Consider the following 72,089-nt stretch of genomic DNA (forward strand, 5'->3'; position numbering starts at 1 on the left):
TAGGACAGAAAACCCTAACGAAGGTTTACCCGAGGAAATCATATACTATAACCGTGTGCTAAAAGCGGAAAATAGAAGGAGCCGGGAAGCTCTGTTCATAAATAATGAACCCTAACCTCATTTTTTTAACGTGAAAACGCACAGAGCAGTGAAGCGAATAATCTTCGAAAACAGTAAAATCATTGTGATAAGCAAAGACGATATAGTGACTTATCTGTATACAAATTCTTCAGCCGAAGGCTTTCATTAAATATTTCTAAGACAGTACATACTCGCAAAACCAAAGAAAAGACTAAACAAGCCAAAAATTCAAGGTAGTCAAAGCAGACTTGTGCGTATTTTCCGAAAATGAACTTTCATAAAATATATCATGTTAACAGGACGACATTAAGAAACTCGAATGTATAATAACAGTAAATCTGCAAATATAATTGCATATGACTAGCTTCCAAAATTACATTTAATAGGGAAACACGATAGCATACACAGGAAGGTATTCCAAGAAACAATACAACATAACCTTAAAAGAAAAGCCCGTCATGGCCGTAGCCGCATATCATGCCCTTTGGTAAGAAAATCAAGGTACATATTAGTACTTCTGTAAAATTACAAGGCCCTCGGCCAAAGTTAACATCAGAACAACAAAACAGTCCGGAAATCAGGTAGCCCCTGTCGGAATCAAAGAGAGGCGCAACCTGGTAAGCAGGTCTGCAAGGAAGCCCTCGATGAGATATCAATAGGCACAAGGGGGGCATGCTACCCCTCTGAGTAGCAAAACACAACCTGGTAGATAGCACCCTTAATTTCAGTTGATGTGGAACTCAAGAACTCTTTGGATGCAATACCCTACATATGACCCCAAGCACAAAACACTTCGGTCGAAGCTTACCCGGAGAGCTTGACCGCACCGAAATCTACTGGCCTGAACCGAATCCGCGTGGGAGAATAGTTGGGAAAGCTCGAGCCTAAAACTGCCATTCCTGTATATAGCAGATAGTAAACAATTAGTATGTAGAAAATCTGTATTTGACATAAGCACCAAACCAAAGGAAATTACGAGCTCAGAGTTGTTACTAGAAGGATTCCGGCAACTTACCATTCAAGGGACAACCCATAACTTCATGGCTGATCTTCAATGACAGAGTATCCATCTTACTCAAAGAACTCGATGGAGGAAGGATGAGCAGAGCCCGAACAAGCGTCAAGAGCTTAGGAACCAAATGAACCACAACCCAGCAACCAAGAATGTGTATTATCGCTGAAGAGTTCGTAGCCCTTGGATCCGAGATCTGAGCTCTCCTCCGTCGATGGGAGTAGGAATCCCGAGGCATCCAGCTATGGAGGGACAACCTGCTCGTGCCACGAAGCCATGGCAGAGCCGAAGAGTTTGACAAATCCCAAATCGAACGGTCCATGGTTAAACACACAATGAATGAGTTAATATTCACCGCATAGGACAGGTCACGGTATTAATTACAGTATACTGTGCATAAGACTGTGCGTACCGTAAAGCACGGGTTAAGATGTGGCCCAGAAAACAATATAACGTATGCAAAAAAATATTAGTGGATAAAAAATATAGTTAAATGTGACCTCTGTCCATAAACCTTGTAATTAATGTTATTTTTAAATTACCAGGTTACCCAGATTAAGTTTCACTTTCTTATTATTATCTTATATACGTGTATTTATCATTAATATGGTAATGTAATAAGGGAGGGACTGTGCATAAGACTGTGCGTACCGTAAAGCACGGGTTAAGATGTGGCCCAGAGAACAATATAACGTATGCAAAAAAAATATCAGTGGATAAAAAATATAGTTAAATGTGACCTCTGTCCATAAATCTTGTAATTAATGTTATTTTAAATTGCTAGGTTACCCAGATTAAGTTTCACTTTCTTATTATTTTCTTATATACGTCTATTTATCATTAATATGGTAATGTAATAAGGGAGGGACATGACATCCACGGAGTGCATGCTTCAAGCATTCAATATATATATATATATACACACACCATTCCACGGAGCGCATGCTGCAAACATTGAACATACATATATATAAGATTTTGTTCAATTTATTAATTTTTAGAATATTAAAGAGAAATATTTCTTTTAATATTAAATTTGGTTTCTTAATTTTTTTTAAATAATTTAATTTTTTTAATTATATTAATGATATATGAGTAATATGTTATTTACAAAATAATTTAAAATTAGTGGTGAAAGGTTACATTAAGAAAGGGAAACAATTAGTGGGGCTAATATATAGTGCAATATATAGGAATATCTAATACTAAATTCATTATAAGTATTTTTATTCTTTATTAAAGTATTTTTTTTTGTTATATTTGCGTTTTTCAATTTATGTCTTACGGCGTTTCCTTTGCAACATCTGGTGCAAATGCTAGTTTTTATCCTTTTCATCTAAACGTGTATTTACATTAAGAATGTTTTGGATTTATTAACATAGCGAATCATAAGTTTCCATAAATTAAAAATGAAAATTTGTGTGGACAACTTTCTTTCTTCTTGGTAGAGTATTTGGATTTTGCTCTATGTATGTGCATAATTCTTTCCAAAGGCAATTTGTTTGTGTAATTGGCTTGCTTTTCCCTCCCTAAGTATTCAATCTGGTTGGGTAGAGAAGCATTGTCAAATGGTAGGGGATAGTCATGGTGGTTATTGCCTTAGTCACTAGAAAGCTTCGTAGATGCTTGGTCATCTACAGAGGTTTCTTAATTTTGGGTAATTAACTTACTCTAAAATGAAATAAGACATTCAATGTGTTCCGTGTAATATAGATATAAACAAAACATCTAAAGAAAAGTAACTGCACAATCATCCAGTCCAAGAAAACAAGGTTTTCCACAAACCAATTAAGCCTTTCAACATTTTCGACTTATTTTCTTATATCAAACATTTGTGCAGGGTTTCATCCAATTAACATTTCATTGAGTATATATCTAAAAATCAAGGATTTTGGGATCAAATCCCATAAAGCAATTCTATACCTGCTCTTCAAATTCCTTCAAGCTTTGGAAAGTAAAACCAATGAATTATCAATATAATTTTACAATAATAAAAAACAATTAGAAGGCCTTTAGCCAACTCAAATTGCTCATCCGTTAGGCTTGAACCAACATCTCTTATAGAGAAATTCAACAATTCTAATTTAATAATCCTATCGGCCTCTCTTTGTACCTTTTGGGACAGTTGCTAGTATAAACCTTGTATTAAACCCAAGTTTTGTATTGCAACAATGCTACATTGAATAAATTACAATGTAACGTAACATTGCGACAATGGACCATGGTTGACCATGATTGACTATTGTTGATTTTCATATTGACCATGGTTGACTATGATTTATATTCATATTAAAACAATTTTTGTCACAATGTAATGTTGGACCATAATTGACCATAATTGTACATGGTTCGCCATAGTTGATTTTCATATTAAAATAATATTTGTCACAATATAACGTTGCAACATAATTGAATATAATTAACCGTGATTAAACATAATATTTTTTTGATAATTAAAGTTATTAAGAATATATATATATATTTTAATTTCATAATGAACTTATTACGGAACCATTGACTAGATCACACCAATTGATTCAGTCCAAACCGAGCGTCTTGTAACCCCATTGACAAACCAGCTGACAAGAAACACCAATATATTCTTCACTGATATATAGATATGGTGGAGCCCTAGCTCTTTTGTCTTAAGTAACAATGAAATGCTCAGGCAGCCTGATCATCGGTAGTTTGTTATCGTACTTACCAAGATAAAATCGGACGCCGCCAAAGTGAGGGTTTACTGCGCCGGATGAGATCCCTGCTCTGTGAAAAGCTTGCGATTCTCATTTTTGTAAGGGTATCGGTCGTCATTTCCCCTGACGGGTAAGGAATTCAATCTTTCGTCAATGCAAAATGAATGAATATATGCATTGCAATGTTAAAAATGCACGGGAAGGAAAAAATGAGTAGAATGTAGTATAAATATGTTCGATCCCCTTACCCATTTCGTTTGAATGTTAAAAACCAGAGTTATGAACTTTTATTCATGGAAGTTGTACAAAGTTGAATCTTGTGTAGCTCTGTTGTGTATGTCCCATATGGGCAATACTATCTCAGGGTTTCAGCGCAAAATTGTATTTAAACTTGAAGAGCATGTCGAGCTACTGCTTGAACCACCATGAATTATTAGATTTTGCTCGTTAGTCTACTTGCGTATCAGTTTAGCTGGTGGGTTGCAGTTATTGTAATGCCTTCGTTCCCCTTCTTTGTTCCCCTTTCGCTTATAATGCTTTGCCTCTCCTAGCACAGTAGTTGAACAAGAGATGCTAGGTGCTTTGCAACCTGGGTGATGGAAGATGTATGTATGTGCATGTGCAGTTTGTACATTGAAAGTAAAATGACAAGCTGTTCTCAGAATCTAACTTGTTTTTAATCTTCCTAACCATAACTAAACAAAACAATTATATATGAATGAGCATAGCTCTATTTTAACACTGGATCCATAACATGTTGAGAGGTATCATTAAATTTGAGGTATAATAAAATGAGTATTTTAGGGTGCAAAAGGATGATGTATATATCTTGAGTAATTTTAAAATCTTTATTTGTCCTTGATATATATGGGGTTAAGTGACTCCATGCTAAACACGATGCAAGATCTGTTTATTATATTTCCAGAATAGAAATTGATATTACATTCTATATCTTGTATGGTAATGGCGTCAAGACCGAACTTAGAAGGTTTGAGTATTTTAGCCTCAATTTAACCAAAAATAGATCATTCATGGACCAGATTTTCAAATAACGGTCCCAAATTATAAACATTACATCGCCAGCATTGGTTAATCTTCCAAAAGCTTAAAGCTGTAGTCATCATCGTAAGCTTTAATTCAGCAGAATCCTGATAAGTAGAGACATGGAGATTGTTCTGTGATAGCACCGTTCTTGTTCCAAATAGTTTCAACAAACCTGTTTGCAATTCATCATTTGTCTTGGGTGGTTGGGAGGAATGATTGAATTGCATTGTTTATCTTGAGGGTTGTGAGGGTTGGGAGGAACAATTGAATTGCATCCTTTGTCTTGAGGGCCGGGAGGAATGAATGTTGTTGTCGCGACCCAGGTTTGATTCCCACAAGTGACATGTTAAGCTCATAACTTTTGAGTCTTGTTGACAGGCCTTGAGTACTATGGAATAGCTTACCTTTGCCTATATGTGGAAGGGTGGGTTGCTTTGTTTCACGGGAAAGTCAGTTGGGTTTCTCTAGGGTGTTTGGGAGTAGCGATGGTTATCCTCCCTACCTAGATTCAATTCCTGCATTTGATATGTTGAGTTCATGACTTTGAGCCTTGTTTTCTGTACAGCCCTGAGCCCAATGGAATATCTTACCCTTGCCTTGCCTACAGGGTGGAAAGTGGGGTGTTTTGTTACATAGAAAAAAACTGAATTGCATCCTTTCTTGTTTATCTGCAATCATATTATATTCACAAAATACATGTTTGAAAGAAACAAATGGTAATCCGTCCTGCCAAGTACAAGCTTGATCCATCAGATGTTGGGATTCCATATTTTGCAAAGAAACATAACCTTCCGTCCAATCAATAATCATCTTTGAGTCCCCTATAACCTCCCCCATAACCTATAGACTTGCAGAGCCCTTTTCTGTTTTCAGTCTGAGAAGAGTTCCCTGCGCATAGAGCTCCACCGAGTTGTTTGTTCCAGCACTCAAACAAAGTGAGAAGAGGAAAATATTAGTGGTGGACCAAAATAGAGCACCTCACCACATGGATACAGATTGCCTTGAGAGGACTAGTCAAAACAACCTTATGTGCTCATCTCATTAACTCCCGATATACCAATCTGTCGAGCTGGTTTGACTTGCATTTGCTTCATAAACTTTCACCACAACATACGACACTGAAGAAATTCGCAGGAGAACTAATAGCTGCCTCTTCAAGTATCATTTTATTCCAAGGTTATCAGATCATCCAACTTACTAGGATGGACAGACTTTTATATAATTCGATTGTTGCATTCTCCAGCAGCCTTTAACTGCCAGCTCCAACGTGTTTTGAGCTCACTCGTCCCTTCTCTCAAGTAAAGTCTTATCTGTGTCCCATACTTCCCTACTGAAATGAAAGTTGACCATCAGATAATATATGTTTTCCCCAGCTTCCCAACATTATTCCAAGGTTATCAGATCATCCAACTTACTAAGATGGACAGACTTTTATATAATTCGATTGTTGCATTCTCCAGGCAGCCTTTAACTGCCAGCTCCAATGTGTTTTGAGCTCACTTGTCCCTTCCCTCAAGTAAAGTCTTTTCTGCGTCCCATACTTCCCTACTGAAATGAAAGTTGACCATCAGATAATGTATGTTTTGCCCAGCTTCCCAACATAGAAAACAAATTCCTGGGTCTAGTCATGATCTCTTCTGAAAAGGGTGTCCTATGTTGACACTTTGGTTCAAAGTGCCAACTAGAGGAGCTTCATTAATTAGCTACCTTTTAATTTCCATATAGAATCCCGCTACCACTCAAACCTTGCATTAATTATGCTACAATTAATGATGAATATCTTAACTTAACTGCATAGGAGCCACCAATAGGATTTCTCAAACACACGAGTTCATGTCCTTGCATGCCCAGTTTCTTGCCAACCAATAGCAGCTGCAACTTGTAAGTAGTTCTCCCATTCCACTGCCTGTTGATCCTATAGGTTCAGATCCTCAGCATTCTTCTAACTTTCCTTTCAAATTGTTCTACACTTTTTCTTTTTATCTGTGTAATGCATATTTTTAGGGAAACATATTACGAGGATGGTACCCAGAGTAATGTGTAACTGTTCTGAGGATGGTACCCACAGGATGTGTAATTGTATTACACTTCCCCTTATTCTGAGGATGGTCCCCAGAGTAAACTGGATTTCATAGAAGCTCAAAGCTTTGACATGTCACTTACGAGAATGAAACCCGGGTGGAGAATATAACACTCCATCATGCTATCACTTGGACCGGACCCAATTGCCAATATTCTTTTCTGTTCTACAAACTGGATATGGAGCATTTCTTAATAAAAGTATATTTTGATTTTGTAGTGAGTTTATTAAGTCATCAGTTTCCATCACAACAAAGCCCATACAGGATCTGCTTGCAAATAGGCTGCTTTTTGACGAAGAGCTACAACTAAGTGTTACCTATTATGTCAGTCACCCAGGACTTCAATCTGCCCTGATTTGCATAGAACATTGTATACGACATCCCATCGGACTTGTTGCATTTCCCTGTTACCTTGATTTGAAAGTTATGTTTTCTATTCAATTATACGCATGCTTCAAGTGACTTTATTCTGTATTTTTACAAAATTGTTCTAAGAAATAACAATAAATATTATTTTACCAGACTCATCCTAATTTGAGTCAATTCCTTTGTTTGACTCCTTTTTAAGGTAACTGAGTTGAGTTAGTTCCTCTGAGTAAAATTTGTCCTCAAGTCATACTTGAAATGTTAAGCATGAGCATGACACACATTTGCAAATTCAAACCTAAGGCAGATGAACTCAGCGAATCTATGAGCCACATTAGTGACTAGGCTATTTGTCTATAAAAAGACAGAAAAATACAAAAGAGACTAATTTTGTTTTTTTCCTGACCTAATTCATTGTAGTAAACTACCAAACTAATCAAGGTTTTAAATTCCATTGTGTCCTGTAATACGTAGTGTCATCTATGTAAATTTTATTTTGAATAAAATGCTTCTTTTAACTATTAAGATAATCAATTATATACATAGAAGGCTTTTTTATAAAAAAAATGGGTGACAAAGGCACTCCCCACAAGCTAGGTGTCTTAGAGTCAAGACTCATGAGATTTAAATTGCCCTATCTCATATTACAAAATTGCTGGACAGCCTTACTGTAATGTCCCCTATGGATTAATTGCCCAAGGGAGGATGAAGTAGCCTATTCAACCCCATAGGCTATAGTCATTGATAAAGGGGGGAACATATTATCCAATGTTTTGGGGTCACATTGGGTAAATTTTGGGGTAGCTGGGGCAAAAAGCCCAAATTTGGGGCTACGCTTGTAACTCCTCCCATTAATTTAATGATAAGAATCCCCACAAGGAAATCTATAAATAAGAGAGAGTTAGAATCATTTTAGCATCATCAAATTGGATTGGATTATCTTTGTTTTTCTTTGAGCCTGAGGCTCTGAGGGTTTTAAGATCCCATTTCCTTTGACTACTTTTGGTGGAGGTGATCCCACCCCATCTAGACTTTTTTTTCTATTCTATTACAACATATTCAATTGGAGTAGCTCAGTTCAGTCTTGACCAATAAGAAAGAAGTCTTTTCTGTTTATCTTATTGGCATAATCTCCTTAAACTATTTTGGAAAGCAAGGGTGTTTTGGGATTAAAGCACTTTGTAATAGCTTATTCACCTGAACCAAGCTAGGATCTGAGATGACAAGTTTTCGCTGATTATGAAAGGATGGGACCCATCCTGTAGCAGCCAACGAAGGTTTGGTCATGCGGCCTCCCTGAAGAATTTATATGTGGAACAACGAGTGGATTCTATGATAAGAAGGTCACATTTGAGGCACACAATCTTATAGGAGAAGCCCTCCCGAGTCACTTTGAGGTCAACGATTGGAATTTGAAGTACAACTTCGTATGCCAATGGTTGCAGAGGTCTCTTGGAGATTGAGTGTTGGCCTCTTCCCTGAGGCTGTTTGGAGGCTATCTAAAGAAGCGGTCTGTCAAACAACAATCTTCTGAAGTAACGACACTTACTCGAGGATTGAAGACTCATATAAGCGTAGACTGTCTATTGTTTCACCTCAGACAACTAGCGCAATTCTTACAACAAAGGCTACTCCAACTGTAGGTGGAGACTTGGAACAAGTGGGAGTAGCCCAGATAAGTAGTAGTTAGACCTTGAAGCTATTAATTAATGTAGTAACCACAAAATTGCATATACTATTGTGGATTACAGTTAGGTTGTTGGTGTATTGAATATTGATAGTACAAATCTAAATCATATTGGTGGATTATTGGTTGAATTAATCAGTGAACATTGGGCAGTCAACCCTAATTATTGTGATTTGTTGAAGAATCATATTGTTGCTAGAAGTCTTTATATTCGTGCATTACAAAAGAAATATCTATTGTTATATGAATTTGCATTGTTGTCGCATAATCTTCTCTAATTTACCATAAACCCTAGACAAAAACAAAATCCTAAGTAAAAAAATTACCGTGGGACAGCATAGTGGTATCAACGCTGTGCATCCTGCCAGCTTGTGACTATATGAGCCTTGTATGCTTTTGGAAGGTACAAGCAATGTTACACTCAGAAAGAAAAGGATAACCCACAGTGCAGATATGGCAGATAGGGGTGGATAAGGTGAACAAGATTCTAGTAACGTCTTGCATGCACTAATCCAAGGACAACAAGAACTAGCCCAACTGTTAATGCAAGGGAAACAATAGATAGCCCAATGAAAACAACAAATGACACAAATTTTTACCTAAGGCTTGCGAAATCTAAACAACATTGGCAACAATGCTGCTAATGTGAGTAACAGGACAAGTGCTGAAGGAGCAACAACCAAAATGCTGGCTCTTTTGCACAATCCAATACAAGGGCAACCAATGAAGTAACCATAGGCCCCTACTACCTCAGTTTTTGGATAATCAAGTGACGATAAATCAAGGAATAGTTGAACAAAATGACTTTATCGAATATTTTTGAGAATATGTAGCATCGGGCGAAGATGTTTGAGTGCACATGACGTTCAACGAATACAAAAATGTAAGAACCGGAACAAGCCCAAGGCACAACAGAATCAAGATCTAATGCGCAAAATGTGGAAGTTATCCATTCCCTCCTTCGATGGATCAAGAAAATGTTCAGCAAGGGCTCGTGTGCAAAAGTTGGATACCTACTCTAACATAATCCCATGCAGGAAACAATCACTATCCAATTTGCCACATTACATTTGGAAGCGGAGGCACACAATTGGTGGTACCATGATTTGGTCACCTTGGGGCATTCTAGCATAACCTCATATGTGGACTTCACTCAAAGATTGGTAGAGATCATGATATACATGTTAGAGAGCTAACACAACTTAGGCAGAGTGGGTCGCAAGAGTCTTGCATCTCAAAATTCCAACAACTAGCAGTCATGGTGATGGATATTTCTGAACAGAGGTTGGTTATGCTCTTAGTAGAAGGTCCAACTGAACCATTGCATGGGTGGGTCAAGGCATTCAAACTTGCCACATTGTTGGAAGCCATCACCAAGACTCGAGATATGGGAAGTGCAACACCAAAAGTGGAGACTCCACCCACACCATCCCTTTAAAAGACAAGGACAAGAAGATGCTTTGAAAGACGAAACCAAGAAGGATCGATTGGATGAAGAACCTTGAAATGAGCTTAGAAGAAAGAAACTCTGTTTCACTTGCAAAGAGCCATGGGAACTTGGTCATGGATGTTTGCGAAACAGAAAGATTCACTACATTGAAGTAGTGTCTAGCAACGACAATGAAAATGATCTGACATTGGCACCAAGCAAGAGGCCTAGCATTTCCAAAGAAGTACCATCCTTGGAGGAGGCTAAGGAAGACAAAAAGCCCCATCCAAGAATTGAAGGAGATGCTATTGTAACCCTTTTGGGAGTTCCTAAGTATTACACTTTCAAAATCAAGGGTTTCATGCAAGGAGGAAAACGAATCATAGCATTGGTCGATATGGGAGCGACATATAACTTCATTGAGGTAGCAATAGTTGCAAGGAGAGGCATCCCTACAAAGAAATTTTAAGGTTTCGAAGTAAGGGCAGCTGATGTGTATAACATGACATGAACACAGGTAGTTCCACGTTTGAGCATCACATTAGGTAATTATACACTTACGGATGATTTTTATGTGTTAGAATTGGTAGACACTAATGTGGTGTTGGGAGTACAATGGTTGTACTCATTAGGAAGATTTGTCATGAATTACCAAGTGATGGAAATGGGATTTCAAGATCCAAATAGCAGCAAGGTAGTTTTAAGAGGCATGACCAATGGTGGCCCCCGAGTTGTAACAAACAAGCAAATGGAGGTCATACATAAGTAGGATGAGGTAATTTGCATGGCAGCTCATAGAAGTACAAGCCCCAGATCGTCAAGTAGCAACTTACAAGCTTATGAGTTGGAATGCAAAAAGGATGTTGGACCTGACATATGCACACTCATGAGAGATTGGAGAGCCCACCTCTTAGTAGAGTACTCCAAAAATAAGTTTGCTTGCGAATTGTTGGATGGTCTCATCCATGATGATAGGTACAAGGTAGAAGATGAGATCATTTTCTATGAAGACCAGATATTTTTTGTCCTCGAATTTAAATTAGGAAAAGGCTCACTGAAGTCAAATGGGAGTCTCTCCGTCAAGCCGGGGGATTGCACAAATATGGAACAAACATTTGGTGAAAGCAGGTTAAAGATTGATGACAAAGACCTCAAAGAAAATCAGATTGCAGCAGCAGATTCTCTTGAAGTTCAAGGCAGTCTTATGGGTGAGCACCAGGCATGTTGACTGTAAGAAGCATCTTAAAAAACATGGACAAAGATATGTGGCAACAGAAATGGTATGCAAAATTATCGTAAATGTGGAAAATGCAAAGTTCTATCTGCACAAATTTTCTATTTTGTGTAAGAGTTGCTGCCTACAGAGTTTGGTAGCAAAGGCTGATAAAGCACAGGATAATGAAGCTGACCTTCCTAATTTTCAAAGAAGGCCTGATGCCCTTGAGCTATGTTATACACTCAATGCCTACGATGTTGATACAGTTCGTTGTGCTGCAAAATATCTTGGGATGACAGAATTTATGGAAAAAGGAAATCTGGTCAATAAGATGGAGGAGGTGTTTTTCAGCCCAAGTTTATCTCATAGCTGGAAAAATTCCATTGTTGTATTACAGGGCGCCAAATCAGTCTTGCCTTGGTTAGAACATCTCAAGGCCGTAGGAAGATGTTTTGATTCAATGGCTTCAAAGACTTCAGTTGATCCTTCAAAGGTTGATTGGTTCTTCACTTATAGAAGGGTGAAGTTAATAAATGACCAACCATGTGTAGGAAACAGTACTTCAAAAAAAAAAAACAGGTCACTCTCAAATGATGAAGAGGCAACAACAAAACATACCCAGCCTGTGGAAACTATGGAGAGCTTATTGCCATCAGAAAAATGATCAACTTCCTACATTTTTTGCTAAAGCTATTGAAGATTGCTACTATGATGAGTGGAGAAACTTCGTCTGAAATAGAACTTACTTCAGCAATAGCACCAATGTTGCTTGGGAGTGGGAGTGGGAGCGGGAGCGACCATTTTCAGAAGCTCCCGGTTTGGGAGCGAATCCGGGAGCGATTTTTTAAAAATATATATATTTTTTAATTTTTGATACATATATGTCAACAAAAACATGTAGAATGATGAATTAGACATAAAAAACATAAAAAAACATAGATTGATCATTGAACCATATCACATCAATCATCTAGAAATTATAATCGTCATCAACCATGTCCACAAGTTAGTAAAATACATATTACAACTTCAACATATTGAGTCTCATGAATCATGATTCATCAAATTCAATCTTAAAGTTTCAACTTCAAGCTTTCAAAATTGAAAATTCAATAACATTTATCATCATTGATCACCAAAGTTGTACTTGTAAGCTAAGTTTAACCATTACAAGAAGTAATATCTAAGATATTTCTAAATCCTAATTTCTAACTGTTAACATGATATGAAATGTTATAAATTTATAAAATGAAACATGAATAATGAAATGAAATGAAACAACTTTAGTCTTTCACGAAGCATCATATTCATAATTCACATCATTACCAATGAGTTATAATTGCCAAGGCCCAACTTCAAACTTCAAATTTTCATTGTCACAGTGATATATTGTTTACAAAAAATATCATTATGATATGAAAGAGTCGAGAGTCAAGAGTCAAGGACTCAAAACTCAATAGTTATGAAAACTAAAGTCTAATAGAAACTAAAAAAGACAAGTAAACTGTAAATTAGAATCTACATGTGGCCCTTGCCACGAGAGTCTCCAGGAGTATAAGCAGGTCGTGGTGGTCTTCTAGGAGTCTCCCGCACAGACCGACGACCAGAACTAGAACCTCCACGTGAGGGTGTAGATGGAGGTGGCGACAGCAAAGGAACAAGACTCGGACCTCGAGCACTGCTATTGGATGGTGGAGGTGGAGGTGGAGGTGGCATGGTTGCTGCAGCTGCTTCATCTTCATCCCTTACAAGTTCCTCTTCCAGTTCTTCAATATGTACAATGCCATCCTCCAAATTGTCATCCTCTGGGTGATTGTCTCAAATTTTATATGTGGGATCCTCATAAGCCTGATCACAGTAATGACTCAACAACCTCAAGTTGTAGTGCACATAAACGAAGCTTTCTGCTCGGTTTTCATTGAGTCTGTTTCTTTTCACATTATGTATGTAGCTGTAGGTGCTCCAACACCTCTCTGCAGAAGAAGTATTTACAACCTGTGAAAGAACTTTTTTTGCCAATTTTGGCAAAAGTCCATGCCCACCATATGTTTCCCACCATGTGAGAGTATCAAATCTATCTCTGTCGTCCATTGCATGGAAGTTACCATACAAACCAGTGCCACTGAAGTATCTGCCTATTTCAAAGCGCACAACGGCACATTCCTCCCTGTCAGGTACCAAATTTTCTAATGCTTCCAAATATCTTTTAGTTACCTCTGGATCTAAATGGGGTTTGGTCCTAACCCCACCCCCTGCTGCAGGTTGGCCCAACCAAGATGTAGAGTAGTATTTTGGCGTAAGGATATACGCCAAGCAATGTAGTGGAAGATTAAGCCTATTCCACGGTTCACACACACAATCATGAATCAGTTTGTACAAGTTGGGATCTCTATTATGAACAATGTCTTTTATTTCCCCCAACATGGTATCCATTTGCTCATACACCTCGCCAATCACTGGTTTGTCTGTATCTGCAAACCGAATCATGTGATAAATTGGCTTGGTGAAATCCAATACCTGCCTCACACTTGTCCAAAACTGCCCATCAAGAGCGGCTTCCTCCACCATTTCAAAACCTGCCATGTCAGCTACATTTGTAGCCCTTTCCTTTAATACTTGCCAATGTGGACTTGATACCATGCTAGCTAATGCCTCTCTTACCTTCAAAAGGCGCCTGAAGGTGAGGTAATAGCTACCAAATCTGGTCTTTGCAATCTTCAACAACTCCAATCTCGAGTGACTGCGGAAAAGGCCATGGGTATTGCTATGATTTGTAATAAATTTTATCATTTGTTTGCCTTTCTTATACAAATCACCAATCCATTGGTATTGTTCATTTTTGTTCTTGACAATATCATGCAATAGAAGGTTCAATGTGTGAACCAAACATCCAGACCAAAATATGTTGGGGTATTTATCCTCAATAATTGCTCTCGCTGCCTTACAATTAGGAGCATTATCAGTGATGACTTGGATGACATTGTATGGGCCAATACGCTCAATTGTTTCAAGTAATGCTTCTGCAATGTTGATGGCGGTCTTGAACTTGTCTGAGTAATCATGTGCAGCTAGAAAGATGGGACCATTAACAGACACAGCAAGAACACTTATCAATGGCTTGCCTTTTACATTTGTCCATCCATCAGATACAATGGACACCCCATGGTCAGTCCAAGAACTTGTCATTCTATTCAAAGAATGTGATATTTTTGCTTTTTCATGATCAAGGCCAACGGTTCTTGCCTTGTCATACCCAGGGCTCTTGTATCCTTTAGGGGCATCATTTATGGCAGAAACCATTTCGTGCCAATAAGGTGAGCGGAGAACATTGAATGGTATCCCACATGCATAGAGAAACCTGTAAACCTTTGAATCCACATCATTCCTACACCCCTCATCAAGGAAATCTGATATGGTTCTACGCCTTAAAGATGATGACCCTGTGCCTCCATATCCACTGCCTTGGGAGGATGTTGAAGGAGTTCTTTGTGATTGTGAGCTTGGTTCAAAGAAACCCCTTGATTTTTTTGATCTGTATTGGGCTTCTTCCTCTTCCCTTATGTATGTGGCTCTATCCGCTGCTGACACCGCTGTACAAGTTTTCATTCCTATTTGTTTGTCTCCATCCCATGGCCTTTTCCCGCAGAGGTGTCTTCTAGCACGAGTGTATGAACCTGTGTAATCAGTGTTGCAATGGGGGCAATGAAATTTAGTGGTTCCACCCCTTCTCCCTGTTTCAGCCTTGTTAACATATTTCCACAATGGAGTTTGGTCTTGTTTAGTTTTTTGAGGGTCATGTTCACCCTCCTCCAGCTCCTCCTCACTAGGGTTTTCACCAATTTGACTTTCTCCAGCTTCTTCATCCCCCTCTTCAGTTTGGCCCCTCCGTTTCCTACTCTCCAGCACCATAATAACCATAAAAGGGACCAGGAACAGGAAAATGCGCAGAAATATAGCCAGGTCCATGGTGTTTGATGTTTGTAGGGTTTTGATTCAAGAATCTGCAAATTAATTTAATTTATTGGGATTAATTAATTTAATTTATTAATTTAATTCAAATTCATAATTTTTAAACTCAATAAACTAAATTAAATTAACTAAATTACTACCTAACTAAATTAAACTAACTAGACTCACTAAATTACTAAGTTACTTACCTCTGCAGGCTTGCTCCTCGCTCCTCGCTCCTCAGCACTTGCTTTTTGCTCCTTTGCTCTTGCTCTTTGCCAAGCTCTTGCTCAATGGTTTGATAATGAAATTTTTTTATGCCCTTTGGGCTTTTAAAACAAATTTTTTTTTTTTTTTTTAAATTCATTTTTTTTTTTTTTATGTCCGCGGAATTTTTTTTCTGCCTAACCGCTCCCGTCGTCGCGCGAATCGCTCCCGGATCGATTTTTTAATGCTCGGGAGCGATCGCTCCCCGATCGCTCCCGGGCTTAAAAAATCGCTCCAGGAGCGACGAAGCGACCGCTCCCTGATGCGCTCCCGAAAATGGCAGGGCGCGCAAATTTTTTTAAGGGAGAAGCGCGCTCCCGAGGCGCTCCGGAGCTGCTCCCGCCCGGAGCGCGATTCGAGAGCGGGTTCGAAGGGGGTGGGCGCTCCCCCGCAACTATGAGTAGCACATAGCTGTACTTTTTACCTAGAATTCACTTATGATTTGGTAATTGTAAGCAACAACTATTGCATGATGACATCTTCAACCAGCAGTATGGTTATTGGGCAGCAAGAAGAAAAAGGGGGTGCTCGTATGGCAGTTGTAAGATTGAATGAAGCCTTTTATTCTTAAAATTTGAAGAAACAATTATGCAACACCCAGACTTGCAATTGTTTGAGGACAAACAATGTTGGGAATGTTGGCATTATGGCACAGGTTTGGAACAGGTTTGGCTCTATGACATAAGTGTTGTCCTTGATGGCAACTCACTCAAAGTGCAGATCATCGCTCAGGCTCTCAGAATGAAAGAAAATGAGGTATACGCAGGTTCCTCGTAACAAGGGCGCGTATACACGCGAGTGTACATATCAGAAGGCGTGTATACGTATGCACGCACTTTCATGCAAAGAAAAGCGCGTACATGTGGGAAATCTTATGGTTGGTCCATGGTATTTAGTCCGACATATTCGAACCTATGGTTTTGGTCCTTGGTATTGCATTCTACGTGTTAAACCCAGGTATTGGGTCCCTAGTATTGGATCTCTATGGTTTTGGACCATGGTTTGAGTAAGGCCTAGACTATAAAAAGGGAAGGAGATCATTTGGCAAGGGTATCGACTTATGCATTGAATATCTTAAGAGGAGCAAGATCTGGAATACTGATTTGGTTGGGAGATACAGCTGGATCTGGATCTGAATCAAGGAGGAACCTGAGCATTACACGATGGTTAAGATCTGTTGATGGGTCAAGATCTCAAGGCTTGAATAGTAGTATCTTTGTGTGATTTTGATCTATTATATTTGGCGCATGATTAGATCTATAAATCTGATAATTTGGGTATAACTGATGTCTAATTAAGTAAAAGGATAAATTATCTTTTATAGATTTGTACGCAGGTTCGACATAGCGGAGGCGTGTATACACGCAGGTTAAGCAAGTGAGGACCACGTATACGCTGGTTGGTTTTGGCATATTTGCATATGTACACCGGTTTCTATTGATAAAGTAACGTACGTCTCTTGAAATATGTTTTAGTTGCTTTTGTTTATTGTTGTAGTGTTCTGGGTTCAGAATTGGTGTCTGGTTACTGGTACTGTTTTCTGGTTACAACTTTCTGAGAAGTTATTGGTTGATTCAGTATTTGTACAAAGGAGATTGGTTGTTACAGATCTACTTGATGTTTGATTGATATTCATGGATCCAGTTTGAAAACTTATGAAACGTGGTCCTTGGAAGGAGAGAGAAGGTTGTAGGTCAGCGCCTATGTACTAGTACCTCAGCTAGTACAAGAGCTAAAGGGGGTTGTAGCTCCCTTCCAGGAGAAGCTGGAGAACGAGAGAAGGTTGTAGCCTTCTGCAGGTTGAAGCCTGCGTACTGGTATAAGACTGCACCAGTACAGAATCATTGTAAAAAGAAGTTTCTAATTGAAAGAAGATAAAGACATATTGCAGCAGGTGGTTTTCACCCACATTGGGTTTCCACCTTATATCTTGTGTTCTTTTGTGTGACTGTCTGCTCTACTTTTCTGTTCCTGCTTACTGTTATATGGTTCTGACACACAGATTAATGATCAACATCTGAAGAATAAATTAAATCATAAGTCTGGAAGTTATACGCGACTTTCATTAGTCAGAGTTGTGTATACATGCTGGTTTCATTAACTGAAGTAGCGTATACAAATCTTTGGATAAATTGAATTTTTTTTTGACTTAATAATACTGATTCACCCCCCCTCTCAGTATTATTTTCAACAGGGAAGGGGGGACTGTAATGTCCCCTATGGATTAATTGCCCAAGGGAGGATGAAGAAGCATATTCATCCCCATAGGCATATAGTCGTTGATAAAAGGGGAAACCCATTATCCAATATTTTGGGGCAATATTGGGTTAAATTTTGGGGTAGCTGGGGCAAAAAGCCCAAATTGGGGGCTACCCCTGTAACCCCTTCCATTAATTTAAGTATAAGAATCCCCACAAGGAAATCTATAAATAAGAGAGTTAGAGTCATTATAGCATCATCAAATTGGATTGGATTATCTCTGTTTTCTTTGAGCCTAAGGCTCTGAGGGTTTTAAGATTCCTTTTCCTTCATCTAGTTTTGGTGGAGGTGATCCCACCCTAGCTAGACTTCTTTTTCTGTCCTGTTATAACATATTCACTTGGAGTAGCTCAGTTCAGTCTAGGCCAGCAAGAAAGAAGTCTTTTCTATTGATCTGATTGGCATAATCTCTCTAAACTGTTCTGGCAAGCAAGGGACTTTTTGGGATTAGGGCACTCTGGAACAGCTTATCCACTTGAACCAAGCTAAGGATCTGAGACAACGAGTTCTGGCTGATAATCAAAAGATGGGACCCATCCTGGAGCAGCCAGTGAAGGTCTGGTCACACGGCCTGAGGTCAGCCTAGGCTTGCGGCTTCCCCGAAGAATTTATTTGAGGAACAGCGAGTGGATTCTGTGATAAGAAGGGCACATCTGAGGCACGGAATCTTATAGGAGAAGCCCTCCGTAGTTACTTTGAGGTCAATGATTAGAATCTGAAGCACAACTTCATATGCCAGTGGTTGCGGAGGTCTCTTGGAGCACAAATTGAGTGCTGGTTTCTTCCCTGAGGCTGTGTGGCGGCTATCTAAAGAAGCAGTCTTTCAAAGTCTTTTGAAGCAGTGGCACTTACCCTAGGACTGGAAGGCTCATATAAGCTCAGACTGTCCACTGTTTCACCTCAGACAATCAGCGCAGCTGTTAAAACAAAGGCTACACCAACCGCTGGTGGAGACTTGGAACAAGTGGGAGCAGCCCAGATAAGCAGTAGTTAGACAGTGAAGCTTTTTATTAATGTAGTAACCACAGAATTGCATAGACTAGTGTGGATTACAGTTAAGTTGTTGGTCTATTGAATATTGATACTACAAATCTGATTCATATTGGTGGATTATTGGTTGAATCAGTATAGTAAACATTGGGCAGTCAGCCCTAATTATTGTAATTTATTGAAGAATCATATTGCTGCTGGAAATCTTTATATTCGTGCATTACAAAAGAAATATCTACTGTTATATGAATGTGCACTGCTGTCAGATAAGCCCCTCTTATATACTGGAAATCCTAGACAAAAAATAAAACCCTAAGGGCAAAAATTACCTTGGGACAATAGACTTACTAGCCGAGCCAAAATAATCAGTCATTGAAAACATTAAACTAGGCCAGCTGACTCTCATCCATGTAATTTGAACTGGATTATTCTTTAAAATTTGCATTATATGAACATTGTAAACTTTCATATTGATGAAAAATGCCATTTTATTCTGAAATTTAGCTTTTTTTATATTTTTAATTTCCTGAGTCAACTCCCAAATTTTTCCAGTGTGCAAGTTAGCTCTTTTTGGCCCTTACTGAGTCTTTCTCAGAGTTGTTGGCCACTTTGATGAATATAAACCTTAAAAGGTTACCTAAATTTCACTGATATCTTTTGCTTTCCATGGTACACCTATGAAATATACATGGCTAAGAATGTGTATGTTTACATTTATATGGTACACACCTGACCGTGATGGTTGGTTACTGTAACATTCTTGAGGTGTGGAGTGCCCTGAAAAGAAGGTTCGTTGTTGGTATTTGCTTGGAAGAGAACTTTAAAGGGATATCTTGGAAAGCAATCCTTAGCAGGAATCAGATTATTCCAATGTGTCATAAGATTCCATGTAGATATTAGAAACCACAATCCTTAGCAGGAATCAGATTATTCCAATGTGTCATAAGATTTCATGTAGATATTAGAAACCAACCAGCATGTTCCCACAGAGTCAATTCTTACAGTTTACTAAATAAAACATGAAGATGACAGACTGAATGGGTTATGAGGAAACAAAGGATTTAGTGGGGTGAAACTCAAATCATGGAACACGGTTATTTAATTCAACTTTTAAAAGGATTAAGGTGCACATGTGAAGACTATAGGGAGAAACTTATATACACAGGAGACAAATGTATAAAAATATTGGGAGGATCACCTTCTGATCATACGAGGACCTGTCATATCTCTACTCATTTTCTTCTTTTGTGCCTGCGCAACTTGCCATTTATCTCTTAAGATCTTTGAATAAGTTTTAAACTTTTTGTTTTATCTCTTAAGATCTTTGAATAAGTTTTAAACTTTTTGTTCTTGGGTCTCGAACGACTGCCTAAGATCTCTCTCTCTTTTATGTTAAATGCCTTCTTTTCAAGTCGCTTTTTAAGTTTTTTGTGATGTGACTCAAAGAATTTGACATTTTAATTTCCATCTTTCAAACACACTCTATTCATGTTTGGCTTACCAGTTTCCAGTGGCATGTTCTATTTATGGATGTTTGCAGTGCTGTTTTTATAGGCTCTGTATGGTTTCTGCACAGATTATTGTTCTCATATTGACTACTTTAATGTATTTTTCTATTGCTAGTGTTGATTTTGAGTGATTCTTGTGCCTGATCTCTAAGATCACCACTGTTCTGCAGGAACACAGTACAGTACGCCATCACATATTGCATCTGAGTATATTTTGTGAGATAATTTGGGCACATAGAGTAATTGGTAAAAGTTAGTTTGCCAATCTTCAGTTGAGGAAGGAAGAAAACAAGGCAGGGATGTTGAATCCAACTCATCTTCAAATTGCGGCAAGTGGAGAACCTCCTGCTGCACGTGGGACGTTGGAGGAGCCAGATCATTCCATCTGCAATTGGTATTTTACCAGACAAGAAATTGAGGAAAATTCTCCTTCAAGAAAGGATGGTATCGATTTGAGGAAGGAAACATATCTACGGAAATCGTACTGCACCTACTTGCAGGAATTCGGCATGAAAATTAAAGTGTAAGTAACTGTCTAAATTTCAGATCTGAGAAAAATATCAACCCACGCAAGTCCTAGTTGTGGAGTGAGTCTAAACTGCTTGTGACATCCATGAATGGGTTTTCCTTTTTTCTCATTTGTTCTTGAATTATGCTTGTTTAGTTGTGTCTCAATAACGACTTGTATATAGATTCCCAGATCTGATAATATTAACTCGGTTGAAGACAAGTTTGCGTACTTTGATCAATGTAATAACATGTAAAACAATTTCCTTCCAGTTATGATTGTGATTTCTTTCTAGTAGATTTGGAGGCTTTAACGTGTTTGACGATTTAACATGTTTGACTTCAGTGTTTCAGTTGGTGATATTTGTGTTGAACACAAATAGCATGAATTTGTATCAGTATAGTAAGCTGTCTAAACTATGTATCACCCATGTGTGATTGTATTTAAAAAGCGTGTGAGGTAAGTTTATAAAGATCACTTGCAACGACTAATGGGTATATACTTGGCTTCGGTCTTATTATTTGGATCCTCCTATGGAAGGATGTCTTCCCCCAATATTAGGATCGCACTGTCATCCTAACTTTGAGTGCACAGATACCCTATTTTGCAATTTTCTTACATATTATTTATAAGAATTCGGAATTTTCATTATATAGGATCTACACTTTTTTAAAGAATTTCATTATGTAGCATAGGTTTCAGGATTACGTTTTGTCTAATGAGTTATCTATCAAATATTCTTGGATTAGGCTTTTACAAAGTATCATTATTGTACTGTCTTACATTTATTAAATTTAGCAACAAAATGCTATTTGCAATGTCATTCATCCTTTCTTTACCTTTTATTGACTGGGGAAGGAATGCTTTTGCAAATTTCGAATACTTTCGCTAATGTTGATCAGGTCCACAGAATCTACTGCCTTGTCTGTGTACTATTTTGTTATTTCTTTTGACAGTGTACAAACTAATCACTGGTACATCAGTGTACTCAGTTTCAGTGTATTGATTCAGGTGCGTACAACTGATAATATTATTTGTCAATTATTACATTTGCCAGTAGACCCCACGTTCTTCTCAAGCACTTATTCTTTCTATCCAAGTGCAACGCAAGTTCAGCATATGTGGTCGTTTTCTAGAGCACTTTGCTCTTCGAATTCCACCGGAATGAAAATTCTCAGATTATGTACAGTTGGCATACTTTTTGACTATAGTGGCTTCTTGTTGACTGTATGGTTATCTCTACATTTACTTGCCTCTCTTTTGGTTGATTGAATGCTTGACTTTATTAAGAGTTTAAACATTGACCTTTGGCACATCGGCTCCTTTTTGTTTCTGAAAAAGAATAGGACAACATCCATTTAGATAATGTAGATCAAGAATGATGCATCATTGGATTCATGACAACAAAATTTAGCCATCTCAAATGAAGTAAAATTCTAAACATTAAGAGGTTAGTTATAGGCATCCAGGAAGGCTATCCAGTGTCACCATAGTAGTCTTGCTCACATTTTTAGTTGGCTTTCTCTAACAGGGGGATTTTCTAATGAAAAGATTGCCAAGGTTATGTAGCGGAAGCAAAAGGTAATTTTGAAGAGTAAGCCTTAACAAAAGGGGTGGTCATAGAATAATGGATTAATGAGAGTTGTGGGAAGGAATATGAAGGTAGAAAACCAAGACCAATTGTGTAATCACCGTTTGGCAAATGGCTTAAAGGGAGCATAGATCAAAGAAGGGCAAGTGCATGAGAATGTAAGGCAATAGGGGCTGCTGTGCATGCTACAAATCAGCCTTAGTTTACTGATTTGTATAGCAAAAAATTACTTTGTAATTGTAAGTCTATAGGTACTGTACTTGAGCATTGGTAATGAATGTGTGGTTGTTTTAATTTAGCAAAATTTTGGTTTATTATATCAAATATTAATATAAGAACAATAACAATAAGAGGGGTAATTCTTCAAATTATTCATGGTTCAATACAATGCGTTCACAACATGTTACAAGGATTTCTTAATACAAAACTAAATATGCGGAAAGTAAGTGCAGAAAGAAACTCACATAAAAATGATATACCTCCAATCTTACGTTAGGCCTCAAGCATGTGAATTACAAATGATGTCAAGGGAGAGGGGAGAGGTCCTCAATCCAATCATACATTAAATAGAGAGAAAATCCTTACATAGATTTGAGCTCAACTCTTTTTATAATAAATAGTTAATTGTTTTCCTAGATTCATTAGTTCTCCGAGAAATACAATAAAATATTACATTTATATCTTTAACAAACTACTTATAAAAATAATAACAATTAGTTCTTGGAATCCACATTCCTCTTCTTAAAAAAATACTAAAAATAATCATCATCCTCATGGAAAACAATATAATAATGTTATCATTTTAATTAACTTCACGAAACAATTTCAATAATTAAAAAAAATAAGTTAGCCGAGAACAATGTGGTAAAAAAATTAATAAAAACCGTAATGACCTCGTCAATATGGTTGATTAACTTTGATAGATATTGCAAGGCCTTCATCCCCATTCATAATCTTTATAACATAAAACCTCATAAATAAGTGGCACTTTTAGCAGTCATAAACCATGGCTAAGAATGAGTCTAAATCCATCAATACATAACAGTTCCAAATAAAATGTCCCGACACCTATATCTATGCCGTACGACACCCTTCATAACCCCCATGAGCAATGTTTATTGCCCAGTAAAAGTTAAAGCGGCTTCATATGGTATCAATTCCATATCACATGCTCCTTCAATATGCTTTGCAGAATAAGCACGAAGAAATAATTAGAGATGGCCCCATGCAATGCAATAAAATTAACATTTGCGTGAACATATGCCTTTGGCGTCGTGTCATTTCCATTCTTATTGTTTCCATGGGCAAGGTAATGTGAACAGCTGCCTTAGGTGACGTGAATAAAGAAGACAGACCCATTTAACACAAAATAATCCTTTAATTTGCCTCAAGATTTGTGCCTTTGCCATGATATAAGATAAAGAGTTAATACATGACGTAAAACAGGGTTATCTCATTAAATTGAAATATTTTAACAAGGAGTTTGTCGTAATGCATATGTTTAAACTTTAGAGATATGTTTCAAGAAGGAGTCTGTCCTAATGAAAAGTAAAAGTGATATTTCTTAGTAAAGTGATATAATTAATTAATGTAAATATAAATAATAATAATTATCATAAATAATAATTAATTTTAATTAATTAGTGATTAATATAAAAGAGACATGTTTTTAAGGACATGATCATTTATGAAGGGGTGTTTGCCTAGGTATATAAATGGGTCTTCATTTATAATATTGATCTCATCTCATATCAATACTTTTATATATTATTTTATATATATATATATATATTTATCCTCAATGGATATCTTCATGTACCGAGAGTTTTGAAGATTATTTCGAAGAAAGACCTTTGTATATTACATTGGTATCAGAGCACGTGTGAACAAAAACTTAAATATGATAAGAAACCATTAAACAATAAATTATATGAACTCATAACGAAATAAGTATTGAAGTCTTCAGACGTAACTGTTCAAGTTGAAGAAAAATGAACGAATACCGATCTAGTCAATATCACAATTGAAGAAGAAGATAAATCATAAATTAGTTCAGACAATGAAAAATCCAAATGAAGATTTTGTAACCAACTTAAACAATGTCAGTTTTTGAAGTAAATCAGGAAATTTCCACACACATGATAAGGGAAGATCAAATTGCAAGAACTCCTTATCGACATCCAAATCACAAGAGCATACAACTCACTCAGTGTGCATATCTGTATCACTCAGAACAAAACCAACATATCTATATTTTGAAGAATACTGATGTCTGCGCAATCGAGTCTTACGATAACAATTTATCCAAGTTATCAAATAATTGCAAGGTTCCACACAAGATTGATTTAGGATGGTTAGATCCTTTCTCAGTTCGACAATTTTATTTATCGCTCGAAGGATCTTATCATTGTGTATTATCAAAGACAACAAATTGAAGAATTTCAAAAGATGCGAATAGATTACAAGACAGAGAAACATATGACACGCCTTGTCGGCAATAAGCTTTGAGGACAAAGCTTTGTGAAGAAACAGAAGGGCCCCAGATTACTCACTCTGGCCGCAGAAGAAACCACATCGCCACTATCCGTAGAAGAAACCAGATCACGCTGGCCGCAGAAGAAGATTACTCGCGCTCCTAGATAGATTGTCAAACCCCTGTAGAGTCAATGTACTGTTGGGCGTAGAGAAAACGAGGATCCTGCTAGAAGGCCGCAAAAGAAACCCTCTGGCTGCAGAAGAAACATAAGGGCCAGCGTGATCTGGTCAACCTACATTTAGAGGAGATCTGGCCGCAAAAGAAAACAGCGTGATCTGGTCAACCTACATTATATATTTTGCATTTCCTCGTCTCCAAAATTTCGGGGGGCCACGTTTTGTACCGGTTCCGGTTTCGGAAACTCGTACTCGTTTCCCCGTATCGTGCAACTTAGTGTGTGTATATATATATGTATGTGTGTGTATATCTTTAATGGATATCCCTGTGTACCAAGTGTTCTAAAGATTATTCTAAAAAACGAACTTTGTTTGTTACATAAACCTTTCATAAGTCAAAATTATAATAAAAATAAACTACATGATATAATTATTATTATGTATTAGAATTATATTATATCTTTTTTATTTTTATTTAGATGTTTTTACAAGTGCGTTGTATGAGTATGGCATTAGGTTAATAAGAAATACATAATCATGATATACCGTAACACTAAAGAACATCTCACAATTAATCTGTAATGTCTGTTAATATTAATAATAAATGATAAAAGTAATAAATAATAAATAATATAATATAATATTAAATAAATAACAAACAATAAATAAAAAATAGTAATAGTAAATAAATAATAAATAATAATAAAATAATAAATAAATCACATGCTTCAAATAAATATAAATAAAAATAAAACAAGAAAGTAGTAAAAATCAGTAAAGTTATCAAAAAGTAAAAACAAAAGAATAAAACAAGAAAGCAGTAAAGTTGCATGTGGACACATGGAGTGTGTGCATGTGGTTTCCTTTCCAATGTTTACTCTATTTAATAGATGGGGAGGAAGATGAGAGGCATTTCCATCATTCCATGATTCCATCATCCATTCTTTGGGGAGAATAGTATTGTGAGACAAAGGATTCCCTGGCAGTAGTATGTTGATTGAGGGCTCAGGGGTGGCCAATTGTAGCAAGATTTTGTGCAATTGAGCCTACGGTTGGGTGGAGAGTCGTCCCCAAGACTTTGTAGTAGTTAGCAGAATTCAACGAGCGTTTAGCCTTGAAATCATAAGTGAGAAACAGGTAAGTTGTCTCTCCTCACATTTCTTTCGAAATTTAATGTTAACTAGTTGATAAATTGCGTGTTGATTATAAATCGCTTGATTAATCTAATTATTCATGTATTGTTATTTCGGAGCGGTTACATATGGTATCAGAGCTTAGGTTCAACTCTTAGGGCCTATAGTCATTTTAATATATAAAAATTCGATCTAAATGATTTATCGATTTCTTTTGGTAAGCCGTCAACGTTTTTGAGCGAAAATCTCTACAGTATTTATAGTCGATTTTGAGCTTTGACGTCAATTGTTTTGAGCTTTTCTTTTTTGATTTTAATTTAGAGGAAAATCAATTTCCTGTGGGAGAAAGGTTATCATTTTAATTTTTTAAAATCACTGTAAATAATTTTTCTCTCATTAATATTTTGAAGGGTATTTAAATTTTTTCTTATTTGTAAACTTTACTTAAAGCTTTAAATTCTTTTTTTTGACTATTTAAGAGGGTTATTCCTTAGAAAATTTACCGTCACATTCTAATGATTCTATCCACTTCAAAAGGAATATTAAAAGGGATGTAGAGGTTTCTTGACAATTGTCAGTGGAAAAAAAAAATTATCCTCCCATTTCTCTGAACTAGAGTGCTTTATTAAATAAATCTGGCTAAATTAGAGCTTATTTCCACTGATAAAAAAAAAGAATTGGTGTACTCATACGTTTTAGATATAATAAATCTGTAAATTTATAAATTGTCTTTGTCTATAGATTTCCTAACCCTCATTGTATATAGTCGATTCCCTGTATCTTCTGTTTTTCTTTTGGAATTTCCAGATCTTATGAAGTTGAGGGTTCTTTTTGGAATTCAACAGATCTTACAAAGTTGAGGGTTCTTGCTTGCAATTCCTTCATAATTTTCTTCCATATGGCTAGGGTTTCAGTGTTTTTTTTTCAAACTCATTCCTCACTTCTAAAATAATTGTTTTGGTTTTTTTTGGAGTCGTCGCAAGCATTAAGAGGCCGTCATATTTACTTGACTGAAAAGGTAATTGATGAATGTAAATCCCAGTAGTCATTAAAGCTTTGTTAGGGTTTGATATGGTGTTGTCTTAGCGGGTGCGCTTGCAGGCGGGTCATATAATTAATAAAATGATTTTATTTTGTGTTTTTGGGGGAGGGACAACCTTCCTAGTCATCCGGTCTGGTTTTGGTCGGGTGGCGGTGTCTCTTCTTGTTTATTGTGTGTTTCTGTTGGAATCTCTCTTTGGTTGTTTGATATGGCTAACTGTCAATCAATTTTTTGTTTTTGTTGGAATTTCTCTTTGGTTGTTTGATATGGCTATCTGTCAATCAATTTTTGATTTTGTAAAGCCCCTGCCACGACATGCCGAGGTAATTCTATTAGGTATGGAAAATCTCACAACCCGCTCAGAGAATTTGATGAGGAATGCAATTGAAATAAACTGACTTGTATTTATTTGTCCATTTTGTTAAACTTGAGGTTTAAGGAGCGATTGTAGATTAGTTATTTGATGGCCATAAAGATCAAATATGTAGAGTAATCATTTAATGGCCATAAAGATCAAATATGTAGAGTAATCATTTAATGGCCATAAAGATCAAATATGCCCAATTGACGATCAGCTGACTACAAAGATCCAGTCTATTCAAATTGTGTTTTAATTATAAAAATTGTTCAACTTCAAGTAAATTTAAAAAATATATATATTATTTCGATTTGTTAAAGCAGATAAAAAATCTCGACGTACATTCAATAAATTTGTTATAACAATTTATTTTATTTTGTGAAAGGTAGTCCATTTAATTTTTTTTGAAATAACATCCTAATATAAATTCCCATGTCATATGATTTTGTTGCCCATTGTCATTTCCTTTTAAGCATGTCCTGAAATCCAGCAATTTATTGACTTACTGGGTTTATTAATAAGATACCTTAAATCTACAAGACTCTCTTGTTTTATATACTGGGGAAGTTGTCATGGCTGAAGGTCAGAATTGTTCACTGTCTGTGTGCTAGCAGGGTATGAAACCCGTCTTATCTTATCTGCTGAGCAGTTTTGGGTTATTCTAATTCCTTAATTTGTGTGCCACTTTGATTATTTCTATTTTATTTTGAGCAAAGGTCCTGTTTTGATTTGTGGTCAACAACTTGTTAAGAGATAGGTCATTCAATCTTCTTTTTGAAATTCTGTATTCCCTTTGTACAAACAACTGAAGATATATAAAAAATATAACCATATCTGAATCTGCCCTGGCTAATATAATATCTAAGCATGTGGGCCTCTGCCGCAAGGGATGCATAGGATCTTCTTATCTTTTGTATAAATAGGATTTATTGTTTTCAATAGGTTGATTCTTGAAAACATGTCAGCTCACCTGATCCTGTTACTGCTGGCAAAGGATTAATTTATTTTCTAGCTTAATTCGAAACATGGCTACAATTCTTTATTCCATAATGCTGGATGGTACTCAGTTTTTGATGCTCTCTGCTGCAGCTTTCTCTCTCTTATTCAATGCTGGATTATGATGGATCCTATTTTCCTGTTTTTTTCCCTGTTCTAACTTCTAACAGTGCATGGTTTTGGATAAAGTTAATCACTGTTAAGATATTGATTAATTTCCAATCCTTACTTCTTATTTTTAGTCCTGCGGATTTCTCTTTTATTGTAACACTTACAACGTGGCTTCTTAATTGTCTTTAATAATTTGTCTTAGAGTCCCTTCAGTCTTATTTCTTGACAAATTAATTTACCAAGCTTTCAACAAAGAGACTTAAATTCAACACTTAAAAGGTGGATTTTTGGTTTACTTAAATTCAACACTTAAAAGGTGGGTTTTTAGTTTTCTTTCATTTCTCTTTATGTAATTTCAGTCTTATTTATTAATAAAATAATTTGTGAAGCTTTCAACATAGATTCTATTAATGTGATATATGCTCAACTAACAACACGTCTTAAAATCTTTTGAGAATCAGAGTATGAGAAACAGGGTTTGATGACTTCCAACATATGTCGTGTTGTTTGGATTTCTGTTAAATGCCTTTGATTATGTATTTATAAAGTCTAGTTTGTCATATTTTTGTCTTTATAATCTCGCCTAGAAGTACACTGTCATGTCCAACCAGAGAGAATTCCCTACCTGTTGAGTTATGACATGGAGAAAATACTATGGATTGCTTATACACACATGATATAGATGGATAAAGATAAGATAAGAAAAAAATTATCAATGTCTAACAAATGACTGCAAAAGTAGGAAATTATTCCAGAATGTGGGTTAGTTGTGTGCTAGAGGTTATCACCTTCCCAGTTCGTAGCATGAGAACTCTAGATGCATCTTGCTTGAAGGTGACCAGTCACTGAATTTTTGAACAAGGACAGGGTGTGTAAGTTGTACAAGTTGTGGTAAATTTGAATGCGTGTCTAAGAGATTGCTTATAAATTATGCTAAGGTCATGTTCATGAAAAGATAGCTTGTTACTTAAGCAGGCTTGACTTAGAAGCTAAGATAGCTAGCTCCTTGAGCAGACTTAGCTTAGAAATTTAGAAACCAATCTTACGGTTTGTTTATGGCACCAGAACAACTAAAAACATTCAGTACGGTGCTGTATGAGGATGCATTCCAATCAGCAAGATCCTAATCAAGACTGTAGCGCTATATATGACAAATTAATATCAGCCTTTGACTCAAGGAGGCACTTTCTTAGAGGCCAACTTGGCACAAATCCAGCACTTAAATCAACATGGTTCCCATGAAATACAGCAGTTTTGTATGGAGGATGATCTAGCAGGTTGGAGATCTAATTTCAGCAGTCAGAGTGGGGGCAAATATGGAGTCTTAGGCACTGATTTGGAGGATATGTTTGATACACTTCCTATAAGACAAGATAATTTTATTCATATCCAACAAATGACCATAAAGGTAGGTCAATGGGACTGCTGAGTACAATACTATCAATACAAAGCAGAAGCACCAAAATGGCTCCTATAAAGATAAGGCAAGATATAAAAAGTAAGGCATGAATATTTGCCAAGGCCTTAAAAAGAAAAGAAAAAAAAGCCTGGACTCTAAGTGCGGATAACTGCACTGAGAGGAGGATGTACAAATGTGATGGATCTGGAGATTGGAGGGCAAATAATGATGGTTAGGATTCAGGGGTTGCCCTCTGCTAGATCCTGGGTGGTTTTGTGTACTTGCTGGTAATGGATTGAGTCTAGCACTGCTGTTGAGGTCTTTGGGGAGGGGGCAATGGCCCCTTTGGTCCACATAGACACAGTGTCCGATACCATGCTGCCATCCATTTGTCTCTTGGTGCCCCTAGCTGATGGGAGCACCATAAAGAATTAAGTAATCATCCGGTTGGAATTTGGTCTCGGCTGAGGCTGAAAGTATGGGGATGGTGCGTAAGGCCTCCTGCATGTATATGGCTAGGCATCTCTAGATGAGGTTCCTAGAGAAATTGGAGAGGGTCTGAGGTCCCTAAATAGACAATGGAACTACCCTGGAATCTCATAATAGATGGGGCAGCGGAATATGAAGTGCTCCGGCACAACTGTTGAGAATTATAGCTCAGATAAGAACTTTCACATAGGTTGAGGGTGAACGTGTGAGAAATAGTTCAAGATATTTTCAAAAAGTAATTCTATTTTTTGAAAAAAGTTATTTTGTAATTCACTTTAGTAAAAAGGTGAAAGTCTTATATTTAGAATTTCAGTTTAAAAGTGTATCTCATGCATGACTTAGACTATGAGTAATCTTAAAAATAGATTCTTCGCTAAAAGTATAAAGACAGGGAAAGGTAGAGGGTTTTGAATACACATGAGTGGTTGAGTACATTGAGCGACAGAGAGATGGAGAGAGTGTAGGCAGCCAGGAAAGATGCATTTTCGGGCAGCACATAGTCCCATACAGCATATGAAATAGTTCTGTGCAGTTGTACGGAAGTCCACACAACCATACAGACAGGTTTGTATGGACCCATACAATTGTATGGACAGACAATACAGGGTTTGTATAGTCCTTCTGATAGACCATACAGTATTACTCAGCAGTCGTTCCACTCAAGTTTGGGGTATTTTTTGGTATCCATGTAGTGCTGTTTTTTTTGGGATAGCTTATGGAGGTTTCCCTCTAAGTATTTTGAAGGAATGAAAAGTTGATTTGAAGGAGTAATTACCTTTGTGCATGTGAAATTAATGCTTATGCTATATAATTTGTAGCTGTTGTTTGATTGATGCTATGACCTGAAAATTAATTTCAGCATTAATTAAATTATGTAATCTACTTGTTTGATTGAGATCATAAGGACATTAATCACCTAGGGCTTGAGTAGGCAAATAGGAACGGCATACAAATTACTTATTGGCAAAATGCCATGAATATAGCTTAGTGCTAAAATATTTATTTAGGAACAGTGTATATATTATGAACTTAAGCTGATAACTGCTAATAAACTGTCTGAAAAAAATGCTGTTATGATTGAAAGAGAGCCCTGTAACTGAAATCTATGCTGAAAATTGGAGAACTTACAGCTGAAACTAAACGCATGAGTTTTCTGGACCAGAATTGGACAACTAATGTTCTAAACTGAAATATGAAATATTGTCAGCCAAGAGTACAATGAAATAGACTCATACAGTTGCTTTTTGATATTTTGTCAAGTATCCTTCACTATAGAGGTATGGACGCTAACTCAGGCCTAGACCCAAGGCAGTATTCATAGAGTGAAAGAGCACTCAGCCAATGTTCGACTGCGAGTTAAAGTGTGGCCTTCAGTGTACTTGAATATTAGATAGAAAACGATAGCCTCTATCGAGAAAACCGTGAGTTTGAGCAAGTCAAGGTCCAGTGGGACCAATATAGCCCAGGGTCAGCTACCTGGGAAGATGCAGATGTTATTTTTAAATGACTTTCCTTATTTACTTGATTAAAATGTGTGGTGAACTAATTAGGAGTGCTTACTTAGCTAAGACAGATACTTTTATGGAGCATCCAAATCATGTTTTATTGTTTAAACTTCATGATACATCTAAATCATACACTATGATTTCAGTTTAGTTTAATTAACTGTTATGATGTTGAGTATAATGTTACATGAGGTTTCGTGATATGATGGTAGGAGGATAATGATGCACATGTGGTTCTTATAGAGATGATGTATCCTTATGATGATGATGATATGCATAGGCATTATGATGTTATGTCGAGGTATATTGACATATTCATTTACTACGTGATGATAGGTATTTAATGTTGAATACTCATGATGGATATGATATGCATAACGTGGCATAGGAATTATGATGCTATAATATGAGGTTTATTGACATGTGCTTAATTTATTATGTGAAGTCATGATATGCCTTTGATGCAAATATGTTGATGTTATAACTTATGATGGTATTTCTTGAGGTGAAGCACGTCATAGTTGCATACAAATTTATGACATGCGTGAGCATGCAGTTCGTTATTATTCATAATGTTGCGATTAACAATGATGAATGTTCTTATGATGGCATGCAAGACTTGGCATGTGGATTATTTTCTATGATACTATGATGGTATAGCTAATGCATTGGTTGCATGTTGAGGTGTGATGATTGACAGGACTCCACAAATGGGCTGAGAGGCCCGGTTTATTTGATGGTCTCATGCGAGCCCATACGCACGAGGAAGAATAAGTAACACCATATGGGCTGGGGACAAACTCAATCAACACTACATATGCTAGTGGTTCCTTTGTCTTGTATAGCTCTTGAGGGCTATGAGACCATCTTGAGGAGGCCAAGTGCCTGATATTGAAGGCTAGGTGCCTAGTATTGTATTGGGATGCCAAAGTCTAGTGGGGGTGTAAGGACTTCGATGCCTGGGGTTGTGCGCCTTAGTGAGTTGTGGAGGGAGTGGGCCAACCTTGCGAGATGCCTGGAGACATTGAGCACTGTATCGGATGCCTGCCTTGGGGCAGATGAGGTTTGAGTCAGGCGCGAGCCTTGGGGCCAGCCTTGGACTAGGATACAGATCGGGGAGGCTTATGCCTGGTTCCGAAAGTGTGAAAAAGGACAGAGATTCCTTGGGATTTCTTGGGTGTTGTGAAACTTTCGATGCCTGCTGGTTATACAAGTTCAACAGAGGGTGTCGGGACTGTTACATGAAGTAATAAATAAAAAAATAAATGTAATGTCCCTTAATAATAAATAATAAATAATAAAAACTTAACTTTGGGACGAAGTTCCTTAAAGTGGGGGAGTATGTAATGTCCCTTAATAATAAATAATAAATAATAAAAAAATAAATAATAAATAATATAATATAATATTAAATAAATAATAAACAATAAATAAAAAATAGTAATAGTAAATAAATAATAAATAATAATAAATTAATTACACGCTCTAAATAAATATAAATAAGAATAAAACAAGAAAGCAGTAAAAATCAGTAAAGCTATCAAAAAGTAAAAACAAAAGAATAAAACAAGAATGCAGTAAAGTTGCATGTGGACACATGGAGTGTGTGCATGTAGTTCCCCTTCCAATGTTTGCTCTATTTAATAGACGGGGAGGAAGATGAGAGGCATTTCCATGATTCCATGATTCCATCATCCATTCTCTTGGGAGAATAGTATTGTGAGAAAAATGATTCCCTGGCAGTAGTACGTTGATTGAGGGCTCAGAGGTGGCCAGTTGTAGCAAGATTTTGTGCAATTGAACCTACGGTTGGGTGCAGAGTCGTCCCCAAGACTTTGTTGCAGTTAGCAAAATTCAACCAACGTTCAGCCTTGAAGTCATAAGTGAAAAATAGGTAAGTTGTCTCTCCTCACATTTCTTTCGAAATTTAATGTTAACTAGTTGATAAATTGCATGTTGATTATAAATCGCTTGATTAATCTAATTAATTACTTATTGTTATTTTGGAGCTGTTACATAATCAAGACATCAAGTGAAACTATCAATTCCTAACTCCAAACCTCTAGTAAACGAAATATATGCACCTATAAAGAGAGAATTAGGTACTATGGTAATCTTGAACATAAGCCCCTTCTCATCCCATACTACTAACATCTGACCCTTTTGAGGGATGGAACCATCATACATGAACCAAGGTGTAACATCCTCTAGTTAGAATGAACAAATATACCAATGTAATAGTATGATGCTACATCTGACCCTTTAAGGTATGGAACCATCATACATGAACCAAGGTGTAACATCCTCTTGTTAGAATGAACAAATATACCAATGTAATAATATGATGAGGTAGCAGGCTCCATAATCATCATAAAAAAATATATCAAAAGGCTCGAGGGTAATTAACAAGGCAAAAACATGTGAGAAGACCACCGAGCAGCAAGTAGAATCATCATTTAACCAAAGAGGAGTCCCAACCAAGATCTCCATAAAATGATATGATGCCATGAAGAGATGGGATCCATAAAAATGAATCCCCCAAATTGGTGCAACAACCCTAAGGAATAAGAAGCAAATCTCCATCAATGTGATGAAAATCACAAAGTGAGACTTCATACCGTATGAAATGTAACAAGGCCAAAAGGTATCAACCCAGATCCCCCCTCCTACTTAAGTGAGGGGAGCTACTGTGTTGGCCTTGGCTCCGATCTCAAGAAATGTAACAAGGCCAAAAGGTATCAACCCAAATTCCCCCTCCTACTTAAGTGAGGGGAGCTACTATGCTGGCCTTGCCTCCGATCTAAAGAGAGTCTTCATATTTTGTAAACTAAAATTTTAAATGTCACTCACTTCCAAATGGATTTTTTTTTGCACAATTTTTGATTTTGAAAATTTAGAATTTGATTTTCTTTGGTATATTACATTTGCTTGTGGTACTTTTGTAAGTTAATTTTTAAGATTTTGTGTAAACTTAAAAGCTGCTCAAGCTTATTGATTTACATTTGAAGTTACATACAAAATGTTCATATGCACATAGAAATAGGGAAATTCCCTAGTTAGTAGGAGCTCATGCTGCGCTAGGAAATAGGAGGCTATTTCCTTAGGAATTGCGTAAGGAAATTGGAGCCTCTGGTGCGCATAAAAGGAGGAAGAAGATTAGGGATCAAGCGAGGGTTTCAGGCCTGGGATAGGCAGGAGAATCATTGTATTTTCAGATTGAAACAAGCTTGTATTTGTATGAGATCTATTGCTATGTTTTCCTAAATAAAATTTTGAAGCAAGCGAGGGTTTATTCCGTTGCTATTTGGTAGAGAAATTCTGAGTCTATGTGAATAGAAAATTTGTTTTTAGATTTTTCATATTAGCAGATCCGAATTTCGTGTAAAATCTACACAAGGGTCGTATCTTCGAAATTACAACAAACCAAAGTTTGAAATTTCTACCACAGGTACATGAATATCTCCCCTCAATCATCTCCAAGTTTCATGGTCTGAAACATCTGAGAAGAAAAGTTATATTGAAAATTCCAAGATGACTCGTTCACTCCACAAATCACATTTTTTCTCCACCTTTAAGACCCCAAGAGTATTCCCTGGCTTCTATTGCGCACCTCATATCTCTTTTTGCTTGGATGGTCTTCTAATGCACTCATCTATCCTTTTTTTTCATATCATGGTGAATCAGTAACTCATTGGAGTAATTTGGGCAAAGCCCAGGATCAAACCTAGCAACTGCCACTATAAAACCAAGAGTATATCCAATAGCTTGTAAGCCAGATATACCAATAATTTATGACCTAGCAAGAGCCGAGACTCCACGAGGGTTGGTGACCCTGTTCCTTGAGCCTTATCACAATGATCTAAAGATGTCCCCCAGTGGGATTTCAAACTAGGTGGAGGGTTTAACATCCCATTGTGCCAACCACTTTGTCCTCCTATGAGGAGACCACTCATCTATCCTTTATTAATAGTGTTTATACATTCACCTATAGGGTTGACTTGTAAAATTTGCTAGATTGACCTATACATTATGGCTAGACCAACCTATGCTTTTTGGATGGATCGACCTGACAAAATCTTTAATATCTCCTCATTTCTATGGAGTTAGAAGGAGTTCCATATACCTCTAGAAATGTCTCTGAATAAGTTATTCAATCATATATCTTATGCTCCCATTTGAATTAGGTATTAAGGGTAAAAATGCCTACAAAGATAAGGTATTCAAACTAGGCATTAAGAAACAATTGGATAAATAATATTTCCATCAATCTTCATCTTGCAATCTTTATCTTGGACATTTGTAGTCTCCCCCTGCATTTTACATTAATGACAACAATATTTCCAACAATCTCCCCCTTTGTCATTGATGGCAACTCTCTTAGTCAATTCTGCAACAATACTTTAGTATTCCCTAACTTGGTTTCCCCCTAACCTTGACATCTTCAGTCTTCTCCTATCTTTGACATCAATGACAACATAATATTCGACAATCTCCTCCTTTGTTGTTGATGACAACACCATACATTTGAGCAATGATGCTAAAGAACTCCCCCTGTCTGTAATTTCTTTCCCTTTGACATCAATGGCAAAGTGATACTCCCCCTAAGCTTATGCTTTCCTCTAGCGATGATTGGAGAGGGATATCACAACAATTTTCTCCTTTAACTTCATCAAGGACATATACATTACTTGGGGTCTTGGTTGTTTTTACTACCAATCTTCCTGAATCTACTTTTCTTATTTCACATCATTTAGAATGAATTGTGAGATCATATCCTTGATCACATATTTGACACTTTGAAGATTGTGTTTTAGACGTTCAAAATTTAGGATATTCCGTGTTTTAGTCTTTCCATGATCAAGACTAACTGTGCCCTTTCCAATTATCCTTGATAATGCATTACCCCAATGATAACATTTCCTCCTTTTTCATCTTTTAGAGTAAGAAATTCACTTTCATTTCATGTCATGTATTTTGAACATCTACTATCTATAAACCAATTGTTTGCTTTGTTTCGAGCATATAGAGCAAGTCCACATTCTTCTTGTTTTCTTGCTTCATTTTCTATACCTTTGTTTATTGTTCTCTATGCCTGGTAATATCTTCCTTCTTGCTTTGCTTAGTAGGCCTTATTGTGTTGCATGTACAATGACATGCTTTGTTCCCATAGTTATTACACTTGTCACATTTAATATGATACCTAATAGGGGAGCAAATGAGTTGTATCTTCTAACACCACTTTCATTAAGACTTCTAGTTTTGTTACTCACAAAACCATTATTTGAGGTCTTATAAAATCCTTTGTTTCTATTTCTCATGTATTTATTTCTTATATAAGCTCTACAATTTATTGCTTTATGACCAAACTTGTTACAAGCAAAGCAATAGCCAAAGAAGATATATTGATATCGACTTGTTAAAGGCCTTCTTGGTGGAGCAACTCTTTTGAATTCATTCTTGTTGATCTTGTGAGAAAAAAATATTTCTTTGTTGGTCTTCATCCCCTTTCTTGGTGTTGTTTTCATTGTTGAAGGAAATCTTGAGAACATTAGCATGACTTTTGGGATTTTCTTCATTTTCCTTTTTGATGGCTTTATGCTTGATTCTCTCTTGGAGATCTTATGATTTTCTTTATAGCCAAGACCTATTTGATGAAAGGTAGCCTTTAACAACTGAGAATATCATCTAAGATTTCAGTACTCTTTCAAGCTTTGATTCAATTGAACATTTGCTTGCTCTAGTTCCTTCCTCAAGGAAATAAATTTTGTCTCTAGCTATTCACAATCTTTTTTTTCTTTCAACTGGCTTCTCACTACTTATATTCTCTTTGCCTCTTCTGGTCTTGTCTTTAGGATGGGAACTGTTGTTTCATCAGGATCATAATTTTTTCTTGTTCTCCTATTTCTATGATAGCTCCTCTTGTTTTTTGATCTTGCCTCTGGGTCTATCTATTTCTTCTAGGGCACTAACAAGTTCTGCTTCAAGATTTACTTCCCCATCAATATTATTGTCCTCTGAATCTAATTTCTTTTATTGATTGTCTTCATCTTTTTTATCAACAGTCTTTGCATCAATGACTATGAAAACAAGTTTTTTTTTCTATGTTAGATGCATATTCATCACCCTCTTCTACAATGAAAACCTTTTATTCATGGAATACTTTTCGTTTTAGTGTCTATAGGACTTGCTTCTATATTTGTGCTCTTCTTCATGATCATTGTTCTCACATTTTGCATGTGAACATTTATCATCAAAATGCCCTATTCTACTACAATTAAAAAAGTTGAATAGTAGCTTACCTTTGTGTTTACTAGATCCTCTTTTTGGCTTTCTCACAAACTATGCTTCTTCTTCATCGGATTCATTGCTAAAATAATCAGTGGCTTTAAGTTCTTATGTTTTCTTTGAAACTTTTAAAGTTGCTTCCTTAGTAGTTGACTTTTCTTTTTCTGTCCTCATTTCATATGTAGTGAGAAACCCATGTAGCTTATCCATATATAGGTTTTCCAAATCCTTCATTTTTTACAATAGTTGAGATCTTTGCATGAAATCTTAATGGGAGAGATCGTAACACCTTTTGTACAATCATTGATTCTTTAACTTCTTCACCAAGTCCTTTGATAGTATTGACAATCTTATCGACATGAAGGAAGTAGGTTGCAATGTCTTCTTCATCATTCATCATTCATATTCAAGCTCTCAAATTGTCTTCTATGGGTTTGAAGCTTTGCCCTCTTCACCTTGCTATCTCCTTCATAGCTATTTTGAAGTTTGTCCCAAATGTCATTTACAAATTCACAGTTCATTATCTTGACAAACCTGATTCTAATAGGTCACATAGGATGGCATTCATGGCTTTTGCATTATTTACACAAGCCTTCTTACCACCTTGACTAGATGGAGGAGTTGCTAAAGCTTTATAACCACCCACTACCAATTGCCAAATGTCAAAACTAAGAGACATTAGATAAGTCCTAATCCTTATCATTAAGAAGGCATAATTTTTTCCATCGAATAATGGAGTTGTGCTTGTGAAAGAACCTTCATAACTGGCCATGGTCTATCTGAGATCTTCCTTCTAGTGGTTGGGCTGCTTTTAAAGGAACCCGCTCTAAAACCAGTGGTTGGATTCACACTTATACTGGGGAATTGAGTGAATCAGTGTAAGACAATTTTTTACTTATTTAAACATTCATGAGTCCTAATCAAACAATCTCACATATGCAACACAAGATATAAATGAAAACTTCTTTATAACGAATCTTTGTAGGAACCAACCTATTGATACAAACTTTGTAGGCATCAACTTATTGTTACAAACTTTGTGGGTGCCAGCCTACAGGGGACACCAATCCCCCATTCTGCAAGATTTGTAGGCACCAACCTACAGAAGACACCAATCCTCTCTGTTGCAAGATTTTTAGACACCAACTTATAAGAGACACCAATCCTCTTTGTTGCAGGTTTTGTAGGTACCACCTTACAGGAGGCACGAATCCCCTCTGCTGGATTATTTGTAGACACCAATCCTCGCTGCTACAAATATTTATAGGCACCAACTTGCTTCACTGAGTCTGCTTGCTACTTCTGTCTTCACCAGGTCTACTTGCTACTTTTGCCTTCACCATGTTTGCTTGCTGCTTTTGCTTTCACCAGGTCTACTTCTCCCAAAACTTCTTATTTTTGATCTCTTCCTAGGAATGAACTTGTACAACATGCCACATATCCCATTTTTGCAAACCTGATTTTGAAATTTTTATTTGAGACACTTCTATATGTTTCCTTGGATCTCTGAAATTTTTAGTCTAGAAATTCCCAAAAAATAAGTTATGGCAAGAATTACAAACCTACTTGTTTGAACTAGATTTAAGGAGCATTCAAGAACCCTAACTTCCACAAAGCATGTCTCTGAAATTATAGCAAACCAGTCTGATATTTGTGCCATGGGTACGTAGAAATCTCGCCATTGTCTCTTCAAGATTTCATAGTTTGAAAATCTCAGAAAGAAGGTTAAAGCAAAAATGCCAAGATGACCTGTTTGAAGCTGATTTCAAGACTATTCAAAAACCATAACATCCGTAGGGCACATCTCCAAAATTATAGTGAACCAAAGTTTGACACTGGTACCTAGAGATCTCACCTCTGTGTCTTTAAGATTTCATAGTATAAGAGGTATTGGAAGAAAATTTATAGTGAAAATGCCAAGTTTACTTGTTTGAAGAAGATTATAGGAGCATTCAGGAACCCTAACTTCCTCGTATCATATCTTTGAAATTACATTGAACCAAAGTCTAAAATTTCTACATGTACAAGAAAATATCTCTAATCCTCCAAGTTTAATGGTTTAAACTTTAAAACCTCCAAGAAGAAAAGTTATAGTGAAAGTCCAAGATGACTCATTCACTCTACAAATCACAGTTTTGATCCACCTTTAAGATCCCAAGAGTATTCTCCAACTTCAGTTGTGCACTTCAGATCTCTTCTTGCTTGGATGGTCTTTAAATGCACTCATCTATTCTTCATTTGTAGTGTTTCTACATTCATTTATGGGGTTGACTTGTAAAACTGGTTGGGCTGACCTGTACTTTCTAACTAGATTGACCTAACATAATCTTCCATATATTCTCATTCCTATAGAGTTAGAGGGAGTTCCATAAATGGTTGGAAAGCTATTAGAATAAGTTATTCAACCATATTTTTTATGCTCCCATTTGAGCTAGATATTTAGATTAAAAATGCCTTCAAAGATAGGGTATCCAAATTGATCATCAAGAAAAAAATGGGTAAACAATATTTCCAATAATATTCATCTTGCAATCTTCTTCTTGGACATTATAATCTCCCTTATATTTGACATCAATGTCAACAATATTTCCAACACTAGTGCAATCCACACTCATAAGTCAATTCATATTTGCAAAACATGCTCCTTTTCTTGTTACTATAATGATGTTACTATAATGATATAAATCACAAACAACCATTTCACAAGAGTTCAATCTATTTAGCCCCTCCTTGGATGTGCACATTTCAATTTTTGGATTAAAGATGTTGTAACGCTTCCAAATTTTAGCACTTTGTGTAATAAGATTTTAAAGTTCTTTCCCAATCTAGCATGATGATGGAAGTAATGGTTATCTAACTTATCCTTGTTTAAAACATAGTTTTAAAAGCTGGAATTGGGTTTTGAGCCAGCCACCTATCTAACTTGGATTGGAACTGGAACCCGATCAAAATGGGTCAAACAGATTTAATGAACCGGATATGAAAAAATACATAAAATAATTAATTTTTAATGAAAGAAATTATTTTTAAAATTTCAAACCATGATTACAAACCATTAGAGACAAAATATGCAAAGTTTGCTCATCTACATACCATTTAAGGATGAATATATCAAAATGACACCGAGTACAATACAATGATACATATCAACCACAAAGTACATAATGAGGCTCTTAGTGGCTTCTAGAGTTCAAAAACAATGCTGCAAGTTATTGGGCCACTAACCTACTACAAATCGCTCATCAAAATCATTATTGATTAACCACTACTAGAAATCGGATCATCAACAAGAGCTACATAAACATCATCTAGCTCAAAGTCTTCAGACTTGGATTGCTCAACCTTATATTGTGGTAGAAATTGAAAAGGTTTATCATGCCTAACCAATGATTTTGGTTTAATAGCATGCGTAACCAATTATTTCGCTTTGAATGAAGGGTACATTTTTGTTAAGGCCGTGGTAAAGGTGTTCAACAATCAATACCACCAACATCAAGGTACATAAAGGGCTTCATGTTCTTGATCAAATGCAAATCCAATGTCCTCGCACATGGCAGAATCAAATGGAAACATTGCAGTCCCCCAAACCCTGAAATCCGAAAACTATTAAGTTTGCTGATTTTGAGTGAAATCTAAAATTCTAGTTTCTCCATATGAAAACCAATGAGGTTGAAATCACTCTCAAACATTTTGAGTCAATTCATAGTAATGTTAAAATTTAAGTAGAAGGATGGAAATGAAAGATAAAGGAATTGTCACTTTTTCTTTAAGAATTTAACATTACCATTGATTGCTAGCATTGCTAGGGTTGACTTAGTTTTTTTTGTTTAAGTTTAGGTTTGGTTTTATGGCTAAGAGGTCCTGTTTTGGAAGGAAAAACCCCGGTTTCTTCCAAAACCACTTGAAAAACCGCCATTGGTGATCTTGGATTCCCCACAAATGTCGAATCTAACCAGGCCGGTTAGGGTTAGAACCAACTTGTTAGAGCCGCGATATGTACCAATTAGGTAGGTACCAAAACGGTAAAAACCAACCCTCCAACTGGGTTTTCTACCAGTTTGTTAGTTGGGCCTATCTAACCGGCCGATTTGACGAGTTTCGAGTTCAGACTAACCTGTTTTTAAAACTATGGTTCAAAATATTTTATGAACCTAAAGTTTGTATTTAACTTCCTATTAGTCCAATCGACTCCTGAATGGCCTGCTGGCTTATTCTATACTCGTCGAATTTTGCCATTGTACTAAATCTATTTGCTACCCGGGGGGAATCCATTGAAAAACATTTATTTTGGAGCCGGTTATTTGATTAATGCTCAAAGTTATGTTAATTCTTTCCATTATTAAATGTTTGTAATATTATAAGCTAAGTCACATGATACAAGCTGAGTCACATAATATGAGAACATTTAAGGTGAAGGCCACGAAACTATAAATATGATACAAGGATACAAGACATGGGAGACGTTGAAAATTCGAATATTTATATGAAATAAATTAATCCTGGAAAAGTGATTTGGTGGGCATATTTTTATATATATTAAAAAATACAAATTAAAAAATATAAAGATAATTTTTTTCAACAATTAAATATTTACAAAATATCCAAAATCCTTCCAAATTATTTCTTACAAAATATTTAAATTCTCTTAAATTTATTTCACAAAACATTTAAAATTCTTTTAAATTTTGATTTTACCCATTATCTTCACAATGGGAGTTGAAATTCTTTTAAATTTTGCTTTTACCCATTATCTTCACAATGAGATTGTGTCAATGCTCTTTCCCTACAACTGAAAGTGAGAAAATACCAATGATTTAAAAAAAAAAAAATCAGACACATGATAAGAATATGTGTGGAACACGTCTACTATTTGCCAAATAGATTATAAGAATTTTGTCTAGTATGTTGTTGCGGATGTTTGGCAATTGTGTAGGAAATCCATTATCTATCTTGTTTCTTTGTGCGAGTGCATATATTAATTAGATTTTGTTCTATTCGGTGATATTAATATGCACAAATGTTTCGTTGTTGTAAGTTCCACATATATGATCATATGTAAGGGAGATTCTTTTCTTAGTGTCATGAAATGAATCTACATGTTGACTTTGTCGTTTAATTTATTGATAAATTAATTTGTCTGAAAGAGAAATGATTGCTCTGTTTTTGCTGCAGGCCTCAGGTAACCATAGCAACAGCTATTGTCCTTTGTCACCGCTTTTTTCATCGTCAATCTCACATGAAGAATGATAGATACGTGAGTATGACAGAGCGCACATATATGCATATTTTGAATTGTTTTATAGTATGATTTATTTTTCCGTATTTTCATGGTAATGGGTTTTAGTTCGTTCAATTATTTTGAACTTTCAAAATTGGCCTTTTTTGGTTGGAGATGCTCATCTGATTTGTTAGTTTTTGTTTACTTTGTTTTGAAAGTTGTTTTTGTGGTTTCTGAGGTATGGGTGATAATAGCTTAACTTATCTTTGTAGTTTTTTTTTCCAATGATACTTTGACAGTGGTAAAGATATAAACTAAATACATTGTATGCTTTAATACAATCTTTGAACTTCATGGATTTTGCATTATCAGTGACCAATCTCATAAGATTGACATGAAGTTTTCATAAACGAAGACACCAATTTGTCACTTCCTGTTGACGTCATTTTTTATCATCAAATATTTGAAATAGCTGTAGCCTATATCTCTTGGTCAAGTAATTTTCAAACTCTAGCTGTGGTGTTGGGTTATTCCAGCTTCGAGGAAGAACTATTTTTCACTATGATCTTGTAAGTTTGAATTTCAAAGTGCCATGATCTATGGAAATATTATTGTTGCCATGCGCTTTATTTTAGCTGTCCCTGTTCGTATTTTTTAGGAATTAGAAGTATGTTTGCATGAGAACTAAAGGTTTAGAAGCACTTTGTTCCATATAATTTTTTCTTGTTTACTTTCATTCACAGTCCTGTTGGAGAAAAACATATTCTTGGACACAATATTGAGTACTTGGTATTGTAGACATTAGTGTGGATGTCCTATATAACTTGGTTGATTAAATGGCTACACATTTGAGCTGTTTCATAGTTCTTAATTGCATCAAATCCAAAATGTCACTCAGAGTATGTATCGGGATATATCTGTGAGCAAATATATAATTGCTTTTACATGCCAGTCCTGACATAACTGTAGGCTCCTTTATCTGCCAGTATTTCATACTAAGTAGCCAGGGACATAACTGTAGGCTCCTTTATCTACCAGTATTTCATACAAAGTAGTCAGGGTTAGCGAGTGTGGGACAATGACACTATTTCGGAAATCAGGGTGCATGGGGAGCATCAGATAGAGAATATAAAATAAATAAATATTTAAAACAAAACCAATAACGGTTAAAACAAAACCACTAACTGTTAAGGATAGCACTTAGGTCACTTAAGGGCCAGCAGTTTTGGAGTCATTCTCCTGAAGAATGGACAAGATTTAGCATCGATGACTCGTCAAAAGTTAATCCAGGTGTGGCCAGGGAAGGAGTTTTCAGGAAACCATCAGGGTCATGTCATGCTGTTCTACATCAATTCTTTGTAATCACAAAATGTAATCAAATATAATCAAAGCAGAAATGGAAGCCTTGATTTCTGGCATCTTGCAGTCCCTAAGGTCGGGATTCAAAAGCCTTTTTGAGGGGGATTCAAACGGTACCATAGATCATCTTAAGTACCAGAACAATGCTCCCGCCTGGAAAATGCCTTAACCAAATGTCACGGATTAGCACTCGCACAAAATCTTTGAGCTCTGCAGATCGAATGATTCAAAAGGTAAGCCAATCAAATTGCTTATTGGTTGGTGAATATGGCAACCTCAAACAAGGAAGATAAAATTCTAGTGTAAGATGATCCCCTATGATGGAGGAAGTCATAAAGGTGGTAACCTTCCTGCTGATGGACCCCCATACTTGTTTGATCATCCTTAAAGCTTTCCATTTGATGTTTATTCCATTATAGGTGTGGTACATGTTATCACTTACTGCAAAATTGTTCGAATGGTGCCAAATGATGTCAAAAGAATGCAAAATAGTAGAGATGCTTGCAGTCATCTTCCAAGCTGCAGAAGGACTCAACGCGTACATCGGACCCTCTCTAGTAGAAAGTGCTCTGAACAAGCTTTTCAACGACACGTGGAAATCGAAAAATGGACTCCTGGATCAAAAGATATGATCTGCTGAAGTTTCAAGGATTAAAGCCTTAGGAAGGAAAGAGTATCGGCGATCGCATATCTGAGGTCCACAATATTTGAGATCGCATATCGGAAGTTCAAAGATATCGACGATCGCAACATCAGAGCGTCAAAGATATCAGCGATCACATATTAGAGGTCAGAGATATCAACGGTCGCATAATCGAATGTCGCAATGTCAGAGGTCCAATATATCGGAGCAGGGAGCGTCAGAGCTTCGAGGAGATCGAAACATCGACAATCGGAGGATTGAAACTTCTGAAAGTGCAAAACCTTTAAAAAGTTACGATATTGTTAAAAGTTTCGATAGCGTTAAAAACTGCCGGGGAGCGCCGATAAGGATTAACAAAGGATTTCATTGCAAAACCAAAGGTGGACGAGCCCTTTTCTCGCTCCTCTAGTAGGACACGTGGAAACGGGGGAGCGCCGATAAGGATTAACAAAGGATTTCATTGCAAAACCAAAGGTGGACGAGCCCTTTTCTCGCTCCTCTAGTAGGACACGTGGAAACGTATGATTGGTTCTGATAAGCTACACATGGCAACACATATGATTGGTTCTGATAAGCTACACATGGCAACATATGATTGGTTCCAATAAAGCTACAGTGGCATCTGACGTCAGCATGATGTGGCGGTATGACAGGACACGTGACAGATAGTTTTGGCGATTTGAGGGGCCTAAGGGGGCAAATCTGGGTGGCACATGTCACCACTCAAAAAGTGCCACGTGGAGTGATGACGTCATATTGGAGGTTGAGGATGTCGGCACTTTATAACACCCTGGCGACTCCACTGTCATCTCTTTCCAAAATATGTGACATATGGAGTGAAACAGAAAGCCCTACTGATAATCTTCAGAAGCACTCCTCTCGAATGCCCTAGGCAGTGGTCTCCTATCAACCAGAGGCTTTCTCGAGGAGGTTTCTATATCTTCTGAAGCACTTGTGTGACAGGAGATAGAAAAAGCTACAACATCTTTTTGGCTTCGTTGTTGGGGAACGAATCCGAATATTTTTCCCTGGGTATGACAATTTTTACATTCCCTCTGTCAGGGGAGCAAGGGAAGTGTGGGTTGAAGATCTCTCACCTTGGCGACTCCACTATTAGAATCTTATTGTAAACACCCTGGCGACTCCACTGTCTATATCGTTATTTGGTCATCTTGGCTTTCAAGAGGCTTCGTACTCGCTTTGATGCTAAACAAAAAAAAACTTCCCTTACATTTGAACTTGAGATCACTCACCTAGAGGGTTTTCAAAATGGCCATTCGTGCATTCTTGGCCAACAAATTTGCCCCACTGGATTTTTCTTCTATTGCTGGTTATCCCCATCATGCCCCTTCATTTCGTGAATGGTATACCTATTTGCCTAGATTAAGTGGAAACACAGATAGAAATCCATGGACGAACTCCTTAAGAATTTTCATGAATGCATGGAACAATAGGGTATTGTTTTTGAAGATGTGAAAATGAAATTGTTCATGTATTCTTTAGATGAAGATTTTAGAGTTTGGTACAGAACACTACATCGTGGTAGCGTATCTTCCTTAAAGAGATTTTACATAGCATTTAATCATTTTTGCAAAAGATTATATCCATTGGATGCTCTGTTTGAAGATTGTTGTGCCCATTTTAATGTTGAAAATATTTTTAAGGTTAATGATCCTGCTGAATATGTTTGTGGGGCTCAACTCCAAGGAGACATATACTTGCATCAAGAAGCATCACCCAACAATGAAGAAAGGGAAGAAGGAGACGTCATCAAGCTGCAAACAAACCTTCAGAGGTCTTATTTTGCCAAATTTGATGATTCTCTTTCTTATGATTCGTATGAATCTGAAGGGATGTTGGCAATGCAGGAATACAACAGTCCCAGTCATGGGAAGCTGCACAAAAAGAGGAGGCCCACCATGAGGTTAACAAGGAGGCTCCAATTTACGATTCACATCCTTCACCTGGAGAACAAGTTCAAGAACCTTCTCCAATCTATGATTCAGATGATTTAGAGGAGTATAAGATGGTTGCAGACTTTCAAAGGGATTTGCTTACAAATAAGTGGGGAGAAGATGACCAACAACAACTTCTTCAAGAGGAGCCCAAAGTTGAAGAGCCAAGCAATGTCTGTGGCTGCCTGTTGCAGAAAGATTCCTCCCTGGAAACTGTTCAAGAAAGGGAGACAACTATAAATTTTTCTCATCAGTTCCATGATCCAGTAGTTGACTACATGGCATCTTTCTTTGGCCTGCAACAATATACATCAATTCCAAGGCCAATTAGAAAGTTCATGGAGGAGATTAAAAGAGCTGAGCATCAACTATCAAGTTGGGGGCACATATCAAAATTTTTGTCCAAAGATTTTATGTGGTACATGCTTGTTTTAATTTTTGAATTTCTAGAGAATGATGGCATAAGGTCCAGTACTCTGATGTTGGGCTGGTATCATTGGAAGGTTGACGTCACTTGGGTGAATTGAGCCCTATGCATAAGTAAGAGTTGTATATAAATAAATTCACTAGGTGAGCATTTAATTTCCAAGTTGTTATAATTTATAGTTCTGCATTTTAGTTTTACGGGGAAATGACTCCTAGCAAATAAAGTTCCATGGAGATTTTCTGGTTTTACAGGTTTGTATATTTTTGACTCCATGCCCAATGGTGAAGGCTACTAGTTTGTAGGTTCTCAGCACCTTGCCAACAAGGCACTGTCCCCAGTTGGAGCCAATGTTATCACTTACTGCAAAATTGTTCGAATGGTGCCAAATGATGTCAAAAGAATGAAAAACAGCAGAGAAGCTTGCAGTCATCTTCCAAGTTGCAGAAGGACTCAACACCTACATTGGAACCTCTCTAGTAGAAAGTGCTCTGAACAAGCTTTTCAACCACATGTGGAAGTCCAAAAATGGACTCTTGGACCAAAAGATATGGTCTGCTGAAGTTTCAAGGATTAAAGCCTCAGGAAGCAAATAATATCGACGATCGCATATTGGAGGTCAAAAATATCTGAGATCGCATATCGGAGGTCCAGAGATATCGACGATCACAACATGAGAGCATCAGAGATATCGACGATCGCATATCGGAAGTCAAAGATATCGACAATCGCATATTAGAAGTCAAAGATATCGGCAGTGGCAATGTTGGAGGTCCAATACATCGGAGCAGGCAGCGTCAGAGCTCAGAGGAGATTGGAACATCGACAATCGGAGGATCAATTCTTTTGAAAGTGCAAACCTTTAAAAAGTTACGATATTGTTAAAAGTTTTGAGAGCGTTAAAAATGGTCGGGGAGTGCCGATAAGGATTAACAAAGGATTTCATCGCCAAACCAAAGGTGGACGAAGCCTTTTGTCTTTCCTCTAGCAGGACACGTGGCATCATATGATTGGTTTCGATAAGCTACACACGGCAGCATATGATTGTTTTCGATAAAGCTACAGTGGCATATGACGTCAACATGATGTGGCGGTACGACAAGACACGTTGTAGGCAGCTTTGGCGATTTGAGGGGCCTAAGGGGGCAAATCTGGGTGACACGTGTCACTACTCAGGAAGTGCCATGTGGAGTGATGACGTCATATCGAAGGTTGAGGATGTCGGCACTTTATAACATTTGGCAATTGAAAAAGTGCCGATAAGGGGGCTCTGATATTAGGGCTGGCACACGGTCGAGAAGAACTCATAGAACCAAGGGCGCTAAGCTCTTAACAAAGGAAAAACGACCCCTAGGCAGGAACAAAATGCCCTAGCGCCTTAAGGCTAAGCCTCCGATCACCGCACCTAGTCCCGTGGAGGAAAATAGAAAGGGGCTAAATAAAAGGGGCCAAGGACATCGAAACTTTGTTTTTGTAATGACTTTAAGAATAAAAGTCCCGATGGGTAAAAGCTCCGATATAACACTATTGCAATAATACAGGACATATTGGGCTCCGATAGTGTAACACAAAGAGTTATGAGATGGATGAGCCATAAGCTACTAGATTGAATGTGGGAACAAAGGAGTTGGTCTCAGAAGTAATGGTGACTGTAAAAAATCACTGGGTCAAGGCAGCAAGGACCACGATCCACAGGAGTGTTGGGTCTGCCTTGAGGTGATACAAGCCATCTCTGTGCTTCAACGCACGTCTTTAGTGAAATAAATGGAGGTATGGGACTCAGGAAGCAATGTGCAGGTCACCTGAGAATTAATTTCTCAGCATTGAGCTCCACACAGTCAGACAATGAAGGACTGTTGGGCCGATCTCCGTTTCTATTCTGTGACAAGCAACCGACAGTTGATCGCTCCCAACACCACAGAGTGGGGAATTCAAGAAGTTAAGGTGAAAGTGACAGGTGAACCGATCAAGCAACTGAAGAGGAACATTGTGCCAGAGACGTGGCCTGATCAGAGGCCATCAATGGTAGGGAGATATTTTCCTCAACCATCATTTAGTTTTCTTTATGTCTATTATTCTGTAATTTTTGTATTTTCAAGAACAGAATCAAATCTGATTGTAATAATTTTGGGCAGAAAAACATTCACACGCCGAGACAGCTAGTCGATTAGCCAGCTGGAGCTCGACTGAGATATTTTGTAACTGTTGTTCAAAGCTCCCGCTCTCCTTATAAATAGAGGGTAGAAACACTTAAGAGAGGTTCCCAAATTCTGCACCCAAGAGGCCCGGATTCTGTGGTTCCACTTTGGTTCAATTTGCTTGTTCATGAGATCCCTGGGCTGATACAATTGCTAAATATAATGGACTGGTGATTTGGACTCCATCTTCAAGGATTAATGAAACTGTTTTTTTGATTTCAATAAGAGCAATGCGCAGTATGTTTCCCCTTTGTTTATCACTTCATGTATGTCTTTCCTCCTTTGAAATAGTGTAATGAAGCTACTGGTATCACTCTCCTTATGGTTGTATGTTTGCTGCTAAGTAGTAAAAAGTACCTGTGTCAACTACAAATTCACTTGTGTTATTTAATAGCCTACAGTACCTGTATGTGCACAGATTTACTTATTGTTGTTTGGTGACGAATGTATTCATGAGGCATAGAGTTTGAGACCTTAATTCACGCTCCACTCTTTCATCTCCTCACCCTTGCATATTTCTACTGGATATTGTTGCTTAGGATTCTGTGTTCTGTCCAGCCCTCTGCATCAATTCCCCTCCTTTCCTTCCTCTTGTTCATCTATACTACAACAACAATGTTAAGCTGCCTATTGTTGTGTGTCAGCCACCAGAACCAAGACATTTCTCTTTGAGATTAGCCATATTTACCCCTTGAGTATTTAGATCTATGTGTTTGCTTGAGTTTACCTTGATGAAGGACTATTGAACCAAGCCCCTGAATTATCTATTTTCAAACTACGTGACATATGGAGTGCAACAGAAAGCCCTACTGATAATCTTCAAAAGCACTCCTCTCGGATGCCCTAGGCACTGGTCTCCTATCAACCTAGAGGCTGTCTCTAGGAGGCTTCTATATCTTCTGAAGCACTTGTGTGATAGGAGATAGAAAAAGCTACAACAGTACCTTCGCCAAGTTATCCTCCCGGCCACGGAAGGATAAGATGGTACAGCTCCTGTGTGGATGGATAGTACAATCCTACTGGAGTCTACACATGTTACAATAGTTGAAGTAGGCTCAGTAGGTTCTGTGCTAGAAATGAAGGCTTCTGGTACATGGCAGAAGGTATCTGGCCACTTGGTTGAATCTGCATCTCTTCTTAAAAAAATTGTATACAATATTTTTTTCCTATAAGAAAACAAAAGGAAAATTTAATAATTTATTATAAGATTAATGATATCAAAGGACTCAACACTAAGAATTCATTATACAATTTTCACATTTAATACTCGTAAATGACAAGATCATAAGAGTGCTAAGTACATGTTGCAACAATTACATACACACATGTTCAATGGCATTTGCTCATCCATCATAATTTATAAATCAATAATGGAAACACTAAATAGTATGCCCAAGTCTTGTGTTGCTTCAGCATGATCATTGTTGAGATCTTTCGTCAAGAAGTCTATTGTTGGTGGTTTCTTGGTATCATTGACGACTTCTTTTGCACATTATTTTCATGCATGTCTTTTATGTTTTGAAGAAACTGTTGTTGCCAAATTTATCAGAAACACATTAGAAACTAATGGATACATGTGGCTTTATTGCAGACAATTGCAACTGCTTGCATGCTCACTGCTGGAAAGGTTGAGGAAGGACCCCCTGCATTTAAGAATATAGTATTTTACTCATTTGAAATTCGTAATAAGAAGAATCCTGAAATTATCCCAACTATCAAGCAAAAGGTGGGAGTTCTGCACAATGGGCTATTCTGCCTCTCTGTTTGATTTTAGTGTAAACTAGATGGCAATCATCCAGTATTTCCACTTGTCAAATCATCTTTAGGATGCATGCATTATACACTCTACCGAATACATAAGCATGCTTGGTTTCTTCATTGATTGAAGGATTGCATTTTTCTTCTTTGCTTCTGTTGCAGAATTATCTCTATAGCATTCAATTTAATGCTTTTACCTTGTCTGCAGGAGGTTTATGAACAGCAGAGAGATTTAATCGTGATTGCGGAAAGAGTTCTACTGTCGACTTTGGGATTTGATATGAATGTTCACCATCCTTATAAACCCCTTGTTGAAGCGATTAAGAAATTTAAGGTTGCTCAAAATGCGCTCGCTCAAGTGGCATGGAATTTTGTGAATGATGGGTAAGATTTTCTCTCTTTGTGGTTTTTTTAAATTCTTAATTGGGGTCCTTCAAAGGTATCCCGATTCTCTTTATTCACTTGTTTTGAGCTCAGTGGAATGAAGCAGTGGAAGGGGTGTGCAGGCTGCGCACATCTCTCTGCCTGCAATACAAACCTCACCATATTGCTGCTGGGGCCATTTTCCTTGCGGCTAAGTTTCTCAAGGTCAAGCTTCCCAATGATGGGGAGGTGGTATGGTGGCAGGCATTCGAAGTGACTCCAGCACAGTTGGAAGGTTTGCGGTTCACAATCTTCAGCTTCTCATAAAAGCCCCTTTTGATTGTTTTTCCACCTTTTTTTTCAGTATATTTTTTCTTTCTTTTTTCTATTCCTTGTGAGTTTACAAAATTATAGGAGGGGGATTCTAATGGAGGAAACCTAATTTCTGGGCTTTCAATACTATATGATTCCATGGATGCACTATAATCGATTGGTTTGGATTCTGCAATTTCAGTTTCATGCATAATAGGAATAATGCATCTAAGTTTGAATCCTGGTGTACAAATTGGGTGTTATATTTTCAGTTTATTTATTTCACATGCAGACATCAGCAATCAAATGCTCGAGTTATACGAGCAAAATGGGCCCTCTCCTGGTTTGCGTGGAAATGAGCCTGGTGGAAGATCTGGTGTGATCAGTCAAAATCTGGGCATTTCACAAGCATATGCTGGAGCAGCGCCTATAAGCGGCTGTTCTCAAGTTACAGAACGCAGTTTACCTGGAGGGGCTGATATCAGTGAGGATTCACAGCAGTTTTTGAATCCAGTTTCAAACAGTAGAGGCAGAGAAAAATTTGATGGTGGAGCAAATTTACAGAAGCTGAGTAAAATCAAACATTCTGATGTAAATGTGTTAGGCACTTCACAAGGTTATGAAAGAAATGAGCAAACAGGTTCAAGAAGGGCTGTGGAATTAAAGGAGTACAGTGATAACTCAGGGGATGAAACTAGAGTTAAGTTTGGCTGTCCTGATATTGAAGGAAAGCAGTCCTGGGCTAGCTTAGATGATGTTAATAAAGACAAGGTGAAGGCAGCCTTGGAAAAAAGGAGGAGGTCACGTGGAGAGGGAATGGATCCTCGACCTACTAAGCCAAAGGTTGACCTGATAGATGAAGATGATCTTATTAGAGAACTGGAAAGTGGCGTTGAAGCTGCTGCTCAAGCTGAAAAAGCAAAACAGGAGAGAAAAGAGAACTGGGCTAGGTCACTATACAGAGTAGAGCAGGAAGGCATAGAACTCAGAAAGGAACATAGGGATGAAGGTGAGAATAGAGGAAAAAGAAAAAAGTCAAACTTTGAGAGCTTCCCTGAGAAGAAAAGATCAAGATCTTCTGATTTTGTTCCAATGCAAGGGGAGCAGGAAAGAAGCCTTGCCAATATTTCCTATGATCATGCAGAGGAAGGTAAACTTCCATTCTCAAATCCGTATGAGCAGGTATCGAGATTGGATGATAAGTGGTCTGGGTCTCCAATGTTGAATCAAATTGAAAAGGGAGGAAGCCCTGCAAAATGGCGTGATTATGGAGGCCGTGATTAACTCAGACATGTGGGTCCTCATGAGAATCAATATCGACATAGCTATTAACATATTCATCATTATCATTTTACTCGACAGCAGCAGCAACAACATCAAGTAGATGTTGAGAGACACTACCACCGATACAAGGATAGAGATATGCAAGATGTTAATTACAATTAAAGTAGACAGCGATGGAAATGAAGCAAAGATGCCCTTTAGGCGCACATAATTGAGAACTATACTCTTTTTCCAGAGGCTCGTGTTTAATGCTTGCTGCAGGATGAACTGCAGTAAGTCTAGAATATATGATATTGGTTGGATATTATTTTCCATCCCCAATTCATTATACTATTCTTGTAATTGTACAGACATTGTTAATAAAGTTTTTATTGGTTTATTCAATGATATTACAATTAATTTACTAGGATATTTAGTTACCGAAGGTACATTCTGGGCTTTTATCTCAAGGATAAGCAATCACCTATCCATGATAGCATCGCCAACATCATGTGTCTTTTATTCATTCTACTATTTAGTAAGTTGTAACTATGGATGTATATGTGGCATGTGCCAATAAGACTGTCTGATCAAGTGCACTCTTTTTATCCTGTGTTTTACTGTCATCTTATCAAGTGCATTCTTTTTTTCCTGTGTTTTACTGTCATCTTATCAAGTGCATTCCTTTTTTCCTGTGTTTTACTGTCATATCAGGCATCCCGTAACAAAACTCAAAGTACATGTATTCCTTCCCAGCTAGGTTTTCTTCTCGTCTTGCTCTTTTGCTATAGGTTTGTGGCAATGGCAGCTGACATTCCCTGCTTCCCCCCATAAGGCACATTACTTTGGTCCTTCAGCAAATGTAATTTTAGATGCTATATGAGAATCTGCCATCTACATGTTGCCATCTGTTTGGGATTTCAACCTAATTGTATTTAGACGGTTTTGAGTTACATATCCATATTTTCTTTTTATTTTTTATATGACAGGCAACTGTAGGCCTCAGAGTAAAAATTAGATCAGAGGTTGTTCAAAGATCAAAAAGTTGAAGGTGGTGATGAAAATACATGAACAAGCTTGTCATTTAAATTTATATGAATTTTCAAAAGCCAGCAGCGATAAAATGTTTCAAACTTTCAACAATTAGGGTAAACTGTTGGAGAGTGTCCCCCACGGGCTCTGCATCCAGCACTGGTTGTTTAATTTCCTGTTGCACATCTTACTACCACTTATTCTTTCACTGGGGCACCGGAGTTCATCATTAGTTTATATAAAGAGCCGAGACTTTTGGGAACTTAGTTTTTCAGAGCATAAATGTATTTCATAATTTTACCATAGAAGGATGAGAAATGGACCAATTATGAGGTTCCCTACAGGAAATTTGGAAAATTTGTGTCAACATTCAGGTTTATACCTTATGAGATAGAAGGTGCTATTTGAACAGCCTCTGTCCATATCACTCTTTTATATCAAAATTATGCCAATTCTCATTGGTCCTGCCCACAGTTAAGCCTCATTCTGGATTCAGGATCAACCATTATTTCTGGTGGTCTACGGTGCAAAGCCTTCACAGCAGCAAATACATGCTGCAGCCCGTCAAATTCCAAGCCTGCCCACAACTATATGAGGGCTTTTCTGCTACCTATGTAGATGGTCCGCATTACATGGATTTGAAACCTGTAGTATGAGAGTTAGCTACCCCGTGGGCTGTTGAAAAATGTAATTAGTGTCGGTCTTCACAATTGTATTTGAGTCATGATGTAATGATGTAATGTATTTGTCAAAAGAAAGAAAATTAAATTTTATTATAAAAGAAATTGACTTATTAAAGCATGGGTTTTATGCTTGGGTCAATGGTTCTTAGGTCAAAGCTTCCATTGTAGGGTTTTAGGGTTTATGTCAAGTGTTCTTGTCCATGTCATATTGTAAAAGACCCTTCTTGGGCTTCGTCAATCAAGAAATAAAATTATTTTTATGTAAAATAGGTCATTTAGGCCTCCTCCACCAAGTTGGCCTCAACCTGGACAAGTCGGCCTAATTAGAGAGGCATAAACCACTATAAAAGGGCAGCAACTCGACTCATTTGGAGCACACTCACAACAAGTTCAATCTGCATTTGTTGGAGGGAGAAGAGGGTGTGAAATTCAAGGAAGGGGAATGAAACCCTAGCGAAGAAGGAAGTCTTTGTCAAACATAAGAAGTTGAATTTTCTCTCTCGTCTCATACATGCGAAGTTTCTGGGTTGCTGGAAGGGCTGAAATTGCAACTGCGCTGGGCCGAAATTCTGAAGCAGCAGGCGGTCAAAATTCTGGATTGTTGCTGGGTTGAAGCTAGTAAACAAGAAGAGACTATTGGAGTTTGCGAAATCATTTTGAAAGATTGACTTGGTGGAGGAAAAAGGTCTTTGGGGTCTAAGATCTTGATCTATCTCAATTTGATTTACTAGTGGAAGAGTTTCACTGGGTTTTCCCCTAGCGAGGGGTTTAAGCCCTGGTTGAGTGCCTACATCTGGTGTTGTTGATCTTCATGTTTTGATTTGATGATTGCTTGATGAAACTAAGATAAAAGAAGAACATAAAGAGAAGATAACAAAACTACAAGAATATCACAAATAATTATCAACATAAGAAAATATTTTTGCTTTCTTAATATTTATAACATGGTATTAGAGCTAAGTTGAAGAAGGTATCTTGAAGATCTACTGAAAGCGTACAAGGAAAAGTCATATAAGAGGAAGGTCTACCATAGAAGACATGAAAATGAAGTCTGAAAACAAACTAGAAGGAGCCTCCAATTACCGGGCATGGAAGAAGATGATAGATCTTATTCTTGCTAAGCATAAAGTTTTGAATCTTGTTCAAGGAAAAATTAAGAAACTTATAGATGATGTAGAAAAGGAGAAATTAAGGGAAACCAATATTTTGGCCATGAATCTCATAGTAGATGGATTAAGGACAATATAATCCCATACATATCCAATATAGATTTTGCTCAAGAAATGTATGAAGCCCTCTCCAAGTTATTTACCATAAAAACATTGGTCAAATAGCTAGCCTCAAAAATGAACTAAGGACACTAAAGATGACAAAAACTGATATTGTGTCATCATATTTTGCAAGGATCTCTAGAATAAGAAATGAACTCCAAGTGATTGATGAAGTTGTACCAGAGAAAGAACTCGTGATTGTTGCACTACTAGGTCTATCAAAATCATGGAGCTTATTTGCATAAGGAATTAGTAGTTGGAAAGATACACCTACCTTTGAACAAATGTGGAACACAGTCAAGAAGATGCCTGCATCTCATTAGTAAATAAGAAGGAGGATAAAGAAGACAACATTTCAAATGCTTAAACTGATCAACACAAGAAGAAGGGTGCATTTAAGAAGTTTAAAGGAGCTAGGAAGAATATTGGCCTATCAAAGATTGAATGCAACAATTGTCATAAGATAGGACACTACAAGAGTCCATGTCTTGAAAATCCAAGGAATAAGAAGAGAGAAAGAGAATATGTGAATGTTGCTGATGAAGCTCCACCAAAGAAGAATAAGACATGAGAATCCAAAGTCAAAGACTTACATATCCTTCTTAGTTTACTATTTGAAGTTTTGTAATGTCTTTTTTTATTTATTTATTTTTTCATGTTTTGATTTCTAGAGTTCGTAGATCTAATATATCTTGTTAGAATCTTTTTAAATTGTTTTGATAAGTTATAGGTATCCCTCAGAAAGATTGGATTAAGAGGGAGCCTTCACCATTTTAATAAAAGATAAATATCTTGTTCCTTGTTTCCACTTTTATGTTTGGTTTCCTCCTCACATCGAGATTTGTTTGAATTATATGCTAATAGCCTTTTCTTTATATTTCCTCGATAGGAAAACCTACATAACACATAAAAGTTATGAAGGGAACTTCAAAGGAAAGACTTGAATCATGAAAGAAGACCCATTGTAAAGGAAGCTCTTCAAGAGCTACAGTCCTACAAGGTTTGTTAAAGAACAACTCAAAGTATGTCTTAGATTACAAGTTTTGTTACAAGGTTCTTTTCATACAAATTGTATGATCATTCTCTTTTGAAATTTGCTTTACATTACTAACATCTTTATGTCTAGTTTTTGAATCATAAAGATCTTTGTTAAGGTGATTAATCATTAGATTGAATCCACCCTTGTTATACTATCTCTTAACGTTTGATCATTCTTGTGAAACCCTAACCCTCAGGGTTCATTGTAAAACCCTAGCTTCTTGATGTTAAGGGTATGTCTATGTTAATATTGAAACCTTGGTCTACTTAGCAGTTGTTGATAAAGTCTAGAACATACGATGAAATCTTATTCTTTTGAATGTCATGGTAAAAACCCTATTCCTTTAGGGTTTACTGTTAATGTTTAGGCTATATAATGAAACCCTAGATTTTTAGGGTTTTGGTAAATTAGAGTTTATGAACAAAACCTTAGTAATAACTAAAGTAAGATCATAGGAATTAAACCCTAGGTGTATATTCGCCAGTATGTTCGAAACCCTAGCCTAATCAAAATTGTTGTATGCTTTGATGTATTGATGTTTGTGTCTTCGGTTTACCTAGTAGATATTGATGTGAAATGCTAGTGCATCCTAGATATGTATATGCAAGTATGCAAACTTAATTGTTGATACTCATGTTTTAATTTGTGAAATCTAGGGTTTGTAACAAAACCCTAGTAGAGTTTGATATTCTAGGACATGATATTGTTTTCGATTATTGATATGATTTAGCTTTGATGATAAAATCTAAGGTTTGCGACAAACCCTAGTAGAGTTTGATATTCTAGGACATGATATTGTTTTCGATTATTGATATGATTTAGCTTTGATGATAAAATCTAAGGTTTGCGACAAACCCTAGTGGAGTCTGACATGTAAGTTGTAAAAGCATGTTGTTGAAACTTTAGATGTATAGTACTATGATTGTTATCTAAGGCTTTGTATCTCGAAGATGGAGTCTAGGGTTTATGACAAAACCCTAGCAAGATATTTGAAGTATAATATGTAAAATGTAACCCTTGTTGATACTTAACTAAGTTTAGGTATTTGATGTCTAAACCCTGAATGTTTTGATGCTTCCATTGTAATGACATGATTATAGTTAACTTCATACTTATATATATTTGTATTTGGTTGTACATGCCAATGAAGTTTTGCAGGTACATAATCTTCAAGATGTTGAAGATGTTCATAATGATAATAATGATGAGCATGATGAAGGAAGCTATAAGAATGATGATGATCAAGATGACCTTGATGACATGAGAAATAATGAAGTATTTCTAATGTTGTTTTTCTCCCCAGTTGAGAGGGAGCTTGGATAAAAGAAAATGTATATTTCCTCGGTTAAGAGGGAGGGCATATTATGACATTCATAGTAAATACCTCGAAGAAAGAATGAAATTTAAGTAATACAAATGGATGCTCGTGATTCATGATGTTACAAAAGACTTGAGAAGTACTGAGGAAAGCTTCTGACAAGTTGTATGTGGATAACTTGATGATGATATGAGTAGCATCAGAATGATTGAGGACCCCAAAGGTTTGTGTTTACTTGTATATTTACTAGAAGATTTATCACAGATTGGGGTTGTGATTGTGCAAGATCTCTCTGTGAAACAATTGAACATTTAGAGCATGCTTGGAGTGATGGATATATATTTGATTTAGTTGATAAAGAGAGATGAAGCATCTTGTGTTAACAAGATGGTTGGGAGGACATCTGGCCAACCTACGTGTTGATGTCTAGATCCCGGACTAGGGAGGGTGGCGTTGGTCATGGAACTCTGACCTTGGATACACACCGAGATCACTGGGTTGGTGTTAGAGCTTAAAAACCTGATGATACCTAAAGTGGCTAAAGCTTGAGCATAACTTACCTACCCGATTAGAGTACCCTGGTCAGGGATATAATCTGTGGCACTACATGAGTTGTGACTCTTCATAGAGTATATCACTTTGAGATCTTCCATATGCCTTTGTATATATGTAATTATGAATACCTCCTTAGTTAAGAATGAGTGTTGAAAAATGTAACTAGTGTCAGTCTTCATAATTGTATTTGAGCCATGATGTAGTGTATTTGTCAAAACTTTTGTTTTGTTCTGTTTTTTGTTTTTTTTAAAAGAAATTGACTTATTAAAGCATGGGTTTCATGCTTCGGTCAATGGTTCTTCGGTCAAAACCTCCATTGTAGACTTCTAGGATTTATGTTAGTGTCCTTGTCCATGTCGTATTGTAAAAGACCCTTCTTGGGCTTTGTCAATCAAAAAAGAAAATTATTTTTATGTAAAATAGGTCATTTAGGCCTCCACCAAATCAGTCTCAACCTGGACAAGTCAACCTAATTAGAGAGGTAGAAACCACTGTAAGAGGGAAACAACTCGATTCATTTGGAGCACACTCACAAGAAGTTTGGTCTGTAGTTATTGGAGGCAGAAAAGTGTGTGAAATTCAAGGAAGCGAAAGGAAACCCTAATGAAGAAAGAAGTCTTTGTCAAGCATAAGGAGTCAAATTTTCTCTCCTTGTCTCACACATGCGAAGTTGGTAGAAGGAGTGAAATTGCAGTGCTGTAGTTGGGCCGAAATTCTGAAGCAGCCGGCGGTCAAAATTCTAGATTGTTGCTAGGATGAAGCTGCTGGACAAGAAGAGACTATTGGAGTTTTCTAAATCATATTGAAACGTTGACTTGGTGGAGGAGGAAGCTATTTTGGGTCTAAGGTCTTGGTCTATCTTAATTTGATTTACTAATGAAAGAGTTTCACTGGGTTTTCCCCTAGAGAGGGGTTTTAGCCTTGGCAGAGTGTCTACATTTGGTGTCGTTGATCTTCATGTTTTAATTTGATGATTGATTGATGAAACTAAGATAAAATAAGAACATAAAGAGAAGATAATAAAACTGCAAGAATATCACAAGCAAATATAAACATAAGAAAATATTTCCGCCTTTCTGATTTTCTAACGTAGGACACTCGTCACTAAGTTGTGAATACATATCTCCGATATTTGCTTCAATGATTCATACGAAATGTGATGGAACTTTAATGAAATCAACTGCAAACTTCATGATAAGTTGTGCAATGTATCTTTCTTTTGCAGGTATAATAAGAAGAATTCTTTAAAATACATGGCTGTGCATGTAAAAGTGGTGGAATCCCTCTTTTTACGAGTAATAATTTGAAATGATAAATCTACTTGGAAACACTTTGATATTACAAAATATAGGAAGAAATATGTGTGACTGGGCATGTAATGGCGGTGGAATATCTTTTTATGAGTGATAAAAGGGAATAATAAAAATACTCACAAATACTTTGAAATGATAAAAGGAATGATAAAAATACTACGGAAACTATTTCCTGCTATATGTGTAAAGGATACATTATCAATGTCACCTTATGGGGTGTACAATGCCACATTGACGAGGAAAAGTTTTTTAACCTCGATACTGCAAGGATCACTCTAGTCCTTGCAATAAAAAAGGTCGTGTCAATGGATGCGATCTTTACTTGAGTCTTGCTTTTGATGATGATGATGATGATGGTGGTTAACGTCCACTAAGACCAAACAATGGTCTATCAGACCTAAAGAAACAAATTATTTATTTTGATTTAAGATTTTATTCTTATGCTCAAAAAGCTTGGAGAGAAGCCTCCCGAGCTCACTATAATTTTGACATTGTAAAAGGCTAGGAAGGTCAGTAATAACCTGAAATGATAAACATACTCATAAATAGTTTGGACTAACATAATATAGTAAGAAATGTGTGCAATTCCCTGAGAAATTATTATGAGTTAGAAACTATGTTTAATGGAATGAAAAGATTCTCCATTGTCAAAAGTACTAGATTGAAATGATAAAAAAGGTGGGAAGTGATAATGTATCATAATTGCGTGAATAATGATTATTTATTTATTTTTATTTAATATAATTAATTTTTTAAAATATAATAATCACTAATTAAAATATTTAAAATAAAATAATCAATAAAATGTATTTAAAAATTATAATTATTATTTTTATATATTATTTATTAGAAAAAATTAATTTAATTTATACTCATTATAAATATTTATTTTTATTTGAAATGGTATAATCTTTTTTATAAATATACATACTAATTTCATGTACTCACAATAATTATCAACTCATGGCTTATATGATTCATAATTTGATTAACTCTAAGCTCAAAATTTATATGAATAAATTATAAATAATATTAATTTTAAATTAAGGTTTTATAATTGTAAATTCATAAGTTATTAGCTTTAAATTTAAGATCTATCTAAATAGATTTTAATAATAAGTTAAAAATAACATTGGAATTGTGTTTTAATTAAAAGTATTTGTTTGTATATATGATTCATAATTTGATTAACTCTAAGCTCAAAATTTATATGAATAAATTATAAATAATATTAATTTTAAATTAAGGTTTTATAATTGTAAATTTATAAGTTATTAGCTTTAAATTTAAGATCTATCTAAATAGATTTTAATAATAAGTTAAAAATAACATTGGAATTGTGTTTTAATTAAAAGTATTTGTTTGTTTTGATGTTTTTTTGCTTTTGCGAGGGAAGTAAATTGTTTAATATTTTTACATTTTTACATGTAAGAATACCTTAGTTTACAATTAGATGATCTACTATTTTACGAAAAGCCATAAAATGAGGTATCCTACAAGAATTCATAAAATGAGTTATTTTCTCTCCCTTATTTATTATTATAATTTTATATGGGGAAACATGCTATTTCTATTTAAAATGAGAAATTATGTTATCAATATACATATGCACTTTTCATTTTTAAAGTTTATTTGCTTCCCTTCCAAAACTTCTAATACATTTGTAGCTAGATTTTTTATTTATTTATTTTTTAAATAAAATAAAGATAACTGCAATTTAGTTCTCTTGCTCCCTTCAAAAAATTACCCCTAATACATTTGTAGTTATATTTTTTTGTGTGAAAATAAAATAAAGATAAGTGCTTCTGTTTCTTGTCCACACACACACACATATAATGTGCCCTAATCATTATATAAACACAAAAATTTACAAATTAAACACCAATTTATGACTTGAAGTTTCAAATAGATTTCATGATTGGATGCATAACTGTTGGGCACCTAATTCGCTAGGGCTATGGTTTGGAATGTGAATCATCACGGGGAATCCAAGGGACCTTGGAAGTTGAATCCAATGGTTAGAATATTGTATTTGTATTGGTATCATCTTTAATGAAAATGCAATTCACGGTTAACTTTCATTCTAGTTGCACAATCCAATAGCGGTATCAATGGTGATCTTGCTAAAAAACTTGTCAGCTTTGCCTCTCTAAATGTGTCATAAGTATTCCTGAAACTTTTGGCCATTTCTTGTCATCCTCTGACATTCCCTCTACTTTGTCCTCTAGAGTTTCTTTACTTGGCACCTATTTCTATGCATTTGACATTATCTCTGCCATTCTCCTAAGTCTATCTTCACTATTCAAGACATCTCATTGCTTGGTGCTGTCGATAACATCCCTGTATTGTACATGTCCAAAATCCATTATTCCTTTATGTGCATGTCCAAAATCCTCTCATGCTTGTTTGTAGTGTGAGCATGAGCATATAAAAAAATCGGCGCGAGCATCTTCGGTATAGTATACAAGTGAAAAGTTGCAATCCAAAGAGAGGAGGTCTACGATTATTTCATGGACCTTTCCAATATATTTTCTGGATTTAACTAGAAGTGCATCACTGCATCTATAATTCAACTTTCATTACAACACATCATCTCTTCATGTGTGTGTCACGGGTTTTATCATCTGGAGGATTCATTGCCTACGCATGAAGACATGGGAAAACATGTTAGGCTCTTCAGAGGGGTGGCCCTTCATAAGATTCATGGAAATGTTACCTTTTCTCTTCTTCAATTTGTGGGATCACACCGACATTATGTGGTGTCTAGGATTCATTTACACTAAATTTGAGTCACTTGGAAGAATTCAAGGGTGGAGTATCAAGGGCTACTTTCATTGGATTGTTCTCAAAGCTTAATGCTCCTCTATGATGTTGAGAACACGTAAAGTTTTTACTACGACACAATGATAGTAGAAAGGCTTTACATGATAGGAGGAAGCCATGTTTGTTGAATTATGGTTGTAATTGATGTCAACCTAAGAAACACCAGAAGACGCCTCGCCACTGTTTATGACCAAATGACATGACAAATCATAGATTTTAGAGTTCAAATTATTTTTGTTGTATTCTCCTCATCGAGCCGATTTTGGTGGTATGTGGCATGCCATGAGATCCCTCACAGTTTGAGAGATATGCGTGTTTGAAGATGAAGCACCCATGTTGTGGGAAAAAAACCCCAAAGGGAGATGATGTGGCACCTATCATTGGCCAATTTATTATTCAAATAAAAAATAAGGATTTTCGTCAAGGTTTATGGCTAAAATATCTTATGGAGGGCTTCAAACATTATTTTGAATTTACAAGCAGTGTTTAATTTCAAATAAAAAAAATAAAATCTTATCCCAAAAGCCAAGCAACCTCATTTTTGGGCTCCAAAATTTAAATTCAAATTTTAATGTTGTTTTCCCTCTTAAAATTGATTAGGTCGGTTGTGCTAATTCGAGCTCTCCAAATACTATATAAAGGATCTTCAACGCACCTCCTATGAATTGATTAAAATGCTCATCATTCAAGTAAGAGTGCTCTGAAAATTTTTGTCCCTTTGGTGTCTTGAAGATTAGACGAAATGTATTGGAGAAAGTTCTTTTTTCTTGTTTGGGGCACTTGAGATTCATTGAAGGTTCAGTGCAAGCCTTGAACCTCTTTAGGGCATCAAAGTTTGAGTGAAAGGGCTTATCAAACGTGAAGTTTCAGTGGGTTCATGGTGCTTCTTTGTGGGTTTCACTTGGTTTGCTTTTGTAGGGATTGAATATAACTTGGTTGAAGGATTGAAGTGACCTAATCCTACTATCTTCTATAGCTTTCAACCCTCCTTAAGGGAAAAACCTCCGAAGTCTGGAATGCAGATCTCTGTGGCTCCAAAGTGACTTATCTCTATGGCCTTTTGACTTCATCATCTTGTAGCCTAGGTCTATTTTGAAGAAGAGTAACTGAAGTTTGTTGAAACAAATTAAGGCATTATTTCTGAGGCTTAAAAACACTTGCAGACTTGATGCATTTAACTATGAAGAATATTTGAAGGATAAGAAGAACACTATTTCATGATTTAGACCGGTGGCATCTTGAAATATGCGAAGTTGATTGTTGCCTTTGCTTTTAAGCATGCATTTCCTCTTGAATTTGGATCATTCTGAGCATAAAGGATTGAATAGTCACCTTGCAGACTTGTGAATACAATAATGATTGTGACTACTTTTGTAAAGGTCTTGCCTAGTTCCATACCTACAATGATGTGTTTAATTCAATGTAAAGGATCAAATGGTGGATGATTATGACTGCTATTGTAAAAATGTTTGGCCTAGTTCCTCATTTATAGTGACATGTCTTGAATATGTATACTTGTTCTTGTGCCTACCAAAAGGAAGTGAATCTAACTATAGCAACAAGTCTGAGGCTTGCGCATTATATTTTCAGTCCTCAATACATAACGAGAAGTTATTTCCAAGGCAACAAATTAAGGTAAGCTTATGAGCATACAAAGGTATGTCACACTCATGTATTTGATAAAGTATTGCAGCCACTAGATACATTGCTCTTGTTTTGGACTCTTCTAAATATGAATATTCTACAAGCAAGAACAAAGGTATGAACATACAATTCTGAAACTTACCTTCTAGTATATTGAAGTTCTGAACTTGTGCAAAGATTTATTGTTGCTACCTTAGTTTGGAATTAAGGGTTAACCATCAACAGTAAGGGTTTCTATATTATTGAAGAAGTTTACGGTTAGGGTTTTCATGTCTCAAACAATAAGCAATTTGGGCTATATCATCATTTTGATACAACAATATCTTCATTGTCATATCTTGTAGCAATGCTATATTATCTATAGCACACAATATGGGTTTTTGGTTGACTAATAATTATGTACAGTAAGGGCTTCTTCGAGATATCATCTAACAATTGTATAGCAACAAGGGTTACATTGTCTCATCGTTGAGGGTTTCTGTCATTATTGTAGTAGAGTTTTTGGAGTAAGGGTTTGTTTGATTTCATTATTGTATCTGTATTTGTTGTAAGTGGGTCATTGTCCCTAGTACGAGAGCCCACAACGTCTTGTTGATATATAATCATTGTAAGTGGGTCATTTTCCTCGGTATGGGAGCCCACAATAGTTGTCAAATTTTATTATCATTTTTAGGGTGGTTGGGTGGTGTTAGGAAGGTGGTTTAAGCCACCTTCAGGTTGTAGTCTGAAAATACTTCAGGGTGTCAGGGTTGTGCTAGGGAAAGTTGGAGCTTGCAGGGCGTTGTAGTGTCCTTCTAGTGGGTGCTGGTAAAACATGACATAGGAGCATCCTTTCAGGAGTCGGAGATGTCAGATAAAACTAGAACACTTTTCTAGAGGAATTAGGGCTTCCCTTTCAGTTGGAGTTGAAGCATTGATGTACTCATAAATTATTAGAGAAGCATTTATTGGTTTTTCTCCCAGAAGGGTTTCCACCTAAAATTTATGGTTCATTGTTCTTGATGTATTGATGTTTTATGCTCATTGTTAATGCTTTGGAAATTTATAAATACTAATTTTAATAAGAAATATTGATTCAACCCCCTCTCAATATTTCCAACAATTGGTATCAGAGCCCGTCCCTATACAATTAGTCTAATTGTTGAAGGGAGATCATGGAACACACCAAGAATGGATTTCCTCTGTTAAATGGGAAAAACTATGCACTACGGAGTGGAAATATGCAAGTATATATACTTTCACAAGGATATGATATTTGGGACGCTGTTGAAAATGGTTACACTGCACCATCCTCTCCTCCAACAGATGAAAAAGGTAAGAAACTTATTGAGAATGATTCCAAAGCCAAGAATGCCATTATAAGTGGACTCTCTAAATCTGTCTATGTTAAGGTGTTGGGTTGTAAAATAAATAAGGAACTTTGGGGCAAGATTCAAAAAATATATGGAGACTCAAAGGTCAAATAAGAAAAACTTCAAATTTGTAGAACACAATTTGAACAACTTAAAATAAGAGAAGACGAGAATATTATAACTTATTTTCATTGCGTAGATGAAGTAACAAATGCCCCGGAAGAACTGGGAGAACCATCAAATAAAAAGTATATTGTGTGAAAGGTTCTAAGATCTCTTCCAGCAAGATTTAATCCTAAAGTTTCTATCCTACAAGATACATTAGACTTGGAAAAAATTAGCTTGGATGAGATACATAAGATTCTTACAACTTATGAAATGAGGATTGAACACAAAGAGCCATCTAAAAGTGAAGCAATATTCAAGGCCTCAAAGAAGACAACCAAGAACAAGACACAAAGCCAAAACATAAGTCCATGGTGAAATAACAACAAGGACCCAAATGAAGTAGCCAACCTCGTAAGGAAACTCAAGAGAGGAGCTAGCAAGTACAAAGGTAAGCTCCCTTTAAAATGTTTTAGTTGTGGAAGAATTGGTCATTTTGCTTCAAAATGCCCCTATGCAAAACAATCTGATAGCGATGAAGAAGATGAAGCTCCTAAGAAAAAATAAAATAAAAAATGGAATAGGAAACACAACAAAAATAAAATGCCTAAGAGAAGCTTTTATTCTAAGGAAGACAGTTCTGCATCTACAGTGATAATGATAGAGACAATGATTCATAACAGGTATCATTTATGGCTTTTGAAAATGAAGATGTCCATGAGGATGAAGAAAATGCGGAAAAATAAGTTAACATGAAAGCCAAATTGAGAAGTGCTCTTGATGATTTGAAGGCAAAAAAGAAAAATGTCTAGAAATTGAAAAGAGAAATAAGAAAATTAAAAGAACAATATGAAGACTTTGAAAATATCATCATCAATTTGAAAACCAAATTATAAGAAGCAAAGAAGATTGAAGAAACTCTCAGCAAAGAATTGGAAGAAAGCTCTAAGATGAGAGAAATAATGGAAGTTGAAATAGTAGCCCTTTGAAAAGAAGCCCAAAAGAAAAAATGTTCAACAAAATTTCATGAAGAAATAGGCAAAGTGGTGGCTACAACATATCGGGGACATGATAAATTATATTATCTAGATGACATTGGAAAGGATATTATCTAGATGACATTGGAAAGGAAACATGTTGTGTAGGAAAGGAAAGTGAAAGTTGGCTATGACACAAAAGAATGGGTCACATTCACTTTGAAAACCTTGTTAAGGTAAACAAGAAGGAAGGAGTCAAATAAATGCCTCAAGGAAGGAGTCAAAGAAGGAAGGAGTCAAAGAAACGCCTAAAGGAAGGAGTTGGCATGGAAAACACACTAGGGTCGAATTTAATACTAAGGAACATTCTACCTCAAAATCATTGGAGCTAGTGAACACCGACTTATGTGGAACCATGAGAACTAAAGGGATGAAAGGTGAGTCATACTTCATATTGTTCCTTGATGATTACACTCGAATGACAACTATAAATTGCATTAAGAAGAAATAAGAAGCTTTTAAGCATTTCAAGCTATACAAATAAATGGTTGAAAATGAAATTGATTTGAAGATAAAGTGCTTAATACTGAAAAACAAAGGAGAGTTTACATCTAAATAATTTCAAAACTACTGTGAAGAACATGGCATAAAAAGGAAGTTCTTAGCAACCAAGACACCTAAAAAAACAAAGCCACAAAAAAAAAGAACAAGATTGTAATTGGAATGAACAAGACCATGTTGAGTGACTCAAAATCAAGAAACACATTTTGGGTCCAAGTAGTTGAAGCCACAATTAATATTATGAATAGAGGAATGTGTAGGGGTTATAATGATAAAAATTCCTTATGAATTATAGAAAGGAAGACTAGCCAATGTCAAGCACTTCAAGGTCTTTGGAATTAAATGCTACATAAAGAGGGATGACCCGGATATTGACAAGGTACATTTGTGAGTGGATGAAAGCATATTCGTTGGGTACTCCACCAAAAGCAAGGCATACACATGTTATAATTTGAGACTCAACAAAATATTAGAAAGTTCCAATGTCACATTCGATGGAGGTTGTAGGACACATACTAGACAAGAATTAGAAGAACAAGAAATAAAAGAACCAAGGAAAGAGGAGAAAGTGAAGGGAGAGCTATTGGAAGAAGAACCAGAGGAACCAATAGGAAAGTAAGCAAATATTGACCAAAAATCACCTCATGCACCGTCTAAAGATCCTAATAAATAGTATCGGAAAAACCATCCGCCAAAACAAATAATTGGAGACAGATGCATGAATTGAAACCAAAAGAAGGCAAAAATCACATGTGGCAGAAGAAAAAAACTTTTCCTTTTTATCCACCTTTGAGCCTAGCAGTTTTGATGAATCTAGCCATGATGAACACCAGGTCAAGGCCATGAATTAAGAACTTGATTAGATTGAAAAGAATGACACATGGGAATTGGTGCCAAGACCGAAGGAAAAAAATGTCATAGGCACACAAAGGGTCTTTAGGAACAATATGAATGAAGATGGACATGTTACTAGAAATAAATCCAAATTGGTTTGTAAGGGATATGCACATGTGGAAGGAAATGATTTAGAAGAGAACTTCGCTCCTGTCGTTAGAATGGAATCCATTTGGATGTTCTTGGCATATGATTGTTCCAGAAAGATCAAGTATATCAAATGGATGTGAAATCAACCTTCTTGAATGAATGTTTGGAAGAGGAAGTTTACATAGATCAGCCCGAATGATTTATACCAACTGATAAGAAAGGCTGGCTGTAGGTTAAATAAAGCACTGTACGGTCTCAAGCAAGCCCTAAGAGTATGGTATGCTTACTTGGACAAATATTTACAGAAGCAAGGTTTCATAAAAGGAAGTGTCAACAACAACTTATATTTTAAGATTGAACAGGACTACCTAACACTCATAGAAGTATATGTGGATGATATCATCTTTGGCAATGATGATGATAGGCTGAGTAAGAAATTTACCAGTGACATGCACAAGGAATTCGAGATGTCCTTACTTGGAGAATTAAATTTCTTCTTGGGACTTCATATTTCTCACTAAGAAGATGGAATATTCATCTCTCAATCTAAGTACATCAGAGACATGTTGAGGAAATTTCAAATGGAGGAGTGCAAACCAGTTAGAACTCCCATGGTGACAAGACACAAGCTATGCAAGGATGATGAATCTAAGGAATTTCACCAAAATTGATACAGATCCATGATTGGTATCCTATTGTATGTAACAACCTCCAGACTAGATGCGACGCAGGTAGTTGGATAGGTTGCATGATTCCAAGCAACAGTAAAATAATCTCATGTCCTTGCTGTAAAAAGGATATTCAAATATCGCAAAGGGACAATTGATTTTTTCTATAGTATCCTAAAGGGAATGAGTTGGTTATTACAACTTATATTGATGCACATTGGGCAGGTTGCATTCATGATAAAAAAAGCACTAGTGGAGTAGATTTTTTTAATTGGGTGCATGTTTTGTATCATGGTTGATTAAAAATCCATCTTCAATTTCCTTATCTACAGTGGAAACAAAATATATAGCAACAACACCGTGTTGTTCCCAAGTTCTCTAGATGAAACAAATTTTGCAAGATCAACAGGTGAAGGTTGACAAGTCCATTGAGATGTTTTAACAACGCTAGTGCGATAAGTATCTCCAAGAATCCAATCATGCATTCAAAAACAAAACACACTCCTATCAAATACCATTTTGTCCGTGAGTATTTTGTAGAAAAGAACATAAAGGTAGAGTACATTGGGATAAAGTAAAAAATAATTGACATCTTCACCAAACATTTGCCTCGTGAGACTTTTGAGTGTCTTTGGTGGAAGATCGATATTTTACCAAGTCCATATTGATCTTCATCACTTTAAATTTGGAAAACATGGGAATAGAGGAAGGCTATAGGTAAGCAACAACATGCAGATTGTCAGGGGAAGTCACCCTTTTCCATTGATATCAAAGGGGGAGATAAAACAAGATAGGAATATTAGAGGCATGGAGTTAGGGGGAGAAATGGTTGCTGGGGGAGTACATGTGTTGCCATCAATGGAAAAGGGGGATCTTGTTGAAATATGGTTGTCATTGATGTCAGCTCAAGCAACACCAACAAATTCCCCACCTCTGTTGATCAAATGGCATGGAAAATCATGGATTTTCGAGTTTGGATCATTTTTTTTGGGTTCTCCTCATGGAGCCTATTCCGGTGGTATGTGGCATGCCATGAGAACCCTCACGGTTTGAGAGATATGTTTGTTTGACGATGAAGCATCCAAGTTGTGGGAAAAAACTCCAGAGGGAGATGATGTGGCACCCTATAATTGGCTAGTTTATTATTCAAGTAAAAAATAAAGGTTTATGGCTAAAATATCTTATGGAGGGCTTCAAATATTATTTTGAATTTAAAAGGTGTGTTTAATTAAAAAAAAATTAAAATCTTATCCCAAAAGCCAAGCGGCCTCATCTCTGGGCTCCAAAATTTAAAATTCAAATTTTAATGTGGTTTTCCTTCCTAAAATTCAATAGGACAACGACCCTAATTCGAGATCTCCAATTACTATATAAAGGCTCAACGCATCTCCTAGGCATCAATTAAAATGCCTATCATTAGGTAAGAGTTATCTAATTTTTTTTGGCCATGTGGTGTCTTGAAGATTAGACAAGAGGCATTGTAGAAAGTTCATTTTTCTTGTTTTGGGCACTTGGGATTCATTGAAGGTTTGGTGCAAGTCTCGACCCTCTCTAGGGAATCAAAGTTTGAGTGAAAGTTCTTATCAAACAGAAGTGTCAGTGGGTTCATGGTGTATCTCTG

At 36.4% G+C, this 72,089-nt stretch overlaps 1 protein-coding gene across 1 annotated transcript; it reads left to right on the forward strand.

Annotated features, from left to right (window-relative positions):
• The first annotated feature begins 3,629 nt into the window (after positions 1 to 3,629).
• LOC149233099 (cyclin-T1-3-like) lies at positions 3,630 to 54,583 on the forward strand. Its single transcript, XM_089379695.1, has 7 exons — positions 3,630 to 3,916; positions 20,752 to 21,104; positions 43,823 to 43,904; positions 52,039 to 52,173; positions 52,414 to 52,589; positions 52,712 to 52,863; positions 53,173 to 54,583. Exons 2-7 carry the CDS (start codon positions 20,881 to 20,883, stop codon positions 54,162 to 54,164), a joined length of 1,761 nt encoding a protein of 586 aa, XP_089235821.1. The 5' UTR covers positions 3,630 to 3,916; positions 20,752 to 20,880; the 3' UTR covers positions 54,165 to 54,583.
• Positions 54,584 to 72,089: the final 17,506 nt, after the last annotated feature.

Source organism: Pinus tabuliformis, chromosome J (genome assembly GCF_031772625.1).
Source record: "Pinus tabuliformis cultivar Carrire ecotype Pingquan chromosome J, CPIR1, whole genome shotgun sequence".
NCBI classification, from domain to species: Eukaryota; Viridiplantae; Streptophyta; class Pinopsida; order Pinales; family Pinaceae; genus Pinus; species Pinus tabuliformis.

Bases quoted from the DNA above. Each gene is read 5' to 3' on its own strand.
- LOC149233099 (XM_089379695.1), top strand. From the start codon at position 20,881: ATGTTGAATCCAACTCATCTTCAAATTGCGGCAAGTGGAGAACCTCCT. The intron at 52,174-52,413 runs GTGGGAGTTCTG...CCTTGTCTGCAG, and splicing joins TCCCAACTATCAAGCAAAAG to GAGGTTTATGAACAGCAGAG. The intron at 52,590-52,711 runs GTAAGATTTTCT...AGGGGTGTGCAG, and splicing joins TGGAATTTTGTGAATGATGG to GCTGCGCACATCTCTCTGCC.